This window comes from Triticum aestivum, chromosome 1A (assembly GCF_018294505.1).
Source record: "Triticum aestivum cultivar Chinese Spring chromosome 1A, IWGSC CS RefSeq v2.1, whole genome shotgun sequence".
Taxonomy (NCBI): Eukaryota; Viridiplantae; Streptophyta; class Magnoliopsida; order Poales; family Poaceae; genus Triticum; species Triticum aestivum.
The window spans coordinates 27,800,948-27,866,509 of NC_057794.1; the positions used below are offsets into that span (position 1 = coordinate 27,800,948).

At 44.7% G+C, this 65,562-nt stretch overlaps 3 protein-coding genes across 3 annotated transcripts; 2 read left to right on the forward strand and 1 right to left on the reverse strand.

Annotated features, from left to right (window-relative positions):
• Window positions 1-22,573: 22,573 nt before the first annotated feature.
• Window positions 22,574-24,121, reverse strand: LOC123079345 (uncharacterized). Its single transcript, XM_044502138.1, has 3 exons — window positions 23,495-24,121; window positions 23,113-23,413; window positions 22,574-23,020 (listed from the first exon to the last, which is right to left on the reverse strand). Exons 1-3 carry the CDS (start codon window positions 24,002-24,004, stop codon window positions 22,977-22,979), a joined length of 855 nt encoding a protein of 284 aa, XP_044358073.1. The 5' UTR covers window positions 24,005-24,121; the 3' UTR covers window positions 22,574-22,976.
• Window positions 24,122-45,323: 21,202 nt separating this feature from the next.
• LOC123187783 (UDP-galactose/UDP-glucose transporter 5) lies at window positions 45,324-52,987 on the forward strand. The gene is made up of 11 exons (XM_044599716.1): window positions 45,324-45,640; window positions 46,518-46,631; window positions 46,714-46,806; window positions 46,885-46,950; window positions 47,448-47,546; window positions 50,605-50,684; window positions 51,186-51,298; window positions 51,542-51,630; window positions 52,036-52,122; window positions 52,209-52,277; window positions 52,364-52,987. Exons 1-11 carry the CDS (start codon window positions 45,512-45,514, stop codon window positions 52,475-52,477), a joined length of 1,053 nt encoding a protein of 350 aa, XP_044455651.1. The 5' UTR covers window positions 45,324-45,511; the 3' UTR covers window positions 52,478-52,987.
• A 1,014-nt stretch (window positions 52,988-54,001) lies between these two features.
• Window positions 54,002-60,663, forward strand: LOC123078702 (MADS-box transcription factor 27-like). Its single transcript, XM_044501604.1, has 10 exons — window positions 54,002-54,260; window positions 55,866-55,941; window positions 56,596-56,657; window positions 57,311-57,410; window positions 57,503-57,544; window positions 57,635-57,718; window positions 57,865-58,010; window positions 59,480-59,553; window positions 60,140-60,499; window positions 60,587-60,663. Exons 1-10 carry the CDS (start codon window positions 54,073-54,075, stop codon window positions 60,661-60,663), a joined length of 1,209 nt encoding a protein of 402 aa, XP_044357539.1. The 5' UTR covers window positions 54,002-54,072.
• Window positions 60,664-65,562: the final 4,899 nt, after the last annotated feature.

A 65,562-nucleotide genomic window follows, 5' to 3' on the forward strand; every position in this document is an offset into this window, starting at 1 on the left:
GTGGCGAGCGCCGACGCCGCCCTGGCCACCTCCTGCTTGCCACCGAGGCGCCCCCGACGTGTCTGGAGACGCCCCACAGTCCCCTCACTCCTCTCCCTCACTCTCTGCTCTCTCTTTCGCCCTCTAGCCCCTTCGACGAGCGCGGCCGAACACAGACGTCACCGCCGACGAGCTCCCCCACGGCCACGGCCATCTCCGAGCCCCTCCAACGCACCCCTGAGCTCCGCCATGACGCCCTGGTCCTCCCTGCCGAGCCACATGATGCCGGACGCCCTGGAGCGCCGTCGTCGAGGCCATCTCCGTCCTCTGCACCAACGGCCATCATCGACCGATTCGTCGTCACCAGGCCATCCCCGAGCATGCTGAGATCACCGACGCCCCCACCGTGAGCTCCTCTACCGAACCCCTCTCTCCCCGCAGTGAATCTCTTCCCCTAACTAGCCTAGCCACCAGAGCCGTCAGCTCCTCGCCGCCGGCAATGGTGCAGTCGTGGCCATAGTCATTGTAGCTCGCGTACGAGCACACCAATGTGCTTAGAGCCTTCCCAGGAAGTTGTAGAACTCACCAACTCCTCCTATAGACCACCGTAGTGCCGAACCCGTCGATCCCGTAGCTCCGGCCACCGCTAACCTCAATGCCTGCGCTGCTTCCGGCCACCCTGCGGCCTCCCTCCAGTCCATTGGATGCGTACGAGCAAGAGATCCTCCCCGATGCACTCAGCGCGCCAAACCACCGCCCGAAGCTCAAATCCGAGCCGCGCCGCCGTCGTTTTGGTCGCCGCCGGCCATGCTCCGGCGAGTGCCGACGTGGCCTCGCCATTAGCACTAACCCCGCCAGCTGGACCACCATTAGACGCTGACAGCGGGTCAAAGCCATAGTCAACGCGGGATTAGTTTCTGTCACACTGACGTGTGGGCCCCAGGCCACTAACTAATCTAGGATTAGCATTAGTTTAACACTAACTAACTCTAGTTAGTTAACTAACTACTGACCAATGGGCCCTACTGGTCAGGTTTGACCTGGAGGCGCCCAGTTGACCAGCTGACGTCACAATGACGCAGTGCTGACGCAATAACTCATATTCTAGATTTAAGTTTATTCAGGAAATTTCAGAAAATAGTATAAACTTCTAAAAATCATAGAAATTCAACCGTAACTCCAAATGAAATAAATTATATATGACAAATGATCAGAAAAATATGAAGAATCTGTTTATGGCACTTTCATGCATGATTAAACAAGTTAACCTAACTGAATAGGATAAATCATGATTAGGGCAATTTATGAACTAGCATTTGGAGTTGGAGTTTAACCCTGTTTGAATTCCACTTCAATTAATTTGGCTTACTGCTGCATTAGGTCAATTTAGTTCCTTAACATGACATGGCATTCATTTGATTGTGCATTGCAGTGAATGTTGGTTCTTTTGTGTTCGCCGGTGATTGTCCCCTCTCAGTAGACGTTACTTCGATGATGTGATCGATGACACCGATGAAGAACTATACTATCTTCAGAAGTGCCAGGCAAGCAAAACCCCCTTGTTCATTCCGATACAAACCCACTCTCTCGCTCCTGCTCTCTTTTACTGCATTAGGACAACAACGATTCAACTGTTACATGTTGCGGTAGTTGAACCCCTTTCCTTTGCATGACCTGTCATTGCCAAAGTAAATAGATGAAACCCACTAGCATGAGTAGGAGTTGTTTGAGCCCTGATGTGCCTACTCATTCATGTTTGCTTGTCATGCCTGCTATTGCTTAGAGTTGTGTCAGGTCTGATTCATCGGGGATGAATTGGAAAGTTGTGAACATGTCCTACTGTATGTGAGCTAAGTGTGTGAACATGATTTGGTAAAGGTAGCGGTGAGAGGCCATGTAGGAGTTGTTGGAAATATGCCCTAGAGGCAATAATAAAAGCATTATTATTATATTTCCTTGTTCATGATAATTGTCTTTATTCATGCTATAATTGTGTTATCCGAAAATCATAATACATGTGTGAATAACAGACACCAACATGTCCCTAGTAAGCCTCTAGTTGACTAGCTCGTTGATCAACAGATAGTCATGGTTTCCTGACTATGGACATTGGATGTCATTGATAACGAGATCACATCATTAGGAGAATGATGTGATGGACAAGACCCAATCCTAAACATAGCTTAAAGATCGTATAGTTCGTTTGCTAGAGTTTTTCCAATGTCAAAGTATCTTTTCCTTAGACCATGAGATCGTGTAACTCCCGGATACCGTAGGAGTGCTTTGGGTATACCAAACGTCACAACGTAACTGGGTGACTATAAAGGTAGACTACGGGTATCTCCGAAAGTGTCTGTTGGGTTGACACGGATCAAGACTGGGATTTGTCACTCCGTATGACGGAGAGGTATCACTGGGCCCACTCGGTAATGCATCATCATAATGAGCTCAAAGTGACCAAGTGTCTGGTCACGGGATCATGCATTACGGTACGAGTAAAGTGACTTGCCGGTAACGAGATTGAACGAGGTATTGGGATACCGACGATCGAATCTCGGGCAAGTAACATATCGATTGACAAAGGGAATTGTATACGGGGTTGCTTGAATCCTCGACATCGTGGTTCATCCGATGAGATCATCGTGGAGTATGTGGGAGCCAACATGGGTATCCAGATCCCGCTGTTGGTTATTGACCGGAGAGTCGTCTCGGTCATGTCTACATATCTCCCGAACCCGTAGGGTCTACACACTTAAGGTTCGGTGACGCTAGGGTTGTAGGGATATGTATATGCAGTAACCCGAATGTTTTTCGGAGTCCTGGATGAGATCCCGGACGTCACGAGGAGTTCCGGAATGGTCCGGAGGTAAAGAACTATATATAGGAAGTGCTGTTTCGGCCATCGGGACAAGTTTCGGGGTCACCGGTATTGTACCGGGACCACCGGAAGGGTCCCGGGGGTCCACTGGGTGGGTCCACCTGCCCCGGGGGCCACATGGGCTGTAAGGGGGTGCGCCTTGGCCTACATGGGCCAAGGGCACCAGCCCCAAGGGGCCCATGCGCCTAGGGTTTCCAAAGGGGAAGAGTCCCACAAGTGGAAGGCACCCCGCCGCCCCCCTAGGAGATTGGATCTCCTAGGGCCGGTGCCCCCCCCTAGGCCCTCCTATATATAGTGGGGGAAGGAGGGCTTTTTCATCCATGCCTTTGGTTGCCTCCTTCTCCCTCTCCAACACCTCCTCCTCCTCCATAGCGCTTGGCGAAGCCCTGACGGAGTACTGTAGCTCCATCACCACCACGCCGTCGTGCTGCTGCTGGAGCCATCTTCCTCAACCTCTCCTTCCCTCTTGCTGGATCAAGAAGAAGGAGACGTTACGCTGACCGTACGTGTGTTAAACGCGGAGGTGCCGTCCGTTCGGTGCTAGGATCTCTGGTGATTTGGATCACGTCATGTTCGACTACCTCATCCCCATTCTTTGAACGCTTCCGCTCGCGATCTACAAAGGTATGTAGATGCATCCGATCACTCGTTGCTAGATGAACTCATAGATGGATCTTGGTGAAACCGTAGGAAATTTTTTGTTTTCTGCAACATTCCCCAATAGTGGCATCATGAGCTAGGTCTATGCGTAGTTCTTCTTGCGCGAGTAGAACACAATTTATTGTGGGCGTAGATGTTGTCAACTTTCTTGCCGTTACTAGTCTTATCTTGCTTCAACGGTATTGTGGGATGAAGCAGCCCGGACCAACCTTACACGTACGCTTACGTGAGACCGGTTCCACCGACTAACATGCACTAGTTGCATAAGGTGGCTGACGGGTGTCTGTCTCTCCTACTTTAGTTGGAGCGGATTCGATGAAAAGGGTCCTTATGAAGGGTAAATAGAAGTTGACAAATCACGTTGTGGCTTTCACGTAGGTAAGAAAACATTCTTGCTAGAACCCTATTGCAGCCACGTAAAACTTGCAACAACAATTAGAGGACGTCTAACTTGTTTTTGCAGCAAGTGCTTTGTGATATGATATGGCCAAAGTTGTGATGAATGATGAATGACATATATGTGATGTATGAGATGTTCATGCTATTGTAATAGGAATCACGACTTGCATGTCGATGAGTATGACAACCGGCAGGAGCCATAGGAGTTGTCTTTATTTTTGTATGACCTGCGGGTCATTGAGAAACGCCATATAAATTACTTTACTTTATTGCTAAACACGTTAGCCATAGTAGTAGAAGTAATAGTTGGTGAGCAACTTCATGGAGACACGATGATGGAGATCATGATGATGAAGATCATGGTGTCAAGCCGGTGACAAGATGATCATGGAGCCCCAAGATGGAGATCAAAGGAGCTATGTGATATTGGCCATATCATGTCACTATTATTATTTGATTGCATGTGATGTTTATCATGTTTAGCGTCTTGTTTACTTAGAACGACGGTAGTAAATAAGATGATCCCTCATAATAATTTCAAGAAAGTGTTCCCCCTAACTGTGCACCGTTGCGACAGTTCGTTGTTTCGAAGCACCACGTGATGATCGGGTGTGATAGATTCTAACGTTCACATACAACGGGTGTAAGACAGATTTACACATGCAAACACTTAGGTTGACTTGACGAGCCTAGCATGTGTATAGACATGTCCTCGGGACACAGAAGACCGAAAGGTCGAGCATGAGTCGTATAGAAGATACGATCAACATGAAGATGTTCACCGACGTTGACTAGTCCGTCTCACGTGATGATCGGACACGGCCTAGTTGACTCGGATCATGTTATACTTAGATGACTAGAAGAGGGATGTCTATGTAAGTGGGAGTTCATTGAATGATTTGATTAGATGAACTTAATTATCATGAACTTAGTCTAAAATCTTTACAATATGTCTTATAGATCAAATGGCCAACGTTGTCCTCAACTTCAACGCGTTCCTAGAGAAAACCAAGCTGAAAGATGATGGCAGCAACTATACGGATTGGGTCCGGAACCTGAGGATCATCCTCATAGCTGCCAAGAAAGATTATGTCCTACAAACACCGCTAGGTGATCCACCCGTCCCACAGAACCAAGACATTATGAACGCTTGGCAGACACGTGCTGATGACTACTCCCTCGTTCAGTGCGGCATGCTTTACAGCTTAGAGCCGGGGCTCCAAAAGCGTTTTGAGAGACATGGAGCATATGAGATGTTCGAAGAGCTGAAAATGGTTTTTCAAGCTCATGCCCGAATCGAGAGATATGAGGTCTCCGACAAGTTCTTCAGCTGTAAGATGGAGGAAAATAGTTCTGTCAGTGAGCACATACTCACTATGTCTGGGTTACATAACCGCTTGACTCAGCTGGGAGTTAATCTCCCGAATGACGCGGTCATTGACAGAATCCTCCAGTCGCTTCCACCAAGCTACAAGAGCTTTGTGATGAACTTCAATATGCAGGGGATGCAAAAGACCATTCCTGAGGTATTTGCAATGCTGAAATCAGCAGAGGTAGAAGTCAAGAAGGAACATCAAGTGTTGATGGTAAATAAAACCACTAAGTTCAAGAAGAGCAAGGGTAAAAAGAACTCCAAGAAGGATGGCAAGGAAGTAGCCGCGCCTGGCAAGAAAGCTGCCGGGAAGAAGCCAAAGAATGGACCCAAGCCCGAGACTGAGTGCTTTTATTGCAAGGGAAGTGGTCACTGAAGCGGAACTGCCCCAAATACTTAGCGGACAAGAAGGCCGGGCAAAACAAAAGGTATATGTGATATACATGTAATTGATGTGTACCTTACCAGTACTCGTAGTAGCTCTTGGGTATTTGATACCGGTGCAGTTGCTCACATTTGTAACTCAAAGCAGGAGCTGCGGAATAAGCGGAGACTGGCGAACGACGAGGTAACGATGCGCGTCGGGAATGGTTCCAAGGTCGATGTGATCGCCGTTGGCACGCTGCCTCTACATTTACCTACGGGATTAGTTTTAAACCTCAATAATTGTTATTTAGTGCCAGCTCTGAGCATGAACATTGTATCGGGATCTCGTTTAATTCGAGATGGCTACTCATTTAAATCCGAGAATAATGGTTGTTCCATTTATATGAGAGATATGTTTTATGGTCATGCTCCTATGGTGAATGGTTTATTCTTAATGAATCTCGAGCGTAATGCTACACATATTCATAGTGTGAGTACCAAAAGATGTAAGGTTGATAATGGTAGTCCCACATACTTGTGGCACTGCCACCTTGGTCACATACGTGTCAAACGCATGAAGAAGCTCCATGCAGATGGACTTTTAGAGTCTCTTGATTATGAATCATTTGACACGTGCGAACCATGCCTCATGGGTAAAATGACCAAGACTCCGTTCTCAGGAACAATGGAGCGAGCAACCAACTTATTGGAAATCATACATACTGATGTGTGCGGTCCAATGAGTGTTGAGGCTCGCGGTGGCTATCGTTATGTTCTCATCCTCACTAATGACTTGAGTAGATATGGGTATGTCTACTTAATGAAACACAAGTCTGAAACCTTTGAAAAGTTTAAGGAATTTCAGAGTGAAGTTGAGAATCAACATGACAGGAAAATCAAGTTTCTATGATCAGATCGTGGAGGAGAATACTTGAGTCACGAATTTGGCACACACTTAGGAAAATGTGGAATAGTTTCACAACTCACGCCGCCTGGAACACCTCAGCGTAATGGTGTGTCCGAACGTCGTAATCGCACTCTATTAGATATGGTGCGATCTATGATGTCTCTTACCGATTTACCGCTGTCTTTTTGGGGCTATGCTTTAGAGACTGCCGCATTCACTTTAAATAGGGCTCCGTCGAAATCCGTTGAGACGACACCGTTTGAATTATGGTTTGGTAAGAAACCTAAGTTGTCGTTTCTAAAAGTTTGGGGATGCGATGCTTATGTCAAGAAACTTCAACCTGAAAAGCTCGAACCCAAGTCGGAAAAATGCGTCTTCATAGGATACCCTAAAGAAACTGTTGGGTATACCTTCTACCTCAGATCCGAAGGCAAGATCTTTGTTGCCAAGAATGGATCCTTTCTAGAGAAGGAGTTTCTCTCGAAAGAAATAAGTGGGAGGAAAGTAGAACTTGATGAAGTATTACCTCTTGAACCAGAAAATGGCGCAACTCAAGAAAATGTTCCTGAGGTGCCTGCACCGACTAGAGAGGAACTTAATGATAATGATCAAGATACTTCTGATCAAGCTCCTACTGAAATTCGAAGGTCCACAAGGACACGTTCCGCACCAGAGTGGTACGGCAACCCTGTCTTGGAAATCATGTTGTTAGACAACGGTGAACCTTCGAACTATGAAGAAGCGATGGCGGGCCCGGATTCCGACAAATGGCTAGAAGCCATGAAATCCGAGATAGGATCCATGTATGAAAACGAAGTATGGACTTTGACTGACTTGCCCGTTGAACGGCGAGCCATAGAAAATAAATGGATCTTTAAGAAGAAGACAGACGCGGATGGTAATGTGACCATCTATAAAGATCGGCTTGTCGCTAAGGGTTATCGACAAGTTCAAGGGGTTGACTACGATGAGACTTTCTCACCGGTAGCGAAGCTAAAGTCCGTCCGAATCATGTTAGCAATTGCCGCATTCTACGATTATGAGATATGGCAAATGGACGTCAAAACGGCATTCCTTAATGGTTTCCTTAAGGAAGAATTGTATATGATGCAGCCGGAAGGTTTTGTCGATCCTAAGAATGCTGACAAGGTGTGCAAGCTCCAACGCTCGATTTATGGGCTGGTGCAAGCATCTCGGAGTTGGAACATTCGCTTTGATGAGATGATCAAAGCGTTTGGGTTTACGCAGACTTATGGAGAAGCCTGCGTTTACAAGAAAGTGAGTGGGAGCTCTGTAGCATTTCTCATATTATATGTAGATGACATACTTTTGATGGGAAATGATATAGAACTCTTGGACAGCATCAAGGCCTACTTGAATAAGAGTTTTTCAATGAAGGACCTTGGTGAAGCTGCTTATATATTAAGCATCAAGATCTATAGAGATAGATCAAGATGCCTCATAGGTCTTTCACAAAGCACATACCTTGATAAGATATTGAAGAAGTTCAATATGGATCAATCTAAGAAGGGGTTCTTGCCTGTGTTACAAGGTATGAAATTGAGCTCAGCTCAATGTCCGACCACGGCAGAAGATATAGAAGAGATGAGTGTCATCCCCTATGCCTCAGCCATACGTTCTATTATGTATGCCATGCTGTGTACCAGACCTGATGTAAACCTTGCCGTAAGTTTGGTAGGAAGGTACCAAAGTAATCCCGGCAAGGAACACTGGACAGCGGTCAAGAATATCCTGAAGTACCTGAAAAGGACTAAGGAAATGTTTCTCGTTTATGGAGGTGACGAAGAGCTCATCATAAAGGGTTACGTCGACGCTAGCTTCGACACAGATCTAGATGACTCTAAGTCACAGACCGGATACGTGTATATTTTGAATGGTGGGGCAGTAAGCTGGTGCAGTTGCAAGCAGAGCGTCATGGCAGGATCTACATGTGAAGCGGAGTACATGGCAGCCTCGGAGGCAGCACATGAAGCAATATGGGTGAAGGAGTTCATCACCGACCTAGGAGTCATACCCAATGCGTCGGGGCCAATCAAACTCTTCTGTGACAACACTGGAGCTATTGCACTTGCCAAGGAGCCCAGGTTTCACAAGAAGACAAGGCACATCAAGCGTCGCTTCAACTCCATTCGTGAAAATGTTCAAGATGGAGACATAGATATTTGTAAAGTGCATACGGACCTGAATGTAGCAGATCCGTTGACTAAACCTCTCCCTAGGGCAAAACATGATCAACACCAGAATTCCATGGGTGTTCGATTCATCACAATGTAACTAGATTATTGACTCTAGTGCAAGTGGGAGACTGTTGGAAATATGCCCTAGAGGCAATAATAAAAGCATTATTATTATATTTCCTTGTTCATGATAATTGTCTTTATTCATGCTATAATTGTGTTATCCGGAAATCGTAATACATGTGTGAATAACAGACACCAACATGTCCCTAGTAAGCCTCTAGTTGACTAGCTCGTTGATCAACAGATAGTCATGGTTTCCTGACTATGGACATTGGATGTCATTGATAACGAGATCACATCATTAGGAGAATGATGTGATGGACAAGACCCAATCCTAAACATAGCTTAAAGATCGTATAGTTCGTTTGCTAGAGTTTTTCCAATGTCAAAGTATCTTTTCCTTAGACCATGAGATCGTGTAACTCCCGGATACTGTAGGAGTGCTTTGGGTATACCAAACGTCACAACGTAACTGGGTGACTATAAAGGTAGACTACGGGTATCTCCGAAAGTGTCTGTTGGGTTGACACGGATCAAGACTGGGATTTGTCACTCCGTATGACGGAGAGGTATCACTGGGCCCACTCGGTAATGCATCATCATAATGAGCTCAAAGTGACCAAGTGTCTGGTCACGGGATCATGCCTTACGGTATGAGTAAAGTGACTTGCCGGTAACGAGATTGAACGAGGTATTGGGATACCGACGATCGAATCTCGGGCAAGTAACATATCGATTGACAAAGGGAATTGTATACGGGGTTGCTTGAATCCTCGACATCGTGGTTCATCCGATGAGATCATCGTGGAGTATGTGGGAGCCAACATGGGTATCCAGATCCCGCTGTTGGTTATTGACCGGAGAGTCGTCCCGGTCATGTCTACATATCTCCCGAACCCGTAGGGTCTACACACTTAAGGTTCGGTGACGCTAGGATTGTAGGGATATGTATATGCAGTAACCCGAATGTTGTTCGGAGTCCCGGATGAGATCCCGGACGTCACGAGGAGTTCCGGAATGGTCCGGAGGTAAAGAATTATATATAGGAAGTGCTGTTTCGGCCATCGGGACAAGTTTCGGGGTCACCGGTATTGTACCGGGACCACCGGAAGGGTCCCGGGGGTCCACCGGGTGGGTCCACCTGCCCCGGGGGGCACATTGGCTATAAGGGGGTGCGCCTTGGCCTACATGGGCCAAGGGCACCAGCCCCAAGGGTCCCATGCGCCTAGGGTTTCCAAAGGGGAAGAGTCCCACAAGTGGAAGGCACCCCTAGGTGCCTTGGGGGGGAGGGAAACCTCCCTTGGCCGCCGCCCCCCTAGGAGATTGGATCTCCTAGGGCCGGCGCCCCCCCCCCTAGGCCCTCCTATATATAGTGGGGGAATGAGGGATTTTTCATCCATGCCTTTGGTTGCCTCCTTCTCCCTCTCCAACACCTCCTCCTCCTCCATAGCGCTTGGCGAAGCCCTGACGGAGTACTGCAGCTCCATCACCACCACGCCGTCGTGCTGCTTCTGGAGCCATCTTCCTCAACCTCTCCTTCCCTCTTGCTGGATCAAGAAGAAGGAGACGTTACGCTGACCGTACGTGTGTTGAACGCGGAGGTGCCGTCCGTTCGGTGCTAGGATCTCCGGTGATTTGGATCACGTCGTGTTCGACTACCTCATCCCCGTTCTTTGAACGCTTCTGCTCGCGATCTACAAAGGTATGTAGATGCATCCGATCACTCGTTGCTAGATGAACTCATAGATGGATCTTGGTGAAACCGTAGGAAAATTTTTGTTTTCTGCAACGTTCCCCAACAGGAGTACATGGTGGGTTGTCTCATTGAAACCATTCTCAGGAACTGAGTTATGTGTTTTTGATCCATGAAACAGCTACTACCACACATTGGGCCCTGAAATATGACCCCGCTCGACTTACTGACCCCTCTTGTCCTCTGTCCAGGAGTTGCAACTAGTTTCTGGTGTTTATAGGATATGTGTTGGCGGCCGTGCGTAGCGCTGACCCTAGGGGTGGGCTATGATGCAGTAGATACACCATGGCACGATGTACAGGGCGCCCGTTTGGTGTCTCGGGAACCCTGCACACATAGTTTGGGGTTGTGAGCGAAACTCCGGCTGGATCTCCTCGCGGATGGAACCCGAATAGGCGATAAACCTGGACTAGAGACTTGTGCGGTTAGTCAGGTCGTGGTCTACACCACGTCGTCTTTCGCTTGAAGTCTGTCGAGCACATGTCGTGTGCAGACGCTAAGTGGTGGAAACATGTGTGACGAAGTACACCCCTGCAGGGTATAAAACTATTCGAATAGCCGCGTCCGCGGTAAAGGACTTCTGTGTTGCCTATAACAGTTCATAGACAAGTGAAAGTGGATACTCTAAAATGCGCAAGATAAGCGTGAGTGCTATGGATGGCATTCTTGTAGGGAGACGGGAGCGGATCCATAGTGGTGTATTGATATGGTGAATATGTGGACTCGTGTGCGCCACCTCAAAAGAGTTACTTGCAGTTGTAGTTTAAGATAGCCGCCGAGTCAAAGTTGGCTTGCTGCAGTTAAACTCCACCACCCCCCTGTTGATACCGATGCATATGTAGCTAGTTCTGATGTAAGTCTTGCTGAGTACTTTTGTACTCACGTTTGCTTAATTTATGTTTTGCAGAGAGACTTCAGTCTCGCTAGTAGTTCCGCGTGGACTTTGACGTTTAGCTTGATACATCAGCTACGATCTTGTGCCCTCGGCAGGATCTGGTAGATAGTCAGGCTTCTCAGCCTTTTTCATTTGTAGATGTCTGTACTCAGACATGTTAAGCTTCCGCATGTGCTTTGATTTGTATGCTATGATTGTTGGGTCATGAGACCCATGTTTGTAATATCTCGCTCCTTGGAGCCTAATGAATAAATACTTGAGTTGTAGAGTTATGTTGTGATGCCATGTTGTATTTACACATATCGAGCATATTGTGTGTATGATTGAAATGCTTGGTATGCGTGGGATCCGACAATCTAGTTGTTTATCCTTGGCAGCCTCTCTTATGGGGAAATGTAGTCTAGTGCTTCCATGAGCAATAGTAGTCCGCTACAGCCCGGTTCACCAGAGTCCTGTTAGCCCAGCACTACTGCTCAGGACACTTGACTGGCCGGCATGTGTTTCACTTCGTTCCTGTGTCTGTCCCTTCGGGGAAATGTCACGCGGTGACATCCGGAGTCCTGCCTAGCCTGCTACAGCCCGGGTTCCCGGAGTCCTGTTAGCCCAGTGCTACAGCCCGGATTCACACGCTGCTGACCGACATGCTCGATGTGATTCATGTATGCTTGTCCGCATAGGTTGGTGCCGCTTTGGGTTCACGACTAGCCATGTCGACCCGGGTTCCCTGTCATATGAATGCTAGCGACACTATCATATACGTGAGCCAAAAGGCGCAAACGGTCCCGGGCCATGGTAAGGCGACACCCGTGGGAATACCGTGCGTGAGGCCGCAAAGTGATATGAAGTGTTACCGGCTAGATCGATGTGACTTGGAATCGGGGTCCTGACACTCGCATCCTCGGTGGTGTCCGGACACTTTATTCTTGATCCGAAGAACAATTTGTACATCTCTTCGAGCGTCGCGCTGAAGAAGTGTTGAATAGTTCACGGCCCTTCCGGGTTGAACTCCCACATACGGAGAGGTCGACGTTTGCAAGGCAGGGCTCGACGAACTAGCATGACTTGCATTACCGTGACAAGGCCGACGTCCCTCTTGAGGAGATATTGGATGCGACTTTGCAATGTCGGCACGTCATTAACCGGCCCCCAGTCTAGCCCCTTGTTGACCCATGACGCCAGTTGTGGTGGGGGCCTGAACGGAAGGCGGGGGCAGCCACCCACTTAGTACTTCAGGGAGCTGTGATGTGAAACCACTCCCGCTGCCATAAGTTGGATATCTCCGGGAAGGAACCCTTTGTCCATGGGGCATCGACGCCTTTGCTTATTGTGGCACCTCCGCATTCTACGTGTCACCCATCGATCATCTTCGGCTTTACATTGAAGGTCTTGAGCCATAAGCCGAAGTGTGGGGTGATGCGGAGGAAGGCCTCACATACGACGACGAACGACGAGATATGAAGGATGGAATCCGGAGCTAAATCATGGAAGTCGAGCCCATAATGGAACATGAGCCCTTTGACGAAGGGATCAAGACTAAAGCCTAGCCCTCGGAGGAAGTGTGAAACAAATACGACACTCTCATTGGGTTCGGGAGTGGGGATGACCTGTCCTCGGGCAGGCAGCCTGTGCGAGATTTCGGCGGTCAGATATCTGGCCTCCCTTAGCTTCTTGATGTCCTCCTCTGTGACAGAGGAGGGCATCCACCGACCTTGAAGGTTGGATCCGTACATGATTGAAGGTCCAAAGCGCTTAGTCTGAGCCTTGGGTGTTGGAACTCAAGGTGGGGGAAGGATTCGATCGAGCGTGAGAAAAAAGGATAGGCCTTGGTCCCTTTATAAAGAGGGTGAATATCAAGCATCCTCCGCGTGGCCGTTTGGAACTTGCCTAAATCGAGGAGTCATACCGACAGGCACGATTGAGTTACCCACACCCGCATTGATGAGAATCCCGTAATAAGGGGAACACGATCTCTGCTTCGACAAGACGTGCCAATAAAACCGCCTCGCGAGACGTGCAGTGGTGGGCTGGGAAAACGGTTCGAATAATGACCGGGCCATGGTGTGATGTCATGATATGAAAAGTTGTCAGCAGATTAGATTTGTGGAAATATTATTCTCTCTATGGCGGTATGTGGAATCTGTTTTGCAGAGCCGGACACCATCCTTGTGTTCAAAATCTTCTATGGAGTATTTGGAGGAAGAACCCGCCTTGCAATGCCGAAGACAACCTGCGCGCCGGACTCATCGTCATTGAAGCCTGGTTTAGGGGCTACTGAGGAAGTCCTGGATTAGGGGGTCCTCAAACGGCCGGACTATATACTTCAGCCGGACTGTTGGACTATGAAGATACAAGATTGAAGACTTTGTCCCGTGTCCGGATGGGACTCTCCTTGGCGTGGAAGGCAAGCTTGGCAAATACGGATATGTAGATCTCCTCCCTTGTAACCGACTCTGTGTAACCCTAACCCCTTCCGGTGTCTATATAAACCGGAGGGTTTAGTCCGTAGGACAACAACAATCATACCATAGGCTAGCTTCTAGGGTTTAGCCTCTACGATCTCGTGGTAGATCAACTCTTGTAATACTCATATCATCAAGATCAATCAAGCAGGAAGTAGGGTATTACCTCCATCAAGAGGGCCCGAACCTGGGTAAACATTGTGTCCCCCGCCTCCTGTTACCATCCGCCTTAGACGCACAGTTCGGGACCCCCTACCTGAGATCCGCCGGTTTTGACACCGACAACGGGCGAAGCCGGCGCGAGACAGCAGTATAGGTGAGGCGGTGAGCGGAGGTGCAGCGGCGTGGGTCGCAGCCGACGCAGACGGGGCGCTCTTGTGTTGTTTCCCCCTTGGGGCGTCATTCTTGGAGGTGTACACGGGCCCGAGGGGCCAGTGGACGATGGTGGAGCAGTGCTTTATCCTAGATATTGATGGCGGCGGATCTCGGCGGCGTGGCGTAGTGAAGACTCGGCGCGACGATGGACTCGTGCGGGAGGACTACGCGGTCTGGCATCCTGGTGGCGTCGATGGCAGAGAGGCCTAGCAAGGCCGATGCATCAGTATCTATTCTGAAGATGGATTGGTGGAAGATGGTGGTGACGGCCTTTGCAACATGCGCATGTGGTTCCCACTTAGAGTGCGCCGGATCGGTGTGTGACCCAGTACCGGCATTGTGGCTTGGATGGGGTAACCGGCTTTAGATGTTAGGTTTTAGCGTGATGTCTGTTTGATATTCGGCTCGGACATTCGGCATCTCTTCATCAAGGGGATAGTAGTAGCAACAAGTGTTGCTAAGATGGAGACTTCAGTCTTATTCATGTATTATTTTGTAAGGTCCTTAGAGCATCTCTAGCAGATTCCACATAAGTGGTCAAACCCGCAAAATAACCGCTTTATACAGTTCCAGTCGAAAAAACAGGCCCGAACAGACTCCCTAATATCGTCCGACCCTTAATTTTTTTAAGGGGCCCTATAAACGCGAGGCCGAAACCCTTATCTCTACTCCTAATGTCTCAGTTCGTAGGTCGCGTTCCGGGTTTTATTTTCATCCCACCTCACCCGGTCTTTTTTGATACTTCTTTGGTACTTCCTCCCACCTCCCGCTCAGCCGCGAAAAACCAGAAAAACCATGTCGCGATGCCTCTGCAGTCCAGGGCCGCACCTCCCATCGCACCCATCTACAAGCGAAAATTAACCAACGAAATAAAACCTATGAAAATTAACCAGCAAAAAAAACCCTAACCAAATGCACGCACGACTCTCCTGGCCTCCACTCGCACACACGACTCACTGCCCTCGTTCGCCGCCGCCCTTCATCCCTTCGCTGTCGCCCTCGCACATCTAAGCCGCCGCCGCTAAGGATCTCCTCGACCAGCCCCGCCTCTTGCGTCGGCCGCCACCGGCGTGCCTCCGCCCTATCTCCCCCATCGACCGTCGAGCACCTCCTCGTCGTTAAGTCCCTGCACGCACCCCTGCGGCTAACCCTAGCCGCCGAGTTGTGCTGCAGGCAATGAGGAGCGGAGCGAGGCGGGCGCGTCGCTGAGTGGGTGGAGTGGCTGGGGCATCGCGGCGTGGGTGGAGAAGCAGGGGCAGCGGTGGCGCCGTGCAGGGGCGGAGAAGGAAAACGTCCTTCGTGGCGCCGTGCTAGGGCGTCGCGGCGTGTGGATGGCGGCGCTGGCCCTGCTTTTCTCCGGCCGGTGCGCGTGCTGTTCGCCCCGTCCGCAGGTGCTGCGCGTGCTGCGCCGGCCCTACTTCTCCACGGCAGGTGCGCATGATGTGCGCCCCGTGCGCGGGTGCTGTGCTGACTGCTTGCAACCTGCGCGTACGGTGGCCGGCTTGCTAGCTGCGCTTGCTGCTTGTACTACGCTGGCTGTATGTACTGATGTGTGTGACTTCTTTGATTTTCTTTCCAGCGTGCTAATCTTGTTTTGTTGATTTTTTGAGCCGCAGCAGTTCAGGTCAGAGGTCACCAAAACCCATATCCATCATTACTGGTTGGTCCGGTGTCATGGAGCAAGGGCCGCTGGTTTCGCTGTCGTGGGTGGAGGTGCACCATCGAGGAGCAGCAGGGGAGGAGTTGCAGCATCGAGGAGCAGCAGGAGAGGAGGTGCACCATCAAGGAGCAGCAGGGGAAGAGGTTTTGTCATAGATGCGTGGGCGGCGGGCGGATTCAGGACTGGATTTTTACTTTTTGAGACGGAAATACATAAATTCTTAGGTCAGTAACAATAAATCTGATGGTTGCATGCATCTCACTATATGATCGTTAGGTTAATAGTACTCTAGAGAGAATTTCATTTGTATGTTCTTCAGAGTAGAGGTTGATTCATGAAACATTTGTCTAAGCCACACATATGTTATTTCACGTCGACTGATTGTAGGTACTTTGACTTTAGAAGGGATACTTGCCCCTTTGGCGGACGATGTTTTTACAAGGTATACATATGCTGATCTCGTTTCAGATTCAAATCTATCATCACATATACTTCTTACATAATGTGTGAATTCTCAACTGAAACTTGACCAATGCCTAGATTGATATTTTGCCTGTTGTTACCTTCTCATACTTAATGTGCACCAACAGTTCTGAATGAAGCCTAATTAAAATACTAAAGGCAGTAAAAACATAACTGCTGATGATAAGCCATGCAAATAATTGGTCATAGTTTGAACTAGCACCTCTAAATAATATTTTAAGTTTTCTACAATCAGTGCTAGTTGTGGTGATGTGGAACGTTAAGAGTAGTTGATTGGTATGTTCATCAAAGCCAAGCTTTGTAAAATAGGGACTGTCAGATGGCCTTGTAATATAACCATTGTAATTTAACTCATGTAAACTATGCATATGGTGGTTATCTTCTCCTTTCTTTCAGTATTCAATTGTCTATTTTCCTACGCTCTTTGCTTCTTCGGTTTGACTCGTGCAGTACTGTATGTTCTCCAGCATGCCTACACCGATGGGCATTTGGAGGAGCCGGCAACGGTGGCAGTGCTTCATTTTCATGCCAACAATTGAAGTATGGACAAACAAGAAATATCGAGTTGGTACTCTCTATTAGTCTCCTCTATATAATGTATAACCTCTGCTTGCTTCTCATTGAAGATTCTGATGTATAAACCTCTGCTTGCTCTCCAATAGAAAATTCTGTTCGAACATGCAGATTGGCATACTTGCTCAGAAGGTTACAACTGTAGGTAAGGCATCAAACTATATGTCTCAAATTAAGGTTTGTTTTTGGTTGGATGCAATTCTTTCAATAACATTCTTCTATAAATAAACTGAGCTTGCAATTATCTGACCATGTATTTTTGAATTTTGTTTTCTGAACAATCAAAACATCCAGAAGGAAGCAGTTGAGAAGAGAAGCACTTAGGGGATGATGTCGATCTTGCACATTCAGCTTTATGTACGTAGTCTCACTCTCATCTTATTTAGTTTATTTATAGTAGTTGAACAAAGAAATATAGCCTCTTGGGATCTAAATCAGCAATTGTAAAATTGATCGATACTTGTTCTCGCTCACATCAGATGTTAAATTGTTTTATTTTATAGTACATTTGGATGTCGGAGTTCGTTGCAATACCACATAAGCATCATTTGAAAGCTTGATTTTGTCATTGAATTTAATGTATGTGTCCTTATAATATTTTCACCTACACTGGCCTTTTACCTACTCCTATTAATATACAGTAGCAAACAAGTCCTTGACTCCTTCAGGAGTATTCAGTAAGACTAAAAAGCTGAAAATATATTAATGCCTTCAGGTAAATGTTTCTTCGTGTACCATATATGGCAGTTTAGTAAAAAAATAAGAAAACATCGGAGCAAATTAAAATATAATTATGTTTATCAAAAAGGTAGAAGGTAATCGATGAGCAAACATATTTACATTCTAATATTTTTGTTTTCTTTTCTTGATATGTTATTTCCTTTGCTGATCCTTCTCTTCTTCATATGAACAGGCCCCCAGCTAGATTGACGAGAAAGTTTATTTTGCACATGGTCTTTCCTGGTTTTGTCCTTGTAGCAAGAAGTACTTTTTTTATAACAATATCAGCTTTGCTCTGTTGTGTGCAATGATTTCATTAAGGTATAGACCCCCTCCCCCATTCATGGAAGTTACTTCTTTTCAGACAGAGAATGATTATTAGTTTTTATATGGATTTAGAGCACATAAATAATTAGCTCCCATTTTAAGTTTGGTTTTAGAGTTAGCCTTCCAGTTCTGTCCATATTTTTCTTGCTGCCCATATTAATGACCACATATTTTTCAGTCATTGTAGTTGCCCATATGGGCGATGGTTTATTTTAGCCTCGAGGACCTTGCTGGTACGAGATCCAACGGGGAGGAGATTGCTGAGGCGGCTGACTCCTATGCGCTATGTGAAATTAATGGTTGACTTGATTAAGGAGTTATGAACTTTCTCAAATCCTTAAGAGGTTTGCACATCCTATTCCCTTGTTTTGCTTCTGAAATTGTCGTGAGATTACTTGCTACCTTGCAGCATAGCTATCCAATGTTTTCATAAAGAAATTTGTTTTGGTGTATACTTTGGTATTTCTACAAGCACCTGTCTCTGTAGTGTGGAAAAATAAATAAATTAGTTCAATCATTAGGAGCCCATGTATCTACAATTTCAGCATATCCATTACCCTATATTATCAGACGATAGCATACTGCATTGTTTGCCAGTGCTTCTAACTAAACTGGGTGTAAATGAAGAATATAACTAAGTTTATTAAAGGGTCAAGATTGACTCAGCTACCGGCCTAAAAGGACACTTCTTTTGTGAATATTAAAATATTCTAGGTATACAACGCGACTGCCCTCGATCTATCTATTTGCTAGGTCGATCATGGAGCCACTCGCCCGCCGCCGAGGTACGAGATCGCCGCCGCTGACATCTGAGAGGATCCGCCGCCAGACCTCATCCAGGAGCCGTTCGCCGCCGCGGAGGTACGAGAGGAGCCGCCGCCACCTTCATTGCGGACCTCATCGTGGAGCCGTTCGCCGGCGCGGAGGTACGAGAGGAGCCGCCGCCACCTTCATTGCAGACCTCATTGTGGAGCCGTTCGTCGCCGCGGAGGTACGAGAGGAGCCGCCGCCACCTTCATTGCGGACCTCATCGTGGAGCCGTTCGCCTCCACCGCGAGAAGATGCTCGAGGTTGGATCCTTCTCCAGAACCGCCCAACAGGATGGGAGCATCCGCGTGTTCATGCTCTGGCGACGACATGGCCGTTCTTCCACTGGGCCACATCATCACCCACCACCTGTGTGCCTCCTCCGATCTCCATCTCCAACTCTGCTGAGCCTTGAGTACTCATGATAATATTTTATTTCAATTTTCAGTAGCAATGCCTTAGTATCATAGCTCAGTTGATAGTACCTGTTAAATAATCTAGCCAGGACCAGGCTGGTGCCTTTTCATTAGTTTAGGTTGAAGCAGTGACACTGTCTAGCTAGCAAACACATTGATTATAGATATTCCCATACCTCTTTTGTAAAATCAAATATTATACATACATTTTAGTGCGATATGTTTTGCAGGTTTAATTAGTAATTAGTCCATTGATATCAGCCCTCAAATTAAGTAATTCAAATAAGTTAGCATCCATCATGCACTTGAATTATTTTCACATGTCTATTTGTGGTTCAAATTATGTTAAATGAGCAAGCATGTACTGATCGAATTGTATTCTATTTATATTTTAGTAAAGACTTTGTCCTTTTTTGTTTCTATCTTAACAACTTAGTTTGCTTTTGCTAGGTGATTTGATCAGAAATGATGGCAATGAGTTGAGGTAAAGCCAACGAGGAGCACAAGAGAGCATAGTAAACGAATTGGGCAAATCACGGTAATCATTTATTTGAATATCCCATTAGTCCAAAATCCGGATTGTATGGACAAAGATACACCTAAACATGAGTGTTGCCAATCCATGAAAAAACAATGAAAAGTATTGTAAGAAGTAACTTATCATGTCAAAGGGTGTGCTGAGATAAATAATGAAGAACGAAGAGCAACGTGTTTGGTGGGGGTGTGAAATAGGTGCATATTCAGAAATAAAATATAGAACCAGTTAAGGACGGTAAGCATGATAAATACAACTTGAGTGATATTGTGTTGTTCTGTGGCAACACATGGATTTCCATGATGGGACATCGTCCGGAGTATTTGAAGGTTGCCAGTTTAGGTGGGTCAAATAGCATGTGAGCTTATGTCAAAATAGGCATGGTATTTGTTTGATTCTTTTAGGGGTCACTACATGGTGAAAGATGCACAATAAGAAATCATGTAATGCTTGGGTTTTAACTGAATTTAGAGAATTCATTGGATGGTCTGCGAGTGTGCAATCAAACTTGTATGACTTTGACATACAAATGCATTCTGAAAAATGAAAATAATACCATTGTATGTGTTTTAAAGTTTATGTCATAATTCCGTAAAAAAGATGGCATTTTCTACCATATGAAGAAGTTGGTGGTAGAAAAATAATAATTTCTTTGGGCAGTCTCCAGTCTAGAAGGTTGGAACATTGATATATTAGGAAGCATGCATTAGTTCTCCCCATGGAAAATTGTCCAGCTAGAGAATGAGAATAGCAGCACGAATTCCAAATTTATGTGATGTGTTTATTTAAATTAAGAAAATGATGAGATAATTAAAATTCTTCTATGTCTGGATAAAAATTTACAAGAGGGGTGCATTTACAAGAGGGATGCCACTTGTTTGTTGTTTTGCCTCAGTTGCTCTTAACACGTTCCTACCTTCTGTCATGCGATGCCAAAGGCGTTCCAGGAGGCGTTGCGCATGATGGAACGTTGGTAAGTCACAGGTGCACCAGGTCATCATGGCCTCCAACAGTACCACATGGTACATTGAGGTTCACGCATCATTAACAAGTTGAAGATGAAGTTGTGTGAGTCATAAATTGGAGTGGCTCGTGATTCTGTATGTTAGCCCTTCCTTGTAGGTGCTTCTCAAGCTGGAGGACAACATATTAGTCAAGACATTAGGGATCCTCATTGATGTTTTATCTCTCGTCTGCACTTATTTTGTTTGCTCCAGTTATATATATTCTCACGAGTAGATGAGGTGTAAGCATGTGCAATGTAGTTCCTTTTTCTACATATGGTGATTGATTTCTTCTTTGATAACCCAACTAACGGATGGTAATCAATCTTCAAATACCAAAACCAAACGTACAAAGCAACAATCAATTCACGTATCACAATCAGATTCTTCTTTAGTACATAGCTTAACTCATGGATGGTAATCAATCTCCAAACAAAGGAAACAATCACCGTCGTTTACCTCTCGCCAATGTTACATAAAAATAACGTTGAGAATTTAGATGTATTGTTTGTCATGGAGCTGTGGCTGACCGATTTACATGAAATTAATTCCCTCAGTTGTGGTGGCAAATATAATACACATAATCCATATTGTTATGCACTAGCGCATGTGCGTGTAAAATAGACGGATTATGGTCCCTTACCTAATAAGATGGATGTGTGTGTGTTAGAGAGAGAGAGAGGGAGGGAGAGAGTGTGTGTGTGTGAGAGTGTTTGATGGTAAAAAAGGTCGCGAATGTCACTTGATATGTATGAAAATATTAAATGTAATATTAAAATAATTGATATTGAACTCTTAAAGTTAATGTGGTCCCGTTGCAACGCACGGACGTTCTTTTAGTATCTACAATTTTAAAGACAACTTTATCGAGGCCCTGCATACCGGTCAACATTGACGGTTAAGAAATCTCTACTCCCGCCAACACCATGAAGCTCGCCGGGCCGCCCGACCACCGCGCCCGTACGCCGCTCCCGGCCGCCGTGCCTATCCGCCGCTCCCGGCCGCCGCGCCCGTCCGCCGCCCCCGGCCGCGCTAGCTAGCTGTGAAACGATGCAAGCAAGCTAGCTAGCCCCGGCCGTGTCTCTCGCTGCATCGACGGAGGAGCTAGCTAGCTCGCCCCTAGATGGATTCGAGCTGAGCTAGCTAGCTAGCTAGCTCTCGATCGATTCGAGCCCCGACGGAGGAGCTTGCTGGCTGGGCACTTTATGCCCTTCGTAGTTGGTTGTCTGCGGCTTCATTTTTAACAGCTTCGTGTGCTATTCATTGATTTCGCGGGAGCAAGCTAACTGACCATGGACATGGATGAGAGAAAGAAGAAAACGTGAGGAAAGAATATAAGTGAATATTTCGTTTTACAGCTTAAGTTTGAGGGGTCTATTCTACCGCAGCTAAAACTAACCTGTAAAAGAGCATATTCCACGAATATCCTTTTATACGCGTCCGTTTTGCCGGGTCTACCTCTGCGGCCGTCTACGCCGACCTGCAAAACCTTTTTCCGCGAACTGCAAATGCGTTTTATGGGTCGGCGGGATGCGGGGTCTGCTAAAGATGCTCTTATTAATAATTAATAAACTGGTTGTATACATCGCCCAGATGCAGAGAGCGGGGGTATATCCTCCTTTAATTATCTCAGCCCTTATGTAATTACTTTTACTTAATTTTCAAACTAATTATCTCAGCCCCTGATTTTCACCGGGGTAGACCCCTTGCTCCTCCTACACATGAACATTTAATATACACAGTAGGAAGGAACTACAACTGTGTTTCCCATAAAAGACCATTTAAACGGATCTCTATGTATTTCTGGACAGTATCATATCAAATACTACTATTTCCATGTAGCAGCATTGTACCCAAAAATCGTTACAGACCACCAGCCAGATGCTAAAGATGAGAGCAAAATCACAAGGTAGATCACTGTCTATTCAGCATCTTGAGCAACTACTACTGAGTGTCAAAACGACGTACTACCCTGTTCTACAAGCATTCTCCCCGCCAACAGCTCTGACAGTCCGATGTACACTAGCAGTTGCTCCAGGATAAGCTACTCTCTGAGCAAAAACGAACGAGAAAAACCCAACCACTTGATAGCGGTGAGAGAATCGAGCATGAACCCCAAACCATGTCGCTTCACCCCTGCATGATGTTCAATTCCGCGCATTGACGTTTGGGTACACCAACGTGTTGTCCACTGAAATTCCATCAACATCGAGTAGTCAGTCCTGACAATTGGTTATCTTATCTATGAGTGCTTGGTGAGGACAGTGAAGAATTCTTACGGACCTGGTGTGCCGTGGGTGATGACGACGATGTCGAGGCGGTCGTTGCCGATGGGCAGGTCGATGAGGAGAGGGGAGAGGTCGGCGTAGGCACCGGCGCGGACGCAGAGCGTGGTGTGGAGCGCCGACCGGTTCTGGCCCAGCAGGTTGGCCAGCGTCAGCCGCAGCTGCATGAGGCTGTTGGTGCTGATCCGCACCGTCCGCCACCCTGTCTCGTCTATGTCCCCGTCCACGCCGGCGCGGATGTACCGGACCTGCCGCGCCACCTCCTCCTCCGTCGGCGGGCGGCGCCGCCTCCGCATCGGCTGCACGTCGGATGGAACCGATCGATCACGATCAATCGCCATGCAAATATACAATGCGGGAATCGCCGGGGCAATGAGAACCTGTGGCGGTGGATCGAGGAGGGTAGGGCGGTCCAGGCGAAGGGGCACGACCTCGACGTCCCACTGCAGCATGGCGCTGGCGTCGTCCCCGGCGACGGTGACGGCCGTGCGCCACCGGACGTACTTGCCGTTGGCGCGGAGGTACCGGCCCCCGGCGCTGCGGATCACGAAGGAGCCCTGCCGCCGGATGGCCTGCCAGAGCATGCACCTCGGCGTGTTCGGGTGCGGCCGGGCCTGCTGCGCGGCCTGGACGCCGTGGCCGGGCCCCGTGGCGGCCTGCACATCCGTGGCGAAGAGGTAGCGGCCATAGGCGCCGCGGAGGAGGACGAAGGGCCCGCCCTCGGCGCCCTCCACCGCGCCCTCCATGGCCTGCACCGCCCACACCGTGTTGTGCGCGCCGCGCTGGCTGGACAGGCACACGCCGTGCCCGTCGTCGTCCGCCGCCAGGTACTTGGTCCGCCGCACCCGGCACCGGAGCCGCACGAAGTGCACTTCGTCGAACACCTCCATCGGCCGGATCGGTCGATCCGGAGAGCGATGGATGCGGGGAGACTGGATCGAGGCTGGGTTTCTTGGTTCCTCGAGGAGGGAGACATGAGAATTAGTTTGTTCAGATGCATGGTTACGGGTGGCCGCGTGCGCTCCACAGCGGGAGTGTGTTTGAAGCGGGCGTACCACGTAGGAGTACCTCACTGGAGTTATCCAACACGGTAAAGTTTCTCTGGCTTAGGCTACATGAAACTTCTTATCTCCACCCCTTCAACATTGCTTTGAGATCCGTACTCTTCAACTAACTTACAGCAAGAAGATTTCTCTTTTTTGTTTCTCTCAAATGAAAAAACATATAAACTTCAAACTTTGCAGATCAAACAAAATTTACAACTTCAATGTGTGAAAAAACTTTCAGATTTTTTGGACCAACATAAATATACAAAATGAGGATTTTTTTTATTAAAAAAATAAATTTTAGCATTTAAAATGCATGAAAAAATCTGAAGTTTTTGCCCACATAGTAATTAGAATGTTTTGTTGTCCTGCAAAGTTTGAAGTTTATACGTTGTTTCGTTTGAGAGAAACAAAAATGACAAATATGCCTGCACGGATCATGATGCAAAAATGAATGGCTAAGATAAGGGGTACCACGTAGCTTGAGCTACACGACATCCAACACCTGCATGTCACTTGTTTAAACATTTCGCGGCAAATTAAAGATGATGACTAAGGCAGCTCAAAAAAAAAGAGATGATGAATAAGGTGGGCTATCGTCACCTACGAAAATTCATCCAAGAACAATGCATAGAATAGTTGTCATTTTGTGTTTTTTTCTAGGTAGCAACCATGATACCGTGCATGTTTTTTTTCTTTAATCGGTTTTTTTGTGTGGAAAGACTTTTGATATACTCATCACCAATCATGGCAGTATGACGAACACCAGAAATAATAAAAATTATGTCCAGTGTCATAGACCACTTAGCGACGACTACAAGAGTTGAAACGAGTTGAAGGCGCGCCGCCCGCAATCGCCCCTCCCTCGTCGAAGCCGGAAAAAACTATTCCTAGTAGACAGTCGGGAAGTCACCATGCCAAGACCCCGTAGGACCTGCGCACCAGACAACAACCATCGCCGATGAAGAGTAGCGTAGATCAAAAGGATCCAACCTGAAGACACACAATCGTAGACGAATGATTAACATATCCGAGCAGATCCACCAAAGATAGATCCGCCGAAGACACATCTACCGACGGTGCTAGACGCACCACCGGAACGGGGCTAGGCGGGGAGAACCTTAATCCATCTTCAAGGAACCGTCGCCGTCTCGCCTTCCTGAGAAGGACACAGACCCTAACAAAGCACAAAGCAACATCTAAAACGGAGCCCTCCCACCGGCAAAGGCCGGGTTCCACCACGCCTCCATGGCCCTAAGACCATCGGAGATGAGGCGGACCGGCGGCAGAACCGGTGGGAGGTGGAGAAAACCTAAGCTTGGGAGAGGAGGCAAGCTAGAAAACGCTATTCTTTATCCGGGCTTAATCCCTTTCAGTTACTCGCATAACAAAAATACAAGAGTCTCACGGGTGTTCAAGGGACGGGGAAGGGAGAGTAGTGAGTTCCGCACTAAATAGAAAACCTATTGGTGCAATAGTTTGCCCCCTTTTGTTTTGGAGATTGTTGTCAGAAATAACCATGCACTGATTTTTTTGCTAGTGCACACTGAGAGAAATAGTCCATGCAAGCCCAAGGAGAATGCTATGTTCGGTGTTGAAGTTCGAAGAGCTTCACCGAAGATTATCTGTGTGGCATAGAAGGAAGAGCTACATGTCGAGAAGAAATGAAAGTGAGAAGATTGTATAGGAATTGACCCCTCAAAATTATTGCTGACGCAAAGCAATATTCGTTCGGTGTGTCCGCGGTAGAATGACTGTTGTCATTCTTCTTTCTATTATTTGAGTCATAGGACCTCCGTACTATTAATAGAGGAATGGGTTCTCAAAGATTAGGTTTTCTGTGATGCTTAGCCGAAACCTATGGAAGACTGAGAGAAATCTCTTTTTGTTCCGAATGATTACCTGTCAGCAGAAGGCGTTGTTCTTCGAAGCTGTAGGAGATATATATCTTTCGCACCGAGGAGTTAGCATTTCTTGCTCCGCAAAGAATGTTGCCATTTTGCTCAAAATTTGATCGTTGGAAACGTGTTGTTCGGCCAACTTTGTCTGTTGACTGCTCCGGTTATGATTCTAAGAAGATTGATTGAGCATCCCCTCTCGAGAGATTTGAGTTTAAGATGCACTGAGAGAAAATCAAGAGCCAACACTTAGACAGAGGTTGAGCATCATAGTAGTTCTGAGTTACATTTCGTGTACCTATTACTCTTGAGAGCTACGCATTCTCTAGACAGATAGGTGTCAGCTTCAGCGTCGAAGAGTAATTGTCTTCACCAAGCAAAGTCTTCAGCAATCAAGAGTAATTATGGTTCATGAAGAAGTCTGACGAAGGTTTGGAGATCGCCGACAAGTATCTACCACGAGTGAAATCAACCGAAGTCTGGTCAGCTTCAGGTTGAAGGAGAATAGTACGGAGAGAGGTTTGCTCATGTGTTCATCACAAGTCTCTCCAATCAGATGTAGTCTTTTGGCAGAAGGATGAACTGGTCTACCAAATCCATCTGTCGCCATCGAGCACCACTGGTCCTTTCTACTCTACTACTATCCCTTCAATAATCTTTATTGTGTGCTCTGTAGTTCGATAGTTTTCATGATCATACATTCATTGCAGTAGCATATTTGCTTTCATCCTATATTATCTTTGCATACCATTCTCTCGATCACTCTTCCGTTCATTCGTTGTTTACTTTTCTTTCGTGTGTCAGTAATCATTCAATCTCTATTTTGTTCGTAAGCATCTTCGCTCTTGTTGTTCTCTCTCATGATGTTCTATCTACTAGCTTACCGTGTTGCCATTGTGGTCATTAAGATAGTGAGCTATTATTCTCTAACGATCATAACATCTTTCCACAAACGATTTCTTAGATCTTCCTTCACCTTTCGTTCGGTCTGTTTGTGCTCCTTTTATCTTCTGTCCTTGATCTACTCTAGTTATTCCACCGTTGAGTTTGGGTTTGGTTCAAATACACGAAAGAAATATTGAAGCTCCCATTCACCCCACCCCCCTCTGGTCGATATACTCTCGGTCCTAACAAAACCCATTATAGTTGCCCGCGATCGAAACGAGTATTGTGGGGAGAAAATTTACTAGCACCTTGATAAGCACTAACCTAATGGACTAGCTACTAGACAGTCGCCTGATTTTAGGGAATGTGTCAGTTGATTCCTAACCAACCGACTGAACCAAAATTGTGGTCAGTCAATTTTCTTTGAGACAATGTTATAGTACAACTTAAGCCCTTTTTCACACAGAACCAAGAGAAGCTCACAAGACTTCTTGGGCCAATGCAAAACAATGACCCATTGATGAACAAAAAAAATAGAGTTTTCTAATGGAGAATAAATTAGTTAATGCACAAACAACGAACAAATTTGTAGACAACTTACACAAAAATTGCGCATTTCTACAATATGCAAGAACAATCATATAGGAGTGGAATTTATGCAAAAAAATAAATTTTGTGAAAAGGAATGAATTATTTATTTTTATATTTGCAATCTCACATGTGCAAATTTATTTTATACATGCATACAATACATATACACATATGTATATGAAAAAATGTATTATTACTGTGAAAAATAAGCATATACTAGTGAGATTTCCGCAAAAAATGTGTTTTTTAAAACGTAATGGATTAGTGACATAGGTATTACCTTTACAAAAGAAAATAAAATGAAAACTAAAATAAAATAAAAATGAAGTAAAAATTAAAACAAAATAATAGTTAAATGAAGTTTTATATGGAGGAATGAATTTCTGGCATTGGTTTCACCCTTTCAGGAGAAACAAAATAAAAAACCAAAATAATGAACTTTTATAAAAAAAACCTGTTAAGAAGAAACAAAAAAGAAAAAGAAAAAACATGTCAAAATGTGCAAACAACTTTGCACTGAAATTTTGTACTTGCATATATACCATTATTACACTTTTTGCATACACACTAATTCATAATTGCAAAATAATGAATTTTTCAAAGAAAAAATAAATTAGTGGTATTACTATTACCCTTTAAGAAAAAGGAAAATGAAAAATATTAAAACCAATAATGGTAAAATTTGCACAAACATTATACATAAATTGTGTGTAATAGTGGAATTTCACAAAAATAAATTAAAACCCTAAAAAATAATCAAAATAGTAAAGTTTTCTAATGAAGAATGAATTTAATGACATCGGTATTAGCCTTCAAGAGAAAATAATATGAAAAGTTTTGAAACAAATAATGACAAAATTTGCACACAATGTACATAAAAATTGTGCCTTTTTATAATATGCAAAAATAAGCATACAACAGTATCACAAAAAGGAAGTTTCCTAAGGAATGATTTAGTGGCATCGGTATTAGTATTAAAGGAAAAATGAACCAAAATAATCAAAATAATAAAGTTTTCTAGAAAAAAGAATTAATGGATTTAGTATTACCTTTTTAAGAAGAATGAAAATGAAACAAAAACTAAAACAAAATCTAAAGCTTTTTGAGAAAGAGTGAACTGGTGGCATTGGTATTACCCTTTAAGAAGAAAGAAAATAAATACAAAAACTAAAACAAATCATAATAATTAAGTTTTCGAAGGAAGAATGACCTAGTGGCATTGGTATTACCTTTTAAGAAGAAAGAAAATGAAACAAAAACTAAAGTAAAATCAAATACTAAAGGTTTTTCTAAGGAACAATGAATTACTCGCATTGATATTACCCTTTTAGAAGAAAGAAATGAAACAAAAACTAAAATGAAATCAGAATGATGAAGTTATTTAAGGAAGAATGAATTATTGGCATGGGTATTACCCTTTAAGAAGAAGAAAATGAAAAGGATATTAAACAAATAATGACAAAAATTGCACTAATTTACACATAAATTGTGTTTTATTATAATATGCATATAATAGTGGGATTGTAGCAAAAAGAAGTTTCCTAAGAAGGAAAGGATTAGTGCCATTGATATTACCCATAAAGAAGAAAGAAAATTAATCAAACTAAAAAATGAAGAAGCGAAATTAATTAGTGGCATTGGTATTACCTTTTAAAGAAAGAAAATGAAACCAAACTAAAAAAATGAAGAAGTGGAATTAATTAGTGGCATTTGTATTACCCTTTAAGAAGAAAGAAAATGAAAACAAACTAAAAATGAAGAAGTGGAATTAATTAGTGGCATTGGTATTAACCTTTAAGAATAAATAAAAAGATAAATATTGAGAAAATAATGATAAAATTCGCACACAATTTATACATAAATTGCGCTTTTTTAATGTGCAAGCATAAGCATATAATAGTGGGATTTCAGAAGAAAAAAATTCCTAAGAAAGTATGAATTAGTGGAAATGATATTGCCCGTAAAGAAAGAAAATAAAACTAAAACTAAAAAAATGAAGAGTAGAATGAATTAGTTACATTGGCATTATCATTTAAGAAGAAATAAAAAAAACTTGCACGCAACTTTACACTTTTTTAATATGTAAGAAATAAACATATAGGTGTCCAATTTTCAAACCATAGTATAATTTATATACATATTGTATAGTATTTGCATGTATACATTTTACAGTCACACATCCTAAAAATACCCATAAAACCCCGCTAAAAAGAAAAAAGAAAGGAAAAAAGCATTTTTTTCAACAAAAAATTCATCAAAACAGAAAAGTGAAAAGCAACGTCGGCCCATAAGCATGCAACATGAAATGGGCTTTAGCCCAAGAAGAAATAGACTGACCCGAAACAATAGTCAGTCTAAATTTGGGCCCAAAACATCACAACAGGCACAAACATAAAAGGAACCACTTTTGGGAGTGTAAGGGGGAGATCAGGTGTTTAAAAAGGAAACGGAACGTCTACGCAGCGACGCTCTGTGAGTGGGGTCATCACATGCAGAGATTAAGATCAATAATCGCCTGATTGAGCTGTACTTACGGGAAGAACTAATGTGGAGGCAACGGTCCCGCGTGGAGTGGCTCTCAGCAGGGGATCGCAACTCGCATTTTTTTCACATGAGAGCTTTCATGCGTCAGCGAAAAAAATCTTATCAAGGCCTTGCAGCATCCGAATGGGCAAGTGACAGATGATATGACAAAGATGCAACAGATGGCTCTCGACTTTTACAAAAAAATATACACCTCTGAAGGGGTATAGGGAGTTCATGATGTGCTTCAGCATGTACCTGTGAAAGTCACGCAGGCAATGAATGAAACCCTACTGGCCCCGTATAGTGAAAAGGAGGTGAAGTATGTGCTTTTTCAAATGTTTCCCACAAAAGCTCCGGGCCCTGATGGCTACCCAACACACTTCTTTCAGAGGCATTGGGATATTTGTAGTGAGGTGGTGACCAAGTCAGTTCTAGCTATTGTGAAGGGGGAGGAGAGCCATGCGTGCTTAAATGATACTTTGTTGGTTCTCATTCCCAAGTTATCAAACCCAACGTTACTATCTCAATTTCGCCCAATAAGTTTGTGTAACGTCTTTTACAAGATTTCTTCGAAGGTGCTCTCAAACCGCTTGAAGCTTCTCCTCCCGGATATTATTTCAAAGAAACAATCAGCCTTTGTACCGGGGAGACTGATAACATACAACATTATCTCTGCTTACAAATGCTTGCATTTTATGAAGAGAAATAAATCAAAAAACAATAGCTATGCTGCACTAAAGCTTGATAAGATGAAGGCTTATGACCGTGTGGAATGGTCCTACTTGAGGTCTATGATGGAAAAACTGGGCTTTGCACCATCTTGGGTTGACATTGTGATGAACATGGTGAGCTCAGTATCTTTTTCTGTTAAGTTTAATGGTGTGAAGTCCGACGTGTTTAAACCCTCACGAGGTATTCGACAGGGAGACCCAATCTCTCCATGCCTTTTCTTGATAGCAGCGGAGGGCCTTTCGTGCCTCTTAAAATCCCAGAACCAGTCATCCCAGCTCAGCGGCATTAAGGTGGCACCGTCGGCACCGGCGGTGAATCATCTTTTATTCGTGGATGACAGCCAGCTGTTTTTCAGGGCGAGTGTTAATGGAGCAGAAAAAGTGTCAAACCTATTGGATACTTACTGTATGGCTTCGGGACAGGGAATCAATAAGGAAAAATCCTCAATTTTCTTCAGCAAGGGCTGCCCTGAGATAGTGTGCAACGCTATTAAAGGTTACTTCTAGGTTCCTAACGGATCCTTGAGTGACAGGTACCTGGGCATGCCAACTGACGTGGGCCATTCAAAGAAGGGAACTTTCAAATATTTGAGTGATAGGGTTTGGGATAAGGTCAAAGGCTGGATGAGCAAGTGCCTCTCGGCTAGGGGGAAAGATGTACTTATCAAACCTGTTGCTCAAGCTATCCCGGTTTACTCTATGTTGTGCTTCAAGTTACCGAGAGGTTTATGTGATCATATAAAGTCTATCATTCAGAAATTCTAGTGGGGATGCAAACAAGGAGGACGTAAGCCAGCTTGGGTCTCTTGGGATGTGATGACGCGACCAAAGCATCTAGGAGGCCTTGGCTTTAGAGACCTCGAGTTGTTTAACTTGGCTCTACTGGCTCGCCAAGCATGGAGACTGCTTCAGGAACCAACGAGCCTGAGTGCAAGGATTCTTAAGGCTGCTTACTACCCAGATGGTACGATCCTGGAGGTGGAGCTGGTACAAGACCATCTCAAATTTTGGCGGGCTATTCTGGATGGCCGGGACTTGCTATGGCAAGGAATCATTCGCCGGATTGGTAATGGCCAAACGACGGATATATGGGTTGATAACTGGATACCAAAGGAGATGACTCCACGACCGATCACTTCGCTTGTGGTAGATCCTCCAAGGTACGTCTCAGAGTTACTTGTCCCGGCCACGACATCGTGCAATGAGGCTCTAGTTAGAGCAGTTTTTCTGCCTATCGATGCCAATGCTATACTTAAAATACCCATCTGCACATGCAATATAGAAGATTTTTGGTCTTGGTACCCAGATAAGAAAGGCAATTTCATTATGAGCTCGACTTACAAATTTTTGCAAAATACCAAGCTACATAGGGAGGAATGGTTGCAAGGGAGAGGTGGGTCATCCAACTCTGACAGAGATGACAAATCCTGGAGCTCGTTGTGGAAGCTTAAGGTCCCTTCAAAGATAATAAGGATCTTCCTATGGAGACTGGCGCATCATTCGCTTCCAACAACAGATGTTTTGAAAAGAAGAAACATGGCAGTACAGGATGCATGTCCGTTATGTGGATGCGAGGACTCATGGAGACATGCTCTGGTGGCATGCACCATGTCACGCTGCGTTTGGGCCTTGGCAGAAGTCATGCTTGTAGCCCGGATGTCTGAGAATGTGGAAGCTAATGGTAGAATTTGGCTGTTTGAGCTATATGAGACTCTGGATCATTCCAGCTTCATGAGAATGGTCATTACTCTATGGTCTATTTGGTATGCAAGACGAAAGGCCATATATGAATCTATTTTCCAAAGTCCACAACAAACTACAAGCTTTGTCAATAAATTCATCAATGATCTGGGTCTCATCACAGCCGGGAGCGAACGTCAAAGCCCGACCACTACTGCGCAAGCCCGGCCGGAGCGATGGCTGCCACCCCCGAGTGGCAGTGTCAAGATCAATGTAGATGGAGCAGTGGCGAGGTCACGCCTTGGAGGAGCGGTAACCGTACTATGCCGTGATCGGGAGGGCTTATACTTGGGGTCCTCTGCTGTGGTTTTTCATCACACCAGGGATCCCCTTCTTCTAGAGACATATGCTTGTCGGGAGGCGCTGGCACTCGCGGACGACCTGGCGGTCAGGAATATTTGTGTGGCATGCGACTGCCAAGAGGTGGTAAATGACATCAACAGGGGTATTGGAGGCCCCAATGCGTCAATAGTTTATGAAATATTGAGTCATTGTAAGAGTTTCATTTCTTGCTCTTTTATCCATGAGCGTAGGAACTTTAATTTCGAGGCTCACAATCTCGCTAAATTTGCTTGTAATCTAGGCGTAGGTCGTCATGTTTGGTTGGGCACTCCTCATGACCCAACCCTTGTACCTATGACCTTTCCTTTGAATGAATAAAGACAACGAGATTTATCAACAAAAAAACAAAGCACGAATCTTGAAGCAGCAATCAACGCACCAAAAAATCGACTGACCCAAATTTGATTTTCATGCAACTTACATATAGCTAATATGATAACCTAATCATAAATATGAGGGAAAGTGGGAAACATAACATTTCAAAACAACATAAACTGAGCAAAGCACCACGACAAAACGACTCCCCGCAAAGAAGCAACATCAACAAAAGCATGTCCGATGGATGAATCCCTTAAGTCTGGCCAATTATCGTTAGGGCAAAGGTCAGTGCCAGCACACACCCAACAGTGTGCTAAATAACTCTAGCAACATAATTGGTAAAAAATGTGTGTTGAGCCATTTCAAACTCATAACAAAAGGAGCATTTAGGATTACCACCCCAATTCTTATGTTTCATGACCTCTCTGGTGAGCACAACATTCTGGAACAATTGCCAAAGCAAAAAATGGATTTTAAGAGGAATTTTGGCTTTCCAGATCCATTTGTAATTATCTAGACAAATCAATCGCTAGTGGTTCATAAATTGATTTAGTATGGAACACATTTTTTCCTAGGCCCGAGTATATCTCATCTTCGATCACACCATTAATAGTTTCTTTAACCTCCCTTCATTGTTGATCAAGTACATGAGATAATCTCATCCTAAAGAAAGTGTTGTCCACATCAAAGGAACATGCTTGTACAGTACAAATAAGGGGAGTTGCAAATATTGAATAGAAGGGAATTTCTCACACATAGGTGGCTTATCATTCAAAAGGATCCCTCCATGTCGTGGCTAAGTTAACATGTTTCACATTGATTCTTCTTCCAGCTATGTAAAATTCTTTAACATTAAGTAAGGTTTTCCAGCAAGTGAAATAAAATTTAGCTTTAACAGTAGCTGACAATACAAACTTTGAGGTATTTAGCTCTGACTACTTCTTGCTATAATCCATATCCCTTTTCCGGTTTTCCACTACCACTTGGTGAGAAGTTTGACATTTTGTTTTCTCAAATTTTGAACCCCTAGCTCCCTCCTTTTTAGATCTACACACTTAGGATATTTTACCAAATAGTATCTTTTCATATTACTACCCCATTGCCAAAAGAATCTCCTTTTAAGATCCAAAACCTGTATTCGAAACTAAAGAAAATCATTGAATAAAATTCTAGATATATAGATATACTTTGTATACTTTATCATGACGGCTTAGATGAATCACCATGCTACATCCTCTTGAACTACACCAATCAGCTTTGTGGTGCTATGTTTCACCCAAAAATCGATCAAATAAAAAATCGCTCGAATGCTCACCGATAAAACTTTTAGGCAAAGTTGTTGGAAATATGCCCTAGAGGCAATAATAAAAGTATTATTATTATATTTCTTTGTTCATGATAATAGTCTTTTATTCATGCTATAACTGTATTATCCGGAAATCGTAATACACGTGTGAATACATAGACCACAATATGTCCCTAGTGAGCCTCTAGTTGACTAGCTCGTTGTGATCAACAGATAGTCATGGTTTCCTGGCTATGGACATTGGATGTCGTTGATAACGGGATCACATCATTAGGAGAATGATGTGATGGACAAGACCCAATCCTAAGCATAGCACAAAGGTCGGTTAGTTCGTTTGCTAGAGCTTTTCCAATGTCAAGTATCTCTTCCTTCGACCATGAGATCGTGTAACTCCCGGATACCGTAGGAGTGCTTTGGGTGTACCAAACGTCACAACGTAACTGGGTGACTATAAAGGTGCATTACAAGTATCTCCGAAAGTGTCTGTTGGGTTGACACGGATCGAGACTGGGATTTGTCACTCCGTATGACGGAGAGGTATCTCTGGGCCCACTCGGTAATGCATCATCATAATGAGCTCAAGGTGACCAAGTGTTTGGTCACGGGATCATGCATTACGGTACGAGTAAAGTGACTTGCCGGTAACGAGACTGAACAAGGTATTGGGATACCGACGATCGGGTCTCGGGCAAGTAACGTACCGATTGACAAAGGGAATTGTATACGGGGTTTGATCGAATCCTCGACATCATGGTTCATCCGATGACATCATCGAGGAGCATGTGGGAGCCAACATGGGTATCCAGATCCCGCTGTTGGTTATTGACCGGAGAGTCTCGGTCATGTCTGCATGTCTCCCGAACCCGTAGGGTCTACACACTTAAGATTCGGTGACGCTAGGGTTATCAGGAAGACAAGTATGTGATTACCGAATGTTGTTCGGAGTCCCGGATGAGATCCCGGACGTCACGAGGAGTTCCGGAATGGTCCGGAGGTAAAGTTTTATATATGGAAAGTTGTTAAACGGGCACCGGAAAGTTTCGGGGTCATACCGGTATTGTACCGGGACCACCGGAGAGGTTCCGGGGGTCAACCGGGAGGGACCACCCCTCTCGGGGGGCCACTTGGGCTGCGTAGGGATAGCAGCCAGCCCCTAGTGGGCTTGGCGCCCCCCCCCTTGGGCCCATGCGCCTAGGGTTGGGGGGAAACCCTAAAGGGGGCGCACCCCCCTTGCTTGGGGGGCAAGCCCCCCACCCCTTGGTCGCCGCCCCCCCAACCCTTGGCCGCCGCCCCCCTAGGGTTTCCCTAGAGGGCCGGCCCCCCTTGCCCCTTCTCCTATATATAGAGGGGTGAGGGGAGGGCTGCTGTACAACACCACAACTCAAGGCGCAGCCCCTCCCCTCCCCAACACCTCTCCTCCTCCGTACGTGCTCGGCGAAGCTCTGTCGGAATACTGCTGCACCAACTGCACCACGCCGTCGTGCTGCCCTTGGAGCTGCCTTCCTCAACCTCTCCTTCCTCCTTGCTGGATCAAGACGGAGGAGACGTCGACCGTCCCGTACGTGTGTTGAACGCGGAGGTGTTGTCCGTTCAGCACTTGGTCATCGGTGATCCGAATCACGACGAGTACGACTCCATCATCACCATCCCCTTGAACGCTTCCGCACTCGATCTACAAGTGGTATGTAGATGCAAACTCTTCCCCTTGACTCGTTGCTTAGATGAACTCATAGATGGATCTTGGTGAAACCGTAGGAAAAATTTTAATTTTCTGCAACGTTCCCCAACAGTGGCATCATGAGCTAGGTCTATGTGTAGTTCTCTTTGCATGAGTAGAACACAATTTTGTTGTGGGCGTGGATCTTGTCAACTTACTTGCCACTACTAGTCTTTTCTTGCTTCAACGGCATTGTGGGATGAAGCGGCCCGGACCAACCTTACACGTACACTTACGTGAGACCGGTTCCACCGATTGACATGCACTAGTTGCATAAGGTGGCTGGCGGGTGTCTGTCTCTCCCACTTTAGTTGAAGTGGATTCGATGAAAAGGGTCCTTATGAAGGGTAAATAGAAGTTGACAAAATCACGTTGTGGTTATTCGTAGGTAAGAAAACGTTCTTGCTAGAACCCAATTGCAGTCACGTAAAAGATGCAACAACAATTAGAGGACGTCTAACTTGTTTTTGCAGCGATTGATCATGTGATGTGATATGGCCAGAAGTTGTGATGAATGATGAATTGTGATGTATGAGATCATGTTCTTTGTAATAGGATTCACGACTTGCATGTCGATGAGTATGACAACCGGCAGGAGCCATAGGAGTTGTCTTTATTTTTTGTATGACATGCGTGTCATTGAAGAACGCCATGTAAACTACTTTACTTTATTGCTAAACGCGTTAGTCATAGAAGTAGAAGTAGTCGTTGGCGTGACAACTTCATGAAGACACAATGATGGAGATCATGATGATGGAGATCATGATGATGGAGATCATGGTGTCATGCCGGTGACAAGATGATCATGGAGCCCCGAAGATGAAGATCAAAGGAGCTATATGATATTGGCCATATCATGTCACTACTTTATATAATTGCATGTGATGTTTATTATGTTTTATGCATCTTGTTTACTTAGGACGACGGTAGTAAATAAGATGATCCCTTACAACAATTTCAAGAAGTGTTCTCCCCTAACTGTGCACCGTTGCTAAAGTTCGTCGCTTCTAAGCACCACGTGATGATCGGGTGTGATGGATTCTTACGTTCACATACAACGGGTGTAAGACAGTTTTACACAGCAAAAACACTTAGGGTTAACTTGACGAGCCTAGCATGTACAGACATGGCCTCGGAACACGGAGACCGAAAGGTCGAACACGAGTCGTATGGAAGATACGATCAACATGAGAATGTTCACCGATGATGACTAGTCTGTCTCACGTGATGATCGGACACGGGCTAGTCGACTCGGATCGTGTAACACTTAGATGACTAGAGGGATGTCTAATCTGAGTGGGAGTTCATAATTTGATTAGAACTTAATTATCATGAACTTAGTCTAAAAACCTTTGCAAATATGTCTTGTAGATCAAATGGCCAACGCTCATGTCAACATGAACTTCAACGCGTTCCTAGAGAAAACCAAGCTGAAAGATGATGGCAGCAACTATACGGACTGGGTCCGGAACCTGAGGATCATCCTCATAGCTGCCAGGAAACAATATGTCCTAGAAGGACCGCTAGGTGACGCTCCCGTCCCAGAGAACCAAGACATTATGAATGCTTGGCAGTCTCGTGCTGATGATTACTCCCTCGTTCAGTGCGGCATGCTTTACAGCTTAGAACCGGGGCTCCAAAAGCGTTTTGAGCATCACGGAGCATATGAGATGTTCGAAGAGCTGAAACTAGTTTTCCAAGCTCACGCCCGGGTCGAGAGATATGACATCTCCGACAAGTTCTATAGTTGTAAGATGGAGGAAAATAGTTCTGTCAGTGAGCACATACTCAAGATGTCTGGGTTGCACAACCGTATGACCCAGCTGAATATTAACCTCCCTGATGAGGCGGTCATTGACAGAATCCTTCAGTCGCTCCCACCAAGCTACAAGAGCTTTGTGATGAACTACAATATGCAGGGGATGGTAAAGACCATTCCTGAAGTATTTTCTATGCTGAGGTCAGTAGAGGTTGAAATCAAGAAAGAACATCAAGTGTTGATGGTCAATAAGACCACTAAGTTCAAGAAGGGCAAGGGTAAGAAGAACTTCAAGAAGGACGGCAAAGAGGTTGCCGCGCCCGGTAAGCCAGTTGCCGGGAAGAAGTCAAAGAATGGACCCAAGCCTGAGACTGAGTGCTTTTATTGCAAAGGGAAGGGTCACTGGAAGCGGAATTGCCCCAAATACTTAGCGGATAAGAAGGCCGGCAACACTAAAGGTATATTCGATATACATGTAATTGATGTGTACCTTACCAGTACTCGTAGTAACTCCTGGGTATTTGATACCGGTGCCATTGCTCATATTTGTAACTCACAGCAGGAGCTGCGGAATAAGCGGAGACTGGCGAAGGACGAGGTGACGATGCGCGTCGGGAATGGTTCCAGAGTCGATGTGATCGCTGTCGGCACGCTACCTCTACATTTACCTACGGGATTAGTTTTGAACATTAATAATTGTTATTTGGTGCCAAGTTTGAGCATGAACATTGTATCTGGATCTCGTTTAATACGAGATGGCTACTCATTTAAGTCTGAGAATAATGGTTGTTCGATTTATATGAGAGATATGTTTTATGGTCATGCTCCGATGGTCAATGGTTTATTCTTAATGAATCTCGAACATAGTGTTACACATATTCATAGCGTGAATACCAAAAGATGTAAAGTTAATAACGATAGTCCCACATACTTGTGGCACTGCCGCCTTGGTCACATTGGTGTCAAGCGCATGAAGAAGCTCCATGCTGATGGACTTTTAGAGTCTCTTGATTATGAATCATTTGACACATGCGAACCATGCCTCATGGGCAAGATGACCAAGACTCCGTTCTCCGGAACAATGGAGCGAGCAACCAACTTGTTGGAAATCATACATACCGATGTGTGCGGTCCAATGAGTGTTGAGGCTCGCGGAGGATATTGTTATGTTCTCACTCTCACAGATGACTTGAGTAGATATGGGTATGTCTACTTGATGAAACACAAGTCTGAAACCTTCGAAAAGTTCAAGGAATTTCAGAATGAGGTAGAGAATCAACGTGACCGAAAGATAAAATTCCTATGATCAGATCGTGGAGGAGAATACTTAAGTCACAAATTTGGTACACACTTAAGGAAATGTGGAATCGTTTCACAACTCACGCCGCCTGGAACACCTCAGCATAACGGTGTGTTCGAACGTCGTAATCGCACTCTATTGGATATGGTGCGGTCTATGATGTCTCTTACCGATTTACCGCTATCATTTTGGGGATACGCTCTAGAGACAGCTACATTCACTTTAAATAGGGCACCGTCTAAATCCGTTGAGACGACACCGTATGAATTATGGTTTGGGAAGAAACCTAAGCTGTCGTTTCTGAAAGTTTGGGGATGCGATGCTTATGTCAAGAAACTTCAACCTGAGAAGCTCGAACCCAAGTCGGAAAAATGTGTCTTCATAGGATACCCTAAGGAAACCATTGGGTATACCTTCTACTTAAGATCCGAGGGCAAGATCTTTGTCGCTAAGAACGGATCCTTTCTGGAAAAAGAGTTTCTCTCGAAAGAAGTAAGTGGGAGGAAAGTAGAACTCGATGAAGTACTACCTCTTGAGCGGGACAATAGTGCAGCTCAGGAAGATGTTCCTGTGATGCCTACACCAACTGAAGAGGAAAATAATGATGATGATCAAGGTACTCCGGATCAAGTTGCTACTGAACTTCGTAGGTCCACAAGGACACGTTCCGCACTAGAGTGGTACGGCAACCCTGTCCTAGAAATCATGTTGTTAGACAACGATGAACCTTCGAACTATGAAGAAGCGATGGCGGGCCCAGATTCCAACAAATGGCTAGAAGCCATGAAATCCGAGATAGAATCCATGTATGAAAACAAAGTATGGACTTTGACTGACTTGCCCGATGATCGGCGAGCGATAGAAAACAAATGGATATTTAAGAAGAAGACGGACGCGGATGGAAATGTCACCATCTATAAAGCTCGACTTGTCGCTAAGGGTTATCGACAAGTTCAAGGGATTGACTACGATGAGACTTTCTCTCCCGTAGCGAAGCTTAAGTCCGTCTGAATCATGTTAGCAATTGCCGCATACTATGATTATGAGATATGGCAGATGGACGTCAAAACGACATTCCTTAACGGGCATCTTAAGGAAGAGCTGTATATGATACAACCGGAAGGTTTTGTCGATCCTAAGAACGCTAACAAAGTATGCAAGCTCCAGCGATCCATTTATGGGCTGGTGCAAGCATCTGGGAGTTGGAATATTCGCTTTGATGAGATGATCAAAGCGTTTGGGTTTATGCAGACTTATGGAGAAGCCTGCGTTTACAAGAAAGTGAGTGGGAGCTCTGTAGCATTTCTCATATTATATGTAGATGACATACTCCTGATGGGAAATGATATAGAATTCTTGGACAGCATTAAGGCCTACTTGAATAAGTGTTTTTCAATGAAGGACCTTGGAGAAGCTGCTTATATATTAGGCATCAAGATCTATAGAAATAGATCGAGACGCCTCATAGGTCTTTCGCAAAGCACATACCTTGATAAGATTTTGAAGAAGTTCAAAATGGATCAGTCTAAGAAGGGGTTCTTGCCTGTATTGCAAGGTGTGAGATTGAGCTCGGCTCAATGCCCGACCACGGCAAAAGATAAAGAAGAGATGAGCATCATCCCCTATGCTTCAGCCATAGGATCTATTATGTATGCCATGCTGTGTACCAGACCTGATGTAAACCTTGCCGTAAGTTTGGTAGGTAGATACCAAAGTAATCCCGGCAAGGAACACTGGACAGCGGTCAAGAATATCCTGAAGTACCTGAAAAGGACAAAGGACATGTTTCTCATTTATGGAAGTGACGAAGAGCTCGTCGTAAAGGGTTACGTCGACGCTAGCTTCGACACAGATCTGGATGACTCTAAGTCACAAACCGGATACGTGTATATGTTGAATGGTGGAGCAGTAAGCTGGTGTAGCTGCAAGCAGAGCGTCGTGGCGGGATCTACATGTGAAGCGGAGTACATGGCAGCCTCGGAGGCAGCGCATGAAGCTATTTGGGTGAAGGAGTTCATCACCGACCTAGGAGTCACACCCAATGTGTCGGGGCCGATCAAACTTTTCTGTGACAATACTGGAGCTATTGTCCTTGCGAAGGAGCCCAGATTTCACAAGAAGACCAGGCATATCAAGCGTCGTTTCAACTCCATCCGTGAAAATGTTCAAGATGGAGACATAAAAATTTGCAAAGTACATACGGATCTGAATGTCGCAGATCCGTTGACTAAACCTCTCTTGCGAGCGAAACATGATCAACACCAGAACTCTATGGGTGTTCGATTCATCACAATGTAACTAGATTATTGACTCTAGTGCAAGTGGGAGACTGTTGGAAATATGCCCTAGAGGCAATAATAAAAGTATTATTATTATATTTCTTTGTTCATGATAATAGTCTTTTATTCATGCTATAACTGTATTATCCGGAAATCGTAATACACGTGTGAATACATAGACCACAATATGTCCCTAGTGAGCCTCTAGTTGACTAGCTCGTTGTGATCAACAGATAGTCATGATTTACTGGCTATGGACATTGGATGTCGTTGATAACGGGATCACATCATTAGGAGAATGATGTGATGGACAAGACCCAATCCTAAGCATAGCACAAAGGTCGGTTAGTTCGTTTGCTAGAGCTTTTCCAATGTCAAGTATCTCTTCCTTCGACCATGAGATCGTGTAACTCCCGGATACCGTAGGAGTGCTTTGGGTGTACCAAACGTCACAACATAACTGGGTGACTATAAAGGTGCATTACAGGTATCTCCGAAAGTGTCTGTTGGGTTGACACGGATCGAGACTGGGATTTGTCACTCCGTATGACGGAGAGGTATCTCTGGGCCCACTCGGTAATGCATCATCATAATGAGCTCAAGGTGACCAAGTGTTTGGTCACGGGATCATGCATTACGGTACGAGTAAAGTGACTTGCCGGTAACGAGACTGAACAAGGTATTGGGATACCGACGATCGGGTCTCGGGCAAGTAACGTACCGATTGACAAAGGGAATTGTATACGGGGTTTGATCGAATCCTCGACATCGTGGTTCATCCGATGACATCATCGAGGAGCATGTGGGAGCCAACATGGGTATCCAGATCCCGCTGTTGGTTATTGACCGGAGAGTCTCGGTCATGTCTGCATGTCTCCCGAACCCGTAGGGTCTACACACTTAAGGTTCGGTGACGCTAGGGTTATCAAGAAGACAAGTATGTGATTACCGAATGTTGTTCGGAGTCCCGGATGAGATCCCGGACGTCACAAGGAGTTTCGGAATGGTCCGGAGGTAAAGTTTTATATATGGGAAGTTGTTAAACGGGCACCGGAAAGTTTCGGGGTCATACCGGTATTGTACCGGGACCACCGGAGAGGTTCCGGGGGTCAACCGGGAGGGACCACCCCTCTCGGGGGGCCACTTGGGCTGCGTAGGGATAGCAGCCAGCCCCTAGTGGGCTTGGCGCCCCCCCCTTGGGCCCATGCGCCTATGGTTGGGGGGAAACCCTAAAGGGAGCGCACCCCCCTTGCTTGGGGGGCAAGCCCCCCCACCCCTTGGCCGCCGCCCCCCCTAGGGTTTCCCTAGAGGGCCGGCCCCCCTTGCCCCTTCTCCTATATATAGAGGGGTGAGGGGAGGGCTGCTGTACAACACCACAACTCAAGGCGCAGCCCCTCCCCTCCCCAACACCTCTCCTCCTCCATACGTGCTCGGCGAAGCTCTGTCGGAATACTGCTGCACCAACTGCACCACGTCGTCGTGCTGCCCTTGGAGCTGCCTTCCTCAACCTCTCCTTCCTCCTTGCTGGATCAAGACGGAGGAGACGTCGACCGTCTCGTACGTGTGTTGAACGCGGAGGTGCTGTCCGTTCAGCACTTGGTCATCGGTGATCCGAATCACGACGAGTACGACTCCATCATCACCATCCCCTTGAACGCTTCCGCACTCGATCTACAAGTGGTATGTAGATGCAAACTCTTCCCCTTGACTCGTTGCTTAGATGAACTCATAGATGGATCTTGGTGAAATCGTAGGAAAAATTTTAATTTTCTGCAACGTTCCCCAACAAAAGTCACTTATCATGCAACCTTTATCTCTTTCTATTTATGTGAACTTACATATCCCAAATACTAGAATAACTAATGAGGCCAACCTAATCAACCAACTTAGACACCAAACTGACTACATTAGAGGTTATCGATACTTGTTATTCTCTATTTTTTCATGTTACTAAAAACTTGTGTCTCCACTTGATAGGTACTCCCCTCTATAATGTGTGATGCCACTTGTGAATTTATTTCATTTTGATGGAAATGGGCCTAGGGTAGTGGTGCCTTTTTTCTACAAGAAAAGACAGGTTTACGATTGTGTATTCACATATTTGTCCTTTTTATGTACCACATACAAAAAATGTTCTTCAAGAGCGGTGGCGCTGCTCCTATCGTAATATTGTGGCTGGCATATCACATAGGAATCACCTCAAGGTGGAAGACCTTAGCATTCGCTCTTCCAGATTCCATAGAGGATGGTCGCAATCACCATCTGCTTAGGCTTCCTCTCCGGGGTAGGGAGATGGGTGGGTGGGAGGGACATTGGCATACCACAAGCCGTCCATGCAAGAGACTGCATGCACCCAATGTTGGGGAGGACGATGTCCCACATCGCATGGGCACATGCACAACCGAAAAAGAGGCACACGATGGGCGCATCAGTGGAGCAGATGATGTAGGGGGTAGAGAACGGGATGTGTCGACGATGGAGATAGAGGCACAAGCTGCAAGATTGGTAGCACAACTAGAGGAACTGATTGCGTTGCGAGTGAGCAAAAGAGTCACAGATATAAGGACAACGCCATCAATCGCATCGGAGAGGTTGCATACATTCAAAGCTCATATGATGTGAAACTTTAATGAGAGGAGGGGATGCAACAATGGTTCTTACTTGGTCGTACAACGACAACCAAGGGGCAAAATCAAGGGTGGTCAAATCGGCATGGACAACAATAGACACTCATGACTTGAGAAGAGGGCCAAAGCTGATAAAGATAAGAGCCATTGTAGCGTAAAGTCTAATGGCGTGAGAATGTCTCAAGAAGCTTGCATATAAGGTTTGTCAACACCCATGAGTCTACCATAGCCAATAATTACCATTATGGTGACTCGGAAGGAAGGCAAACAATGTGAAAATGGTTTACTTCCAAACATGTATGTGAATGGAGGTCACAACCAATATTGTCAATGTTGTTGCTTTTATGTTTATGTTTATTTGTCCGGTGTCTTGCATTCAAGGAACAAGATGCTCATGTCAACACAAGTGCCATCCTATTGATATAAACTCTTTCCCGCCTCTTGTCTCTCTGGTTAATGGAAAACTTTGTATTTCCATTAAGTAATGGAATTGGGGGGGGGGGAGGGGGGGCAGCCTGATTAAAAAAAACTCACATCATAGATGGGAGTAACCCATCCCGGCAATTTGCACCGTTAGGTGATGTCTTCGACACTCTTTACAATTACAATTGCTGCAATATGCTCCTGAGTTTTTCGTGTCACGGATCGTAGGATGAGTGGAAGGCTAGATTTTTATCAACCACCTAAAATGTATTGTACATGTGTAATATGTGGATGCATACCAAGTATACCACATACCTGAGAATGAATAAGAGGACAAAAGGAAGGTGTTGGTGTGCTTGTCGACAGTTGCCGAACGAACTATGCACGATTGGACGGTGATGTCCAGGTTTGTAGTACGAATGGACGGCTTGATGTTCTGCGTTGTCGGAGAATTGTTCGAAAATTATCGTGTGTATATCATCGTTCTGTCCTCAAGTACGTTGGAGCTTGTGATGAAGTCTTCCATGCCATAACAGTGCTAGTATCTACCATAAATATCAGCCAATATGCCCGGTGGTAGCCAATTGTGTTGTTTAGAAGACCCAAAAATAAGAATGGATCGATATGGTTCAATCATGGGCGCACGATGGGCAAAGCAGAAGATCCAACGGCCAGCAAAATTCGCCGAAAACAAAAAGTAAAAACCACTGCACGCTGCACGGGGGCCAGTGGGAGGCTGTTGCCCCACACGCCGCACGCCGGAAAAGGGTAGGCGAGCCACCTCCGCCCCCTCACCTCGCCCCCGCGCCGGCCCCACCGCCGAGCCCAGTGCCCCCCCACTTCTTCCGCCGTCGCCGTCAATCGATCGCCCGAGCAAGCTACGGCCCCTCCCCGATCTACCCGTTGGCCATGGCGGACGAGCCGGCGCTGCCGGTGGCGGCGGGGAGGGACAAGGACGAGCGCCGCCGCTTGATGGGCAGGTGCGCGCTCGCCGTCGTCGGCATCATGAGCACCCTCCTCGTCTACGGCGTCCTCCAGGTCCGCCCCCTCCCCCCCTCTACTCCGTTCGAATCACTCGTGTCCAGTTTTTTCGCACCGAGGAGTGTGCCGCCGGGTGCGGTGATAGCGGGGGATTACTAGCGATCTGTTCGTGTTTGTCTGCTCCTCCCTCCGGCGAAATTCACGGTTCGAAATGGTGAGATTGCGCTTGCCTCCGGAGTTAGCTGGCCAGTAGCGTGTACGGCGCGTTCCATTCAAAGGCTTCAGATTGAGAATGGAACTGCACAAATTGTACCGAGCGATTGGGTGGTACTTGTGTTGGTGAATGGCTAGTACTGTCAGTTCATTTTGGGAAGCATGCGTAGCTTGTATTCGATGAAAAATATCAATGCTCTGTTGTGATAGGGATGTTGTTGTGTATGACCTAAAAAGTTCAGTTCAGGCAGTAAAAGGAGAGTGTGGAGCATTCTTCCTTGCACTCCTTTGAGCACCTTTTGATTCATTTCTCAGATCCAGACAAAAGAATATTCTCCATGATCATGTAGTTGTTAAAACACAGAGAATACAGATAAAACATATTCTCCACGATCAGGTTGTTCCATGATAGTTCTTTTTAGTAATTTAGTTTGGACACATGTATTTATGGCTCCGTTCGCTGTTCAGACCGGATGCTGCATATGAACAGTTCAGTGCTGCCAAACTGTATAGTGTGGTTGTTCATGAACTAAATCACCTCTTGTTACTTTGGTGAATGGTGTATTCACACGTCTGAACCCTTTGATGTGCAAGTACCGCATCTATTTGTGACTGTCCGTTACCTGTTCTTTAGCTTGCTTGAAACAAACTCAGTTCTGCTTTACATAGTGTTGAATGGGCATAAAACACTAAATGGAGGGTTCTGGTCAATGTTATGCAGGAAAAACTTATGAGAGTTCCCTATGGAGCAGAGAAGGAGTTCTTCAGATACTCACTATTTCTTGTTTTCTGTAACCGTATCACCACATCCATGGTGTCTGCACTCGTGCTACTGGTATGGATCTGCCTATATCGTTTGTTCTAATACTTAAATTTTCGGAACCTGCTGGTCTCCTAAATTGTGTATATTTATGCAGTCGAGTAAGAAGTCCACGGACCCAGTGGCTCCAATTCAGAAATACTGCATTATCTCCTTCTCAAACATTCTAACCACAACTTGCCAGTACGAGGTTATGTATTAGTTTTGTATATCTGCTGTTGTTGGTTCCTATTGCTTCTGTACATAATACATGACATGATTATTTCAGGCCCTCAAGTATGTGAGTTTCCCTGTCCAGACACTTGCCAAATGTGCAAAGATGATTCCTGTTATGGTAATGTCTTTTGTACTGTGACCTGTGAGCTAGCCTGATTTTCATACATCTTCACTGTCAGTGTCTGCTAGAAGAGTATAGATGTCTCCCTTTTCTTCCAAGTTAATAAACAGTGGTCGATGTAAGGAACTTGTGCATAGGCTAATTTGGTGCTATTGTTTAACTGAACCTATGTGAATAAAGTGGCTATCAAAGATGGAGAATTAGTTTATAAGTTAAAGTTGCGTGTGAAAATTACTGTGCAAGATGATTCTGAGACTCTCAGTTCATCGGATACTACTATTTGGCCACTTTCATTCATCTCTCAGGTAGATGTTAAAGCATAGAAAATCAGGATTGTATTTGTATGGACAGAAAATCAGGATTGTATATCAATCGCCTTGAGTTTATATATCTGGACGTGCTTTCTTTTTTTGTTCCACAATTTATGTATTTTGATTTCATTTCCTGGATATTAAGCCTTGTTATGACCATTCTTCAATTTGATTGATTTGTAGATTTGGGGAACGATAATTATGAAAAAGAAGTACGGTGGAAAAGATTACTTCTTTGCAGTCATTGTGACCATGGGCTGCTCATTGTTCATTCTATACCCGGTAATTCAAATATCTCAACTCATTTCTCTGTATTTTTTAGCACGACATGGTTGCATGTTGCATGATTCTCTAGTTGTCCACGTCTAGAAAATGTTATTGAGACTGGAGAATATAGAAATTTCATTAACAACCAATACTGCATCTGCCATCTGCACACCACATTACCAATTAGGTAGTAATGATATACTATATACTATAGGATTGAATTCAAAGCAGGATGGAGATTGGCTTGAAATATACCCCTATAAACTATCTTTTACGACCGACCCCACTTCAATACAGCCAATACTGAATGAAGTTTCAGGCAACAAGGGGGTACAAGCGGTAAAAGGTTCTAGAAAGAGAAGGGGACACAATGAAGAAGAGGTCCAGGGAGGAAGGACTCAGGCCCTTGCTAGGGTTCTTCTGGTTCACTATCTCTTGATTGATGCCCTTATCTCTTGCCCCCCACCAGCTTAAGTAGAGTTGCCTACCTTCATCTGCGTCAGCACCATGGGCTTCTAGCCCCCTTGTCACTGCAGCCCATACAGCCAGGTATAGTGGCCCAAACGGTCTCTGTCTATGCATTCTCCCCTCCTTAACACCCGGCTTGTCCTCAAGTGGATGAACCTGGACTGTGGACAACTGGATCCCAAGGCACTTGCAGAGTTGCAGTCCTGGTAAGGAGCCCACACAAAGGTGAAGTTTGTATTCTTCTCATTACTGTCGGCATGAGACTAATCAACACAAGGCCACTCCCATTGAACCATCCAAGTAATGTCCATTGCTAGCTACAATGCTTGCTGGTTGCACCATGTCTCATATTTGGTGCACTGTAATTGTTGCTGCATTTTTTAAGCTATTGAATACTGAAGAGCAAGTCCAGCCCAAGTGTAGTATCAGTACTGATTCATTCTCATAAAAAGACTGATTGATGAGCCCCCAAACAATGACCTTATTTCCTTGCAATAAAACCGAACAACATGAGTTGATAATCCTTCAGTTACTGTGATCTCAACACTAGAGTTGTCTAGTATATGAGGCCATGGGGGCTTTGGCTGCAATAATGGAAAATACTTCCTAGACTTTGTAATAAAGAAATCCATAGCATGTCCATGTCATGTTTGTACGTAAGGCTAACACTTCCCTGGCTTCCCACTTGCAAGCAGTTCATGAGAAAACACATCATCTCTGCAAGAGCTTGTGAATTAATTCCAGCACCAGAGCTAGTTTTATGCAGGTCAAAATTGATAGCGTTAGCAGCAAACACCTTCATGTTGTTTCCTCAAAGATTGCATCCCTTGCATACCCTGAAGTGGCGACCATGGCTCCTTAATGCACTCTTGTTTGACCACCCTTGCTGTTTACAAGTTCTGTTGGCGAATCCAAGCAGAGGGATACAAACCTCTAGGATCCCATTGCCTCTCTGAATGGAAACCAGTGGTAGCTCACAGCTGTGTAATTAACAACTGACATGCATTCCACCTTGTACTCATCACAACTTCTATCATCTCCAAGAGTGAGTACATGACCAAGTTTGAAGTGAATGATCATCCTTGAGCCGCAGGACATGTTGCTTCTCCACAGTCATTAGACTTGGCAGTGACGGTGGTGAGAACCCTTACTGGGAATAGCCTAATGGGCACAGTTGTATCCAGCTTGATGATGTTGACGACACTGATGGCACCGTTGTCGAGCAGACCGCTTAACAAAGGTTGTGTGCGTACCAGACAGGACTAGTAGCAGGGGCGATTACAGTTTTCCCAACTTGCAGTTGCAGCCCAGTCTGAACTTCGGCATCAGCATCACGAGGCTTCTCCTTGAACAGCTTTTGTGCTGTGTCCTGCTGAGCATTTGGGCACACAAAATCTGACATTTCAGGCAATATTGAGCTGGACTGGGTGTCGTCAAGGAACACAGTTGTTGAGGTAGCACTCTTAGCACCATGCAAGGAAGCAAGCATCATAACGTTGGCCTTGAGGTCAGAGCATTTGGTCGAACATTTGGTGGGCACCATTGTGCCGAGGTTGAGCATAGGTAATGGCTCAAGGGCGGGCTGGCAAGTCCTCTGGGGGCATGGTGAAGGATGCATGTGCACTCTATGGAGTCAAGGAAACATCAGCGAGGTCTTCTGGACGGATGTCGTGGTCGGGGCCCCACGTCGAGTAGGTGGGTGTCGACACTGGTGTTGACCATGACATGGTTTGATGAGGTAATCGCTGGTGGCCATGGACAACGATGCCACATCGACGAACACCGTAAGGCAGCCAGCTCGGTGGAGGCAGTGGGGAATTACCAGGTGTGAGTCTGGTTTTGCGGATTAGTCGAGCGTGGAAGTCGGCCCTCCAAAGGTGAGCACCTCCTCAAACAACATCGTCACATGCCCAGCCAGGTCCAAGAACTACCTTGGTGATGGTGGTGTGGTGCTAAAGCTGGTCATGTTAGAGGTGTTGAAGGGTGTTGAGATGGCTCTCATTGTATATGATGCAACCCCACTTCAATAGGCTCTTCTGGTTCACCTATGTCTTGACTGATGCGTCTGTCGCTTTCTCTTCACTAGTGTAAGTAGAATTGTGCGCCTTCACCTACTTCAGCGGCATGGGTTTCAAGCCCCTTGTTGTTGTAGCTCATACAGCCAGATCCAGTGGCCCATACAGTTCACGACACTATGTTAGGCAACATATTCGATTACGGGGTTTTGGAAGCTGATAATAACGGCGTGTTTGGTTTTAGCCTAAGCTTGTCTTGCCAAATATTTGGCTAGCCAAAATTCTGGTCAAGGTTTTGCTAGCCAATGATTTGGCCAACTTTGGCAAGAAAACTGAACTAGGGTGGGTAAAGAAGCATTGGCATGCCAAAAAATTGGCCATGATTCCATACAAAGACCAAGTTTTTGGTCATGACCAAAATATTGGCAGGGTAACTTTTGGCCACAATCCGAACATACCCTAAGAAACCAATTTACTTCATTTGGTAATTAGCCAATGCACCTGTGATCACCTTTGTATTTTGGAATGGTGCCTGAATCATATGGGGTGGCTGAAGTTATATATTTTTCTTTCTGGTCTCATGGATGCAGGCATCAATGGATGTTAGTCCACTTAATAAAGGCAGAGAAAGTACTGTTTGGGGTGTTTCACTCATGCTTGGTTATCTTGGGTACAACTTCTCTTCTTCTACTTAATTTTCTGCTTGGGAAATAAGCAATAATATTTTAATTCATGATGTAATGTAATGCTAGCTCAGTTTTGTGAATTTTGTCGATTTCACAGCTCTATTTGACATGCAAGTCTGCTTTTAGTTTCTACCATGTTATTTTTTATTGTATTAAGTATCGTTAGCTAGAATTATGCATACGAAATGCATGTATTGCTATGAGTCTATGACTCATTGAGTATCTAAACTGCCGAGGAGATGGTGGCATTATAATTTTGGAGGTTGTTGCAGCTGTAGATTGGATGTAATCTAGTAAATTTCTAAAACATGAAAGTTCACAAGATCAACTTACATTTACAATTTCCCACTAGTCACTACTGTAGGGTGTGAGTGTCGGTGCAGTGGCACACTATTTGCTTACAAGGTTTATTGTTTTCTTTCTTTGGACTGGTTTTCACACCCTGGTTGTTATCTAACATGATCCTCCTTCTCTTGGATTTCTAGATTTGATGGTTTCACAAGCACCTTTCAAGACAAACTCTTCAAAGGGTATGAGATGGAAATTCACAACCAAATATTCTACACGACAATGTGCTCTTGTGTTATTAGCTTGAGTGGTAATTGCTTACTCAATGGTTACTTGTCTTATCGTTTGATCATGTTTTGCATTTCCTTGGAAGTTAAACTTATAGTTTATATTGGGACCAAAGCTGTTGCTATCAAAGTTTCTATTACTGGAGATTCTGTTGAAGTTTTGCATGTTAATCTGTCGCACCTAGTCTGTTACACCTACACTGTACAATACACTATTAACAGTTGCAATGAATAATTTATTTCTTTGTTATTTTTTCCTTTCACAGGGCTTATTCTCCAGAATCATCTTCTTCCAGCTGTGGACTTTATGGTTCGTCATCCAGATTGCTTCTATGACGTCCTAATCCTATCCACTGTAAGACTTACCTTTTGACCCTTTAATCAAAATGCAATGTGCTTGTTCCTTTTTCTTCCCGAAGCACATCAACACAAGTCTGATGGATATTGGTGGAGGGAGAGAAAATCGAATTTTAGGAAATGTAAATAAACCGACATAAATATTGTGTGACTTCCTGTCTAACACAATAGACCCAAAGTGATCGGACCCTTCCCCGGACCCTGTGCAAGCGGGAGCTACATGCACCGGGCTGCCCTTTTTTTTTTCTGTCTAGCACAATGTGAATTCTTGGACAAGTTGCAGTTGTAGCTATCTCAAATTACACCCTCCCATGACCACAAATTGAAGCTGCACCATAACTGTTTGAATGGTAGTTCCAATATATCTTTTGGCCATGGGATTTAAACAATTTGTTCTCCCCAGGTTGCAACGGCTAGCCAGTTCTTCATATCCTACACTATCCGGACATTCGGGGCTCTCACATTCGCTACCATCATGACAACCAGACAGGTGGATATAGTTCTCACCTGTATCAAATATTTGCATTTAAATCATTCGATCGTTTCCTTACCGCAATTCAACACGTGTTTCCGCAGTTGGTGAGCATACTACTGTCTTGCGTCTGGTTCGTGCATCCCCTTAGCTGGATGCAGTGGGTTGGAGCTGTAAGTTATCTATCTCTGTCTCATCACTCGTCTCACAACGTTTCTTGTCTCTGTTCCAATTAAAAATGAACTCCGTGCTATACCAGGCCATTGTATTCGGAGCCCTGTATGCGAAAACCTTCACAAGAAACAAAACGCAGAAGGCCATGGTCGCGAGCTCATCGCCGCAGGGTTCTGTTCCAAATGCTGCTAACAGTTGACTGGAAGAAATAGCAAATAGGAACACCGAAGTTTGATCTACTTGTCACTTTGCTGTACCGGATGGAATTTTTCATGTCCGTGGCGAATGACAGGCACCCTAACAAATTGACTGAGAGAGAACAGATTGTAGAGTCATGCCTTCGCTCCGAATCATCAACCTGGGGAGCTCTGAAAGGCTTAGCTGAAGGCCCATTAGTTTGTTGATGAGCAAGAGTGATCGGGACTGCTGAATTTGTTCTCTGAGGTCGTTTGCTGTTAGCTACAGTAACATTATGTTGTGATGTAAACTGTAAACTTGATTTACTCCATAGATAGAAGAACTCTTTCCACCCACAAGAGGGAGGAAAGGCTGGATTTTTTGTGCGTACAGCGCATTACCTTAGGGCATGATCGGCACACAGCATCTGCACACTGATTTTTTCATGGCTGACGGTGTGCTGTAGAGTTGGTCGTGCCATAGGACCGTACTTGGCACGTTCATGAGATAATTTTGTGGTTTTTTGTGACTATAGACATGCATGAATAGGCGGTAGCCATATAGAGTGCTTCAAAGAGAAGCATATCTTGCGCGCATGGTTTTGATCTCACAATGGCATGTTTAAATCTTGGTATCACTAGATGTATGTTAAACCGCCTCAGTAACTCAAGCAAAGTTTGATTCTCTATTTTTTAGACGTAGAGGTGATCATAAATTGTCGTCTTCCATTAGGATCATAGCGAAGACTTTTGATCGACCTGTGGAATGCTCAGGTTTTCGAACCTGTCATACATTTGAATTTGAATGGAGGGACATTCTCAGTGTTGTAGCCTCTTAGTTTTAGGCTTTACTGTCACATTAAGACATGACCTAGCGTATGCCTTAAGACCTTTTTGAGCAGTGAGCACCTACATAGACTTTGCTTTCTTAGTTAGTACTCTCTCTGTAAAGAAATATATGAGCATTTAGATCACAACATATCTAAATGCTCTTATATTTCTTTACAGAGGGAGTAGAACAGACTGGACAACTTGTGAGCAATCGTGAGGCGATGTTCTATGCCATGTGAAATTTTAAACTTTTGTCGCACAAACTAGGTCAGTTGATCTTTGCCTCTTTTGCCGCCAATTTAATCATACGAAATATGTTTCTTAAAAGGTACTATCGACTATGAAAATAACTTTCACCAATTTGTATATGTGGTACATTTTTTCTACATCGATGGTCATATGCTGAAGATCGAGCAAGAGAGGTTTGAATGGACTAGCAAGTTGTTAACTATTCCATCCGTTCTAATTGGTCTTTGCCTTGCCCCAAAGAAGGGTATAGGCTCTGTATAATACTCCGGGAGCACATGCATTATCTATGCTACGTGAGCCAACGTGTCAGTTTCCAATACGTTGGAATGACGAGACTGTGAGGCAAAGTGGGTAACAAGTGTAGTGCTTTTCAAACAAACCTCAGGTGACCAACTCCCCCACACAGCACTCTCTCTCTCTCTCTCTCTCTCTCTCTCTCTGTGTGTGTGTGTGTGTGTGTGTGTGTCGATAAAATCTCCGGTTAGCCGGCCGGCGTGCTTGCTATCTGCTCAAGCTCGTGGATCACTGGTGGTACGTGATGGTCCGGGGAAAGGCGGTCATCGAGAGGATCGAAAACACGACGAGCCGGCAGGTGACCTTCTCCAAGAGGAAGAGCGGGCTGTTCAAGAAAGCCAGGGAGCTGGGCGTCCTCTGCGATGCGCAGGTAGCCGTCCTCCTCTTCTCCAACACCGGACGCCTCTACGACTACTCCAACTCCAACTCCGGGTACGGTGCTGTTTATATCTCTGGCCCTCCAAGTTCATGTTCTATAGATCCATATATAACATATTGCCTTCTTCAAACTAATTTAGACCCCCATCTTGCTTGCGAGTGCATCTATATGGAGTTCGACGTGCCTTCCTGAATAACAAGATCCAACCACCATCTTTCTTAGAGCATGTTTGGTTTTAGTACAAAATCTACCAACTGCAGCAACAAATTTGGCTAGCCAATATTTTGGCTAGAGAGCACCGAAATGTCAATATTTTGGCTACTATCCAAGGAAAGCACAAAACATTCATGTAGAATTGGAGGGTTGAATTTACCATCAACCAAACATACCCTCTATCTCTCAACACGTGCAAACCCCGGTAGATGAATCTTGCAAGCACACCTAGAACCTCGGTTAACAAGTGATTCAGTATTAATTCATGCCCATGCCATCAGTCAGTGTTCCGAGCTAAATTTAAATAATTTCTTCATTCCACCCAAGAACGTTAATTTGCAAATGGTTTCCTAGTAACAGTTAATTTGCAAATGGTTTCCTCCTTGCTATCTCAAATTGATTACTGCCTTGTTGCTCCTAATTATTTTTTTGGCGATATTTTACTTTCCTACTTCGCAGAGCATGCGAAGTCCACGCATCTCCTTTCTCTATATTGACGATCGAGAGATGTCACCTTAGTAAAAGGATGAGCTGGTATTTTGCTAGTCTCGCCTGTATAAGATATGAGCAGGTCTGGTGGTGTTTGTTGATATGTGTAATCTCACTTAAGCATGTAATTTCAAATAGTGTTATTTACTTGTTATTTGTGGCAAACTAGTGTTATTTGTTGATGCATTCACAAGTTCTCACTGATTAGGACTCAAAAGCACCACATATTTGAAGAAAACACTGTATTGAACATGTTTCCACATAGTGTGCATGCATACCTAGTAACAGTTAATTTGCAAATGGTTTACTCCTTGCTATCTCCCCCTCCAATTATATTAATTACCTACTGATCATATGAGACACATTATTTTCTCTCTCCAGCTTATTTTCATTACTAACATTGTGAAGTACCTTTATGGCCATTTCATGCTGTCTCAAATTCTCTCCCACTTCTCCTCTACATATATTATCTCCAAATCACATTAGCAAGTACTTATGAATACTTTTTTCATGTATCAATTATTATATATAGAGATCATTAGCCAATTTGTTTCTTCGGAATCATCCAAGATACTAGCCAAGTCTAGGACATTAGTTCATACATATTTCTTTTTATTTTTGATGTTTCCATTTTTACACCTATTCATATGTACTTAGTTTTCAAAATTAGGACAATACTACACAAACCCTTTTTAATTAAATATTCAGGTCGGTACTATTTAAACAATATGAACCGATGGGTTTAATAAAAAATGTATATAAATAAAATTATGTTACCCTTCGATCATACACAAGTAATACATGCATATACTATGACTAAACATTCATTCCAATATGCATCCCATGTATGAAAGTAACACAAAGAAACTATTGATGTAGAATCTTTTCCTCATGCACTCACTCATGCTATAATTGTGTCTTGTCTGTGAGCTTATAATATGTTATCCCTTTACTAGGATGAAATCCATAATTGAAAGATACCAACATGTTAAGGAGGGCCAACAATTCATGAGTGCAAGCGCTGAGGCTAAGGTATGCCTTTCAATCAATGTTTATCAATAAGCTAGCTAGTCATGTGGTTTATGTTTTCTTCCAAGTTCATCGAGTCTTTTCTTCGTGTCCTTATACTGTAGTTGAAAGTACATAGCTCATCTTCGTGACATGTGGAAAACATGCATGGCATCTCTAATTAATTCACCATATATTTAGCAATATACCTTCTCATAGGATAACAACGGTGAAAGTTAACAGTAAGAATCATGAAGGAATAGTGTATGATGATCACTAATTTGCAAACAACCATTAGGACGGCCATTTCCATATAGCCATATCTAATGTGGGAACCCCTAGCTCTCCCTTGCCCATTTTTCACCGGGGATCTAGGATCACGACCCAAAGTGGATAGACTTTTCTTGTCTAAATGTGAATGAGATATCATTCCCAACATCTTGCACATGGGATTACAATATGTTAGTGACATCTAAGGAACTAGATCTGGTTGTTAGCAATAGTTATGTACATAATATGGAACTATTCTCTTTGCTTTAGCAGTTCCAGTGAATGGGTAATTCACTATTCCACCAAATTAGAATACACCCACTACAATATAGGTTCTCTTTGTTCATTTGTTCTATTTCAAATTCGAGAGCACAAACTATTGCTATATACATGAAAATCCATTAACAGTTCTGGCAAGCAGAGGGAGTGCGTCTGAGGCAACAACTACATAACTTGCAAGAGAATCATAGGTATGCCAAATAAATTATCCCTACAAAAACAATTACACGTAAACTTATATGATTGATATATCAATAGTAATTATGAAAGAAATAGCTACTGATTTTGCATCTGCTAAAGTATTAAATTACGTCCATTCAAAGCCCTAATAGGCGTATTATCCATACTCAGATTACGATGAGTACACATTCGCACTATATTGCTAATAGTTATTCCATGCAGCGTCCGAGCATGTATCGATATATGTGTGTTCCCTTTGGTTGTATTCCCTCAAATATTAAAAAATAAGGCTTAAGGTTATCAATTTCTCATATTTTCAAGATAATATTAATACGGACGAAAACTGGTCATGCATTTCCCTCTACCACTGCCGTAGTTTGATGACTCCTTGTATCCGCATGCATGAAAAATAATATGAATTTTACAATGAAAGGCAATGTATAATATCACATAACTGTATATATTTGCAAAAGCAAAAAATAACTTTTATTTGAGCAACAATGAAATAGTGATAAAAGAAAGGTTCTTCTGATACATAATTTCTTATAACAGAAGTTGCACTGTTAACACCCCTAATGAACAGTAATAGAAAATCAACAAATTATCTAAGTATATTTAGAGAGAAGAGCACTAATACATGTGTGCATTCACTAAACTACTGCAGACAGTTGCTGGGACAACATCTATCCGGCTTAGGTTTGGAAGACTTGAGGGGTTTAGAGAACCAGCTGGAAACAAGCATACATAACATTCGGCTAACAAAGGTAGTGTTCCTAACCACAATGTAGATATCATGCAAAATATGTATATAAACATCATGCATCTGTAGTGCCACTAACCACGTTGTTCTTTCCAGGACCAACTTATGATTGATGAAACTGAAGAGCTAAAGAAGAAGGTAAGTGCTTTTATCATTACGAAGCTATTACCACCATATTATAGGGCGGTACGTTTTATGTCTAAATAGCCTAATGTTTTTGAACTGCAGGCAAGCCTCGTGCACCAGGAAAATATTGAGCTACACAAGAAACTAAACATCATTCGTCAAGAGAACATAGATTTGCAAAACAAGGTGCATGGGTATAAGAGTCCATCGATCCATGGAAAAATAAAATAAAATAAAACAAAGGGAGTTTAAAGGAGCACTCAATCCATACTCCACAAACTTATCTTGCGTACATGTGCATGTGTAAGTTGTCATGTTGCTTTCATTTTCAGTTAAATGGCCAGGCCGAAGTAAACGGGACAATTACAAGTTCATCTAGTGAGTACTACATTGCTGCTCGAGAGGATCCAGTTCGTCTGGAACTCAGCTATCCAGACCATGCAGAAAGGGATGAGCAACCAGAATCACCAACGCTGGGGTACGATAAAGTTTTTTTTTTCTAATTTGCTTTGCCCTTGAAATTATTAAGCCAAAGCAAGCACACATAAACTGACATTATGAGCAACCTCTCCCTGCAATGCATGCAACAGTCTATGGCTACCAGCTGAAAGATTCAAAAAATGACAGGCTAAAAGTTTCTACTGCTAGGACTGCCAGATGATCGAGGATTGATGTGCCAACTCCGTTCTAAATCAAGTGCAAGTTCATGCATGTTTCCAGTGCTGTAAAAATTGAAAGATTTGGAAGCGTTCATACTCCTCGATGAGGAGCCACGTTGATTTATATTGCGAGAGACAGAACAGCCCTGTCGTGGCTTACAAGAAGAGGAAACCAAGTCGGGAGAGGAGTTGGCTGTTTACAGGAATCCTAGCAGGCTACGGGAGAGAGAGATAGAATAAGGTTGAGATTACATCAAGGAGATAAACACAAATTCTAACACCCTCCCTTAATCTCAACTATCCTACGTTTAGATTCCTCTTGAACTCTTCAAATGGTTTTGCTGGTAGTGCCTTAGTAAATCCATCCGCCACTTGATCTTTGGAAGGAATGAACCGTATCTCAAGTTTCTTTGCTGCAACCCTTTCACGTACAAAGTGAAAGTCAATCTCTATATGCTTGGTTCTTGCATGAAACACTGGATTTGCTGACAAATATGTTGCTCCCAAATTATCACACCATAAGCATGAGATGCGATTCTGCTTAATTCCCAATTCTTCTAGTAGTGACTCAATCCAAATAATTTCTGCAGTTGCATTAGCCAAAGATTTGTACTCAGCCTCTGTACTTGACCTTGACACAGTGGCCTGTTTCCTGGCACTCCAAGGAATAAGATTAGGACCAAAAAATATTGCAAAGCCTCCAGTTGATTTTCTGTCATCATTGCAACCTGCCCAATCAGCATCGGAGAATGCACTCACAAGAGTGGAATTGGAGCGTCTGAAATGCAGTCCTGTTCCCATAGTATGTTTAACATACCTTACAATTCTCTTGACAGCTGTCCAATGTGTAGTAGTAGGTGCATGCAGATATTGACAAACCTTATTAACAGCAAAAGAGATATCTGGACGAGTAAGAGTCAAGTACTGCAATGCTCCAACAGTGCTTCTATACCTTGTGCTATCTCCCTCCTGAAGTGGCTCTCCTTCATATGCTGAAAGTTTCTCCGAGGAGGACAAAAGTGTAGGCGCAGGCTTGCAGTTTTTCATCCCCATGCGAGATAGAAGCCCAGTAACATATTTCTCTTTGATTTAGTACTATGCCATCTTGAGTCTTCTTAACTTCAATGCCTAGTAAAAAGTGCAAATCACCCAGATCTTTCAAAGCAAATTCCGAGCTCAAATCATGTAGAAGAGCATTAATAGCACTTTGTGATGAACTTGCAACTATGATATCATCCACATATATGAGCACAAAGATGACTACTTTTCCCTTGTTATAAATGAATAGAGATGTGTCAGCTTTGGAAGCAATAAAACCAAGATACTTCAGCTGTGAGCTCAACCTGGAGTACCGTGCTCTAGGTGCTTGTTTCAAACCATAGAGTGCTTTGTCAAGCTTGCAGACATACTGTGGCATTTTCTTATTCTCATATCCTGGTGGCTGCCTCATGAACACCTCCTCTTCCAGAACACCATGTAAAAATGCGTTCTGTACATCTAGCTGTCTTAGACTCCATCCCCTGGATACAGCAATGGCTAACACAAGTCTTATAGTTGCAGCTTTTACAACGGGACTGAAGGTATCCTCATAGTCTAAACCATAACGTTGTTTAAAGCCCTTTGCAACTAGACGTGCCTTATACCTATCAATGTAGCCATCTGCTTTCTTTTTGATTCTGTACACCCACTTGCAATCAATAATATTTTTACCTCTTTGGTCAGGCCACAAGACGCCAAGTTTTGTTCCTCATAAGTGCAGAATACTCCTCATCCATTGTTGTCTTCCACTTAGGGTCACCAAGTGCATCAGTTAATGTTGTTGGTTCCCCTGAAATACATAGCATGCCATACGGTATAGTACCATCAGTACGTATTTTTGGATTACGTATACCTTTTTGTAATCTGGTCATAACTCGCAAGGGAGCTTCTTCTTGTTGCATGTGTACAGGGAGTATTGGCGCAGAAGATCCACTTGCTGCTGCTAAATCTGCTGGTGCAGGAGATCCATCTGACGTGTGCGTAGAAGATCCAGTAGATCTCGGTGTGACCCCCCTGCCACTGGACGCCCGGGAAGCTGCAGGACTCGCGGGCGCAGAGGATCCGCCAGCATGCATGTGCGCGGGGCGCGAGGAGGAAACAACCGCGCGGCTGGTCCCGCTGTCAGGGGACGCGTCGGTGCGGGGTTGGCCCGCCCAGGAATCTAGGCCACCTGGGACGCGATCCAAAAAGGATGTGCGCGCCCGATCCGAGGCCTGCCAGCGGGCAGGAGTACCAGACGCCGCCAAATCATCACCGGGATCAGCGCCAGGTTCGTCTTCTTCTGGAGCATGAAATAACACATCATCTTGAGCGAAATTTTCATGGTTTTGACCGTTTTGAATGCCGTTTTCTTCAGGAACCTGCACAGGCATAAGAGTAGAGGAACTGGCAGGATTATCATCATATTGGTCAGTACAATTGTCTCCCCCGTGATCAAAATTTCGAAGATGTGATGGAAGAAGGAGAATTTCCTTTCGAAGAAGAGCACCGACATTTGGATGAAGAGATGCAAAGGGAAACACGGATTCATCGAAGACAACGTCTCTAGATATATAAACCCTACCAGTGGGAACATCTAGACATTTAACCCCCTTGTGCATAGGGCTATAGCCTAAGAAAACACATTTTTTTGAACGGAAAGCAAGTTTGCGTGTGTTATAGGGTCGAAGATTTGGCCAACATGCGCAACCAAAGATACGGAGAGATGTGTAATCAGGTGTGACACCAAGAAGCCGTGTAATGGGTGTTTCAAGTTTGATAACTTTGCTTGGGAGCAAGTTGATAAGATATGTAGCAGTTAAAAAAGCTTCATCCCAGAATTTGAGTGGCATGGATGCATTTGCTAGTAATGCGAGTCCTACATCAACAATATGACGGTGCTTTCTTTCAGCCGATCCCTTTTGTTGATGAGCATGAGGATAAGAGACATGATGTGAAATACCAAGTTTTTGAAAAAAGGGATTTAACTTCTCATACTCACCACCCTAGTCAGTCTGCATAGCAATGATCTTAGAGTTTAGTTTGTGTTCAACAAGATTTTGGAAGTTGATGAAAACTTGAAAGACTTCAGATTGCTTCTTCAATAAGTAAATCCAAGTAAATTTACTATAATCATCAATGAAGCTTACATAATAGGAAAATCTACCAACTGAAGTAGGGGCTGGCCCCCATACATCTGAAAAAATAAGTTGCAATGGAGCGGTAGATACACTAGTAGAAATAGGATAAGGTAGCTGATGACTTTTGGCCTGTTGACACGGATCACAAACTGACTCAATACTAGACTCATATGAGGGTTTATTTTTGCTAAGAACATATCTAACAATAACTAAAGATGGATGACCCAAACGACTGTGCCACTTTGCTGAAGACGGCTTAGTGACGACATAAGCTTGTTTATTTGACCATGATGACGATGATGATGATGATATGAGTGGATAGAGACCTCCCACGCACCGTCCTCTAAGAATGATTCTCCTCGTGGCTAGGTCCTTTACCAAGAAAAAATAAGGATACAACTCTATAAGAATATTGTTGTCAAGAGTGAATCGATGAACGGAAACAAGGTTTCTGGATGTTTCAGGAACATGTAAGATATTTTTCAAGTGCAAAGTTTCTACGGGGCTTTTAACAATTGAACTACCAATATGTAAAATTTCCATACCAGAACCACTCGCCGTGTGAATTTGGTCTCCACCATTGTACCTCTCTCGCATCGTCAATTTGTCAAGTTCCCCAGTATGTGGTTTGTAGCTCCGCTGTCGGCATACCAATTGGTATCCACACCATAGGAGACAACATGTGCCCCCCTTTCCTCCTGATTATTTTCTTCATAGCGCCACCAACATGTGCGTGCACCCCCTGGATGATGCTTAAAGCAAATCTGACACTCAGGGTAGTCATGTTGTTGTTGCTGATCACGCCCTTGCTGCTGTTGTGGTTGCTGTCGAGGACGTCCTCTGTAGGCACCGCCTCCACCAGCAGGAGGGGGTTGGCGGTCGCCACGGCCACGCTCCCTTCCTCCTCGCCCGCGATAGAATCTTCCACGAGCTTGGCCACGACCTCTGTAAGCCGCGTTTGCAGATTTATGGAAAGTGCTTGAAGATGAATCGCCCAACATCTCCATCATCTGATCAAAAGCGGAGATTTGGGTGAAGAGGTCGTCCGCCGTGATCAAGTTCTTGACAGCACCAACCGCCGCAACCATAGGATCATAGTCACGGTCTAGCCCTGCAAGAATATAATCAACCATCTCCGGATCTGACACCGGACGGCCAACAACAGCTAGTTCATCTGCAAGGTTTTTCATCTTCGCCATGAAGGCAGAACTTGACATGGAGCCCTTCTTGGTTGTGGTGATCGCAATTCTCAGGTTTGTGATCCTGGATTGCGACTGAGAGGCGAAGAGATTTGTCACCGTCGTCCATAGCTCGAAGGTAGAGTCCTTCCCGACGACCTGTCCAAGAATTTCTGGAGTCATAGAATTGAGTAAGTATGAGAGGACCTGCTGATCTTTGGCAATCCATGGCCCGTACAGCGGGTTCGGCTCCATGGCCGAAGTTTTGTCCGCCTTGGTAATCTCCACCATCTTGGGGGGAGCAACATCGGAGTTGTCCAAAAGCCCCGTCACCTGCGCACCTCGCAGGGCTGGGAGCACTTGCGTTTTCCAGAGGATAAAGTTGCCTCTCGCAAGCTTTTCAGACGGGGGCGCGCCGAGGTTGAGGGCGACACCTGTTGACGACGACATGGGGGCGATGCTGATGTGCTTGGTGTTTGATTTTTTTGTGGCTAGATGTCTAAGGAAGAGGATGCTCTGATTACCATGAAAGATTTGGAAGCGTTCATACTCCTCGATGAGGAGCCGCGTTGATTTATATTGCGAGAGACAGAACAACCCTGTCGTGGCTTACAAGAAGAGGAAACCAAGTCGGGAGAGGAGTTGGCTGTTTACAGGAATCCTAGCAGGCTACGGGAGAGAGAGATAGAATAAGGTTGAGATTACATCAAGGAGATAAACACAAATTCTAACAAAAATAAACCACAATTGGGAGATTTGCAACTTGCTCCATGTATTTTATTTTTCTTGTTCTTTAAATAAATTATTACTGTTGCTAACAAAGCAACAGGAATTTGCTTTGTTGAATCCCGGATGCATAAACTTGCATTCAAATAAAATAAAGTGTCATAAAAAAACATGGTGGTTAGAGTTTTCAGTTGCAGGCAACATTCTGCGAGATTTGGAGTACCATTTATTCAAAGGAAGTTCTCCAGGTACCTTCACGTTACCATTTTATTTCAAAGGAAAACCTTTGCACCAACAAGAGGGAGGAAGTCAGCAAATGTTGCCATTTTTGGGTGTGTCATGAAGAGCTGGTAGTTGAACGGAACGCTTACATAATGTACGCGCATGCAAAGTGAAAGAAGACGATTGGCCCTCTCACATGCATGGTTCTAGCACATGACAGTGCACCCTGTTGAGGTTCCGTGATCGGCTAGATGCTTTGGCAGTTAGGAGGTCACATGCAATGTACATTTGCTTCCGTGCTACGAATATAAGAACAGCTCGAGCGGTTGTTTTCAGATGCCGAGAGAGGATAACAAAGCAAAGAGAGGAATCTATCGCCATAGGCAGTTAGGAGGTCACATGCGATGTACATTTGCTTCTGTGCTACGAATATAAAAACAGCTCGAGCGGTTGTTTTCAGATGCCGAGAGAGGATAACAAATCAAAGAGAGGAATCTATCACCATAGGTAGTTAGGAGGTCACATGCGCGTACATTTGCTTCCCTGCTACGAATATAGGAACAGCTCAAGTCGGTTGTTTTCAGATGCCGAGAGAGGATAACAAATCAAAGAGAGGAATCTATCGCCATAGCACATTATTGATCTTAGTGACGCCTTTGCAGTCAATATGGAGGTCAATATGAAATTTTCATGATAAATACGCAATGAAAGAGCAACATACAACCAGTGCCTCACGAGGAAGTAGACTTCTTGTTTTTAGGCAAAGATCATAGAATTCTAGGGTAAATTTGTAATTAACAAAGTATAGATAAACAATAACAGTACAAACAAACGTTAACCAATGCCCTTTTTAGGAAACATCATAAAAGAATATAACTAGAAAACTAGAAGTGGGATACTATAGGAAGTAGATTACTTCCTCCTATCCTAAAAGTTGGCCATTTTTGTTGAACATGTGTACATGTACGTAGGTCTGAGTTCTGTATGCAGTACCTATAGTATCTGTCTCTTTCTGTATGTATGTGTATCTTTGGAGACAAGATACCGGCCGCATCCCTTGTACCTATATATATGTGCACTATCAATTATCGATGCACCAAATCATTCTCTACATGGTATCAATCGCAAGTCGATCTTCCAGCTTCCGCTAACCCTAGCCGCCGCCTCGGGCCGCCGCCGCCGCCGCGACCTCCTGCCGCCGCCCCAAGCCATCGCCACCACCCCTCCTCCCCGCGCGCCACCTCCCCACCGCGCGCCTTCCCCTCCACGCCGCGCCGCCGCTTCCCGCCGCGCCGCCTCTCCTCAGCCGCGCCGCCGCTTCCCTCCCCACGATCTCATTGTCATGTCTTCCAACGCCTCCACCTACTCCAACCCCTTTGCCGTCGACCCTGCCGAGATCCGTGACATCAACGTCCATGCACACGTCCCCGTGATCCTCGACGCCTCCAACTTCACGTACTTCGCGTGGAAGACGTACTTCAAGCTGCTCTTCCGCGAGAACAATCTTGTGGATCATGTGGATGGCACCGTGGACTCCCGCGCCATGGTGGACGATGCCGAGTGGACCGCGATGGACGCCACGATCATCCGGTGGTTCTTCACCACCATCTCCAAGGACTTGTTCCACACGGTCGTGAGCGCCGGCGACGATGCCCGCGCCATGTGGGTCAAGCTGAACAGCCTCTTCACCGACAACAAGCTTCAGCGCAACGTTTTTTTGCAGCAGGAATTTTTGACTGTCATCAGGATGAACAGTCCATTGATGACTACTGCCGCCGCCTGAAGACGTTGGCGGATGAGCTCCGTGACATTGGAGCCAAGGTGGATGACGACCTCCTCCTCAGCACCCTCACCGCCGGCCTCAACGAAGACTTCGGCAACGCCGCCTCTAACCTCACCTTGATGCCAGAGGAGAGCCGGATGAAGGGGGTCAATAAGCGTGTGCAGCACCACGCCCTCGCCGCCGGCACCTCCCGCGGCGCCCCTCCACCAACTGCCCCACCCGTGCCGCGCCAGCAGCCGCCGCCACCAGCGCCTCCGGGGTACTTCCCCCTCCCGCCCGCGCCTCCCGTTGCCCCCCAAAGCAG

What these genes read in the sequence shown, in the direction of transcription:
- LOC123079345 (XM_044502138.1), bottom strand. Translation starts at nt 24,004, where the DNA reads ATGGAGGTGTTCGACGAAGTGCACTTCGTGCGGCTCCGGTGCCGGGTG. An exon ending in TCCTCGATCCACCGCCACAG is followed by an intron (nt 23,414 to 23,494) that starts GTTCTCATTGCC and finishes TCCGACGTGCAG; the next exon opens with CCGATGCGGAGGCGGCGCCG. An exon ending in CATCACCCACGGCACACCAG is followed by an intron (nt 23,021 to 23,112) that starts GTCCGTAAGAAT and finishes ATGGAATTTCAG; the next exon opens with TGGACAACACGTTGGTGTAC.
- LOC123187783 (XM_044599716.1), top strand. Translation starts at nt 45,512, where the DNA reads ATGGCGGACGAGCCGGCGCTGCCGGTGGCGGCGGGGAGGGACAAGGAC. An exon ending in TTGTGTTATTAGCTTGAGTG is followed by an intron (nt 51,299 to 51,541) that starts GTAATTGCTTAC and finishes TTCCTTTCACAG; the next exon opens with GGCTTATTCTCCAGAATCAT. An exon ending in CCATCATGACAACCAGACAG is followed by an intron (nt 52,123 to 52,208) that starts GTGGATATAGTT and finishes GTGTTTCCGCAG; the next exon opens with TTGGTGAGCATACTACTGTC.
- LOC123078702 (XM_044501604.1), top strand. Translation starts at nt 54,073, where the DNA reads ATGGTCCGGGGAAAGGCGGTCATCGAGAGGATCGAAAACACGACGAGC. An exon ending in CTGAAGAGCTAAAGAAGAAG is followed by an intron (nt 57,545 to 57,634) that starts GTAAGTGCTTTT and finishes TTTGAACTGCAG; the next exon opens with GCAAGCCTCGTGCACCAGGA. An exon ending in ATCACCGGGATCAGCGCCAG is followed by an intron (nt 60,500 to 60,586) that starts GTTCGTCTTCTT and finishes CGTTTTCTTCAG; the next exon opens with GAACCTGCACAGGCATAAGA.